At 41.2% G+C, this 72,089-nt stretch overlaps 1 protein-coding gene across 4 annotated transcripts; it reads right to left on the bottom strand.

The window, feature by feature from the left end:
- Positions 1-23,881: 23,881 nt before the first annotated feature.
- Positions 23,882-60,064, bottom strand: FZD6 (frizzled class receptor 6). 4 transcript variants are annotated; one of them, XM_025871500.2, is made up of 7 exons: positions 59,926-60,064; positions 58,616-58,948; positions 32,542-32,738; positions 28,439-29,456; positions 27,823-27,971; positions 26,126-26,554; positions 23,882-25,356 (listed from the first exon to the last, which is right to left on the bottom strand). In XM_025871500.2, exons 2-7 carry the CDS (start codon positions 58,790-58,792, stop codon positions 25,188-25,190), a joined length of 2,139 nt encoding a protein of 712 aa, XP_025727285.1. In that variant the 5' UTR covers positions 58,793-58,948; positions 59,926-60,064; the 3' UTR covers positions 23,882-25,187. The 4 variants fall into 4 exon arrangements, with proteins under 4 accessions (XP_025727285.1, XP_073749165.1, XP_073749167.1 ...); XM_073893064.1 differs by having other exon boundaries at positions 58,616-58,924; positions 59,926-60,063; XM_073893065.1 differs by lacking the exon at positions 23,882-25,356 and adding an exon at positions 25,371-25,512.
- Positions 60,065-72,089: the final 12,025 nt, after the last annotated feature.

The following is a 72,089-nucleotide window of genomic DNA, read 5'->3' as shown; positions in this document are numbered from 1 at the left end:
AATGCTCCCTCCTGGGCCACTGGCTAACTGCAAGTAAATTTCATTTCTGTTTGTCAGAAGAAGCAAAAATCCAATGAGTTCTAAAGCCAGGACTGGCTACATAATTTGCAGGGCTCAATGCAAAATGAAAATGCAGGGTCCTTCCTTTGTTTAAAAAAATTGTTAAGAATTTCAAGACAGTTTTAACAGGACTATACACCAAGCATAGGATTCTTTTAAGCATAGGTGCACAGGTCACTCACCCATGAGACAGCTCTGTGTAAAGCTGAACAAGGTACCCACTGGTGACTTTATGTGCCAAACCACTGCGGTGGCAGCAATCTACAGACTGGAGAGAGGGGAGGGTACCCCCAGGGGGTATCCAATCACAACTCCTGCTGCCGTTACCACCCAGGGAGTTCAAATGGTCCTTCTCTGTGTAAATTTGGGGGTCCAGATTGGATTTTCAGAAAACAGCTCATCTTGTATTAACATCCATGCACTTTTTTTTCTCATTTCTCTTGCTTTAAAAAAAACTTTTTTAGGGGTGCCTGGGTGGCTCAGTCGGTTAGGCATCTGCTTTTGGCTCAGGTCATGATCTCAAGGTCCTGGAATCGAGTCCCACATTGGGCTCCCTGCTCAGTGGGGGGGTCTGCTTCTCCCTCACCCTCTCCCCCAGCTTGTGCTCTCTCTCAAATAAATAAATAAAATCTTAAAAAAAAAACTTTTTTTCAGATTTTTAAAAATTTTTTTAAATTTTTATTTATTTGAAGAGACACAGCGAGAGAGGGAACACAAGCAGGGGGAGTGGGAGAGGGAGAAACAGGCTTCCCGCCGAGCAGGGAGCCCGATGCGGGGCTCGATCCCAGGACCATGGGACCACAACCTGAGCCAAAGGCAGATGCCTAATGACTGAGCCACCCAGGCTCCCCAAAAAACTTTTTTAATTGAAGTATAGTTGACACACAGTGTTACATTAATTTCAGTGTACAACATGATGATTCAACAACTCTACACATTACACTGTACTCGCCACAGGTGTAGCTACCATCTGACACCGTAATATCAATACGTTTTTAAAGTACACATTCACATAACTGATCAAACTATACTGTAAGATAAGTTAACCAGATATCATTATCTGTATTTCAAAGATAATCTGTAACAACGTATAAGTGCCTTACACATACCCTCTCAGGTCCTAAAGTTACAAATCTATTCCCACTATGGGTTTGATTAACTTCACTGTCTCTGAGCTTACTTCTATATACCTCTGTGTGTTTGCTAAGTAATTTTTCCTACCACCTCTAGAATTTACTATTTCAGTCCAGTTGAGATTTCTTGGTCTAAAACTTAGGTCCATTCTACCATTACAGATTTTGTTCCAGTTAGAGATTATGGACTAGTTTAGTGTCTCAGATGTTATTTCCAGAGTTACCTTTCCCAAAGATTTCCAAATGTTCTGCATATTTTCTGTTCAGATATTTTACTTCTTTTTCTATTGGACTATTCATGCACTTCTTATCTATCATAAAAACTACTTTAAGGTTGACATCTTTAAAACATTTGCTCTTCCCATTAGGGACATAATATATCTCCCCAGTTTTCCAAATCCTCTTTTATGCATCAGTAAAATTTTAGGATTTTCTTTATATATTTCTTATTGTTGCTATGATGTATTTTGCTGCTATGGCAAATGGAATCTGCACACACATCCCATAGACTATATTATTTTTCTATTACTGTGTAACAAATTACCACAAACTTAGTGACATAACACAACACAAATTTGTTACCTCCCAGTCTTGTGGGTCAGGAGTCCAGCTCAGATTAGTGTTACATGAAGCTGAAGTCAAGGAGTCAGCCAGGTGAGTCCTCATCAGGAAGCTTGACTAGGGAAAGATGCACTTCTAATCTTGGGTTCTTGGCAGAATTCATTTCCTTGTGGTTGTAAGACTAAGGTCCCTGCTTTTTTGGCTGTTTGTTGTCTGGGGACCGTTCTCAGCTACCAGGGGCCACTCTCATGTCTTTACCATGTGGCCCCTCCCTGTAAGCCTTTGAATCTATGGGGAAGAGTGTAGTACCTTTTAAGGTCTGATATGATTAAGTCAGGCCCATCCAGGATAAATCAAAGTCAACTGATTAGGGAACCTAATTACACCTTCAAAATTCCTTCTGCCATATAATATAACACAATCATGGAGGTGACAGCCATCACCTTCACAGTTTTGCTCATACTCAAGGGGAGGCAATTATTTACCACAGGGCAGAAATCTTAGGGTGCTGTCTTAGAAATCTGTCTACCCCATGTATCAATGGGCTATGGCTGAGAGCTTTTGATTGTCATCACTTGTTTCCTTATAGCATAAAAAGTGATGTTTTCTAACATAAAAAGTTCTGGAAGGTGACAAGAAGATCAAGGTAGTCAATAAAAATATTGTAATCACACTAGTGGTAGGAGTCAGCCCACAGAATTCTGCATTTCCCTTGCAGGAAAGCAAGCACAGGGAGTCCTCAACTTTTACACTGTTAGGCATTCACTTGTCTCTCAGTCACCCTTTGTTTGCCAAGTGCATCTTCCATGCATCACTTGATAATGAACATTTCTAAGTATCATGTAATCATAGCCTGCCAGTCAAAATTCCAGCAGCGTCTCTATCTCCGTAAACAGTATTTGTGCAATTATTTGACAGCTTGTATTTGTTAGACCCCGCACCCAGCGTGGAGCCCAACACGGGGCTTGAACTCACAAACTTGAGATCAAGACCTGAGCTGAGATCATGAGTCAGACACTTAACCAACTGAGCCACTCAGGTGTCCCTGTTCTTATTATTTTCAAAAAAAAGAGCAAAAGGGAAAAGAAAGGTAGCAATGTAAATAAGAACTCATAAAGTTAGTATAGTTGAAATAAAATAGAAATGAATGGGCTGAAAGTACCATTTTTTAAAGACTTGAGGGGATACTTACTGGAATTAAGGTAGAAGAGCCTATAGTATCAGTCAAGATCTAGTCAGAGTAACATAAACCATGCAGGCGAGTTCAAACAGAGATTTATCAGCTGCTACCAGGAGAAACTAGAGGCTAAAGTTGTAGCTATCCTCTGTGTAGGGACTTCTAAGTGCTTTTCCCTGGTACTCATGGAGAGCTCTCTCTATATTAGCTATTATTATTTTTATTATAAGAGTTGGGGATTCCATACAAAATTGAAGGAAGCCATGGTTCAGTAGAGGACACTTAACATATACATCAGTTGTATTATTCAGAACCCAGTGAGGACAAAGAAACCACTCTGAGTATGTAAAGAGAATTTACATGTAGGAATTAACGTAGGAAATTGACTACAAAGTCTAAAATGTCAACAGGGGACAGTAAAGCGACCCACAATTGGCCATGGCCATAAGCTGCTACCACTCTTAAGCTGGAGAGACCTAAGTTGACCAGTCAAAGCTGGAATCATGGTGGGTTTATCCACTGGAAACTGGAACCGTGAAAGAGATGGAGCCACTGCCGGAGAAGGAAGATGAGTAATACTGGGGCTATTCCCTTCTTCCCCCCTCCAATCTCTGATTGGTCAAGCGCAGCTAGCGGCCCCCAGAAACAGGAGGCTGGGAAACAGCCTGCAGCACTCGGTCTCCTGAGATACAAAGAGGAGCTGGGGAAGCTTGAAGAATGATCTGAGGGCAAAGAGCACTAATCAGTGTGAAGGGGGTCCTGAAGTCCTCCCTCCACTGGCTCATGCTTACATGTGTACACACAGGGAGCTCTCAAATCCAACATTGTGGTGGCTTCATCTGCAATCCGAAATATGTAAAGTACAGACTGTTTGGACTGGTATTAAACCGTTAATCTATCCACATCCGGCACTGATAAACAGTAAGTATCTAGCACCCTTCCCAGCACATGAGTGATTGGGATTTTTATAGTTCTACAAGAAGAAAAGGTGATGGAAAATTATAGAACCCAAATCGTTGATAAAAGATAAGTGTAAGTCCCTTGTCTGTGATTATGGCGAGGACATTCTTCACGTACCCTTTTTGATTTGTGCACATGCCTGAGGGCAAGCCCTGGTGGTCTGTGTTAGACCTGCAAGAGTTACATTTCATTTATTCTGAATCATAGCATGCGACATGCTTTCAACATGGGTAGTCTTTCATTTCCTGTCAAATTTTCTTCCCTTTCTTAAGTTACCCGAAGCTGTGCGCTTTCTGCCCCTTTTCATTATGCCCTGTGCACAGAGGTTTTGAAATCAGCATCCTCTGAACAGGCTCTGCCTTGTAAGAATTCCTTAGAAGATGGTTCACCATGGAGATCTGTGTTTCAGAATTAGTCAAGATTAAAGACATCTCTGGGCAGTTCAGATGACTCTGCAGCCTGTGTGTCTCTTTCAAGGCACAAAGAGTTGCCTGTTTTCTGCTAAAAGAAAGCCAAAGTAAGCAGGATACTTGGAATTACATCTTAAAACATTTAGGTTTACAAAATGCATCCAGGTCTCTCGTTTCCCTGCACACATCTCCAACCCCATCAGCTAGACCATGGTTTCTCGTTATTGCTTTGTTGATATAAAGTCAGGTCATTGGAGTGGAAATCAAAACAAGCCAAAATATCAATCCCCTCCCTCACCTATCAGAGTTTTTAGCAAATAACAAAGAAGCTGAATGCAGTTTCACTTCCTCCCAAACTGCCCAATAGAGAATGCTGGATAGTGACAACATGGGAATTGATTGGTGGCAGGAGGGAGAAAATCAAGAGGTTTGGATATGAAACAAGAAATGGCTAACTGTCCGAAGAAAAAACAAGAGTGAATGGAACAAATCACTATTTATTACGGCATGAAAGTTACCCGTTGTACCATTTGCTAACCACCACATGTAGAAAATTGAAACTAATTTTAATTAAGTTAAAATTGGTTTAGGCAAATTCTCTTCCTATGTTCTTTACCATGATTTGAAAATAACCCTTTGGCAATATTATCAGATACTTTGGCATTGTTATCAGAATCATCAGCCTTACAAAATTATCAGCATTATCAGAAACATCGTGTTGCCCCTTTTCCTTCTAACTCTTGGCTAAATGAATGATTCCTATTTTTATGGACTGTTGACCTCCTCATTTATTTATGGGTTTTATAGAAAGCATGCTTTGCTATTTATAGATGACCCAAAGCTGGGAGAGGTAGTCAAACTCCTTGCAGCAAAGCGTCTCAGGGGAAAACTGAATTAGCTACTTGTTAAAGGAAAACCAAAGAATTATTATACAGAAAAAAAGTCACCTGAAATTGAATGAGAGACCACAAAAATCCTCACTTATCCGTTAAACAGATATAAACATCCAATGACCCCAGCCATATGCAGATTTTCTTTCTGGCTCTTAAATTCACCAGATAAATGTGGCAGCAGGTAGTTGTATGTGATCCCCACACCAGGGATGAGAAGAGATACCCTACAGCTTGATCCCCTCATGGTTTTGTTGCGAAATCTCGTCAGCTAACTGGAGTCCTTGCCATGGGCCCTCATTTTTTTGTTATTGAGGTTATATTAACATATAACATTAAATCAGTGTGAGATATGATCCCATACTTGTATATATTGCAAAATCATCACAATAAATCTAGTTAACATCCATTGCCACATGTAGTTACAATTTTTTTCTTATGATCACAACTTTGAAGGTCCACTCTCTTAGAAGCTTTCAAATACACAATACGGTATTATTAACTATCTTATCATGCTGTACATTACATCTCCAGGACTCACTTATTTTATAACTGGAAGTTTGTACCTTTTGACCCCCGTTCCCCCAATTTTTAAGGTGATTGCTCCCTTGGGGTGCCTGGGTGGCTCAGTTGGTTAAGCGACTGACTTTGGCTCAGGTCATGATCCTGGAGTCCAGGGATCGAGTCCCGCATCAGGCTCCCTGCTCAGCAGGGAGTCTGCTTCTCCCTCTGACCCTCCCCCCTCTCATGCTCTCTCTATCTCATTCTCTCTCTCAAATAAATAAATAAAATCTTTAAAAAAAAAAAAAGGTGATTGCTCCCTTGGACATGAAAGGAAATTTGCACCCATACCCCCTTTCATTTAGGTAGAATTCTTCTAAGAGCCAGGTCACTTCCTCAGCATCTGCTTAATATGTCCCCAGGAACTTCTGCTTCTTGGTAATTCATTAATGTCTGATGACAAGTCAAGGTATGGTTGGAATATCACATTCTGGGGCTATCGCCCAGTCACCACGCCTTCCTGGCCCATATTCATGCACATAGACAAAGGTAAAGTCCTGCATTTCTGCTTTGACGATAATTATATTGCTCCATATTTCACTACTAAAAACCAAGGTAATCTTAGTGATCTCGTAACCACGATAAGAAATAAAAAGCATTGACAGACGTAAACTGTCCTGCATGGTTAAAAACCCTGCTGGAGTGTGGTGCTCAATGCCAGGCAACATGTTTGTTTTAAATATTTATTTATTTGGGAGAGAAAAAGAGAGAGCACCTGTGAGTGGGCGGAGGGGCAAATGGAGAGGGAGAGAGAGAGAATCTCAAGCAGAATCTGCTGAACGCAGAGCCCAACACGGCGGCTCAATCTCACGACCCTGAGGTCCTGACCTGAGCCAAAATCAAGAGTCAGATGCTTAACCGACTGAGCCACCCAGGCACCCCAGGGGACATGTTTTAAGAGGAACGAGGGCAAATACAGCACAGGGAGGTTTCTTGGCAGAGGGAGCATGCTTGGGAGGGAGCTCAGAAATCATGTCAGAGATGGAACAATTGGAAAATTGAAGCAGGGTGGTGAGGAGGAGACAAGGGCTGTCACGAAAAGGAGGGAGGAGCTTGGTCTACTGTGCTCTGTGCTCAGGCGCTCGGGATGAACTTGCCGGAGGCTATCTGCGGCATTCCAGCGCATGTCAGAGGGGAAGCGGTCGTTGAGGATGATGTTGGCTTCGTAATAACGGACCAGCTACCCCCGCAGCAAAGCGGGGGGAGCAGGGGTGCTGTCCGAATGGGCAGCGGCACCTCCACAAGGCATCTCCTTGAGGGGAGTTCGCATAGGCAGTGGGTTGATTCTAAGAGACAATGACTACTACGGTCCAGAAATAGGATATGAATTGACAGTGTCTAAATCCCCGAAACCGAGCTTAATAGGTAGTGAGTGTCTTGGGGACTGAAATCGGATACCTACTCTCCAAACAGCCTCAGGCAGAGCCAATTTAAGAGCGATGAGGCTGTGGGGGGCAGACCCCAAGCTTTATAAAGCAGGGCTCGGGCACATCATTTTCCTCTCAACGTTATCTCAGGACTTTTAATTTCGAAGGGACTCCACCCAGCCCTGCCTTGCCCGGCAACTGTGCCAACCCTCTCTTTCACTTTGGGTTGACTCTGCCACTTGAGTTAGCTCCATTATTCCTGGAAGTCATTCACTCACTTATTTAACATTTATGCAGCACCTACTATGAATTAGGATCCGGTGCTAGACACTGGGAATAAAAATAAGAGAAAGGCACAGTTTCTGTCTTCAGAGAGCTCTGAGTCTGATGAGAAAGGCAGATTTCTAAAAACAAATTTCTAAACATATGAATGCAGAACAGGATGGTGAATGCCATGGTAGGGGTGAGTACAGGTTGCCTGAGATGGGGAGAGGGAAGAGGAAGAGGCGCTGCCATGGAAGGCTTCCTGGAGCAGGTGATGTCTGGCTATTTGCAAGAGTATGGCATGGAGGGTAATGAGAGGAAGAGCATTTGGTCAGCGTGGCAGCACAGGGACTGGCACAGAGGTAAGGAATAGCCCCCAGTTCAGGGAACTACAGCCTGGGGGTTGCCAGAGCTTATGGTGCAAGGCAGGGGTGTCCAGCAATGAGCTGCAGAGACCAGCAGGGGTAGAGCATGGTGAGCTCTGTATTCATTGCAGAGGTGACTGGGTTTCATTCTGGAGCTGGTGAGAAGCTTTAGATGATTTGTAACCAGGACTGGCCCGGTCAGGTTGTTTAGGCAGACCCTCCTGGCTGCAAGCAGGGGCTGGACTTGAGGGAGCCAGGTGGTATCTGGAAGATCGTTCAGGCCAGCAGCTGTCCGCAACGCGACTGTGTCCTGATCGATCTGAGAACTATCTCTGCGAGGGTCCACGGAACTACCCAGGATCTGAAGCCTATTTTGTCTGGACCGCCTGCCCTAGGAGCAGCCTGAGCATACCTGTTGTGATTATGCATGAATATATTTTTCTCAGAAGAGAAAAGATGATGCCCACTGGGTGTGGGTGAGAGATAACAGGGATCGAAACTTGCATACTGATAGCTGGGTTGATGAGGAGGGAAGGGTGACAGAGAAAAATCTAGAAGATGCAATCAGAGGATTGTGATTGATCAGTCCAAGGTGGTGGTGTGAGAGAGTGAGAGGACCACCGCGATCCCTCCCTTGCCAGGATTTCTAGCTTGGGTGGCAATTCACAGACTGGGATGCCGCCGAGTGGAATGTAAGTGCAGCCAAAGAAACAGTGTTCAGAACGCACAGAAGGAAGACCATGTGAGGACACAGCCAGAAGGAGGCCACATGCAAGCCAAGGACAGAAGCCTCAGGAGAAACCAAACCTGCTGACACCTCGATCTCAGACTTCTATCCTTCAGGACTGTGGGAAACCAAATGTCTGTTGTTTAAGCCCCCCGACCTCTGGTATCTTGTTATGGTAGCCCGAGCTGACCAAGATAGGTCCATAACCCAGAACCGGAGCCACTACCTCTCAACACTTGCATTCAGAAGACTCAGGCATGTGCTTCTACTCACTTTGGGGAAACGGTTCCGGGGGCTGATGTATTAGTGCAGCGGCTGTCAAGCTTCAATGATCATGAGCATCTCCTGGAGCTTGTCAAACCCCAGTTGGCGACCCCACCTCCAAACCTTCAGAGTCCATAAGGTCTGGGGAGGGGCCCGAGAATCTGCATTTCTACCAAGCTCGGCGGGGGCTGCTGGGCCAGGCGGCATGCATTAAAAATTGAAATAGAAAGCTAAAAGATATTTTTACAAATTCATTTTTAAATAGCAATTATTAGCTCCATTATATGTTAGAATAAATAGTATTTTAATGAAAAAATAGCTATATTTTCTATAACAAAAAGTTAACAAAGAGAATGGCATTATTTTGCATCTTTTGCAAATCTTTTTTGCAGCCAGATTCTCCTATTTACTTCTGTATTCAATCTGTGGCCATATCACACATCACGTGGCCTCTGGAAAACTCCGCTGTGCACACGTGACAGAATGAGAGTAGAAAAGATAAACAACATCTTATTATTATGAACATAGTTTCGATGTCATATTTTCCCTGAGACTGTCTCAAGCACCCCCAGGGGTCTCTGGACCCCATTATGAGAAGAGATGATTTGTGGGATGGGCAGAAGAAGAGAGCCCCAAAGAAGGGACCGGAGAAACAGGAGGAAATCCAAGAGAAGCTCAGCAGCGGGAGCAGAACCGCGGTCTGCACTGTGATCACAGCCCAGCCAGCTGGGACGGAGTCAGTCCTCCTCTGGCCACATGCACATGGCTGAGCACACATGTGCCTGTGCACTGGGGAAATTAAAATCACAGCACAGAGCAAACATCCTTGGTGTAGGATTAGCAGCTTCATCCCATTCAAGCACATGGTGGGCTTCCAGATTCTCGGACGGTAGGTTCTGCTCTTCAGCCCTGGACTTTGGCATTACATCCTCTTACAACTCTGCGGACCTCCTGGGCTTTGGAGTTTGTTGATTTTCTTGGAACCCTGGTGCTGTTCTTCCCCTTCCTATCTCCTCGCCTTTAGCCTTTGTCCACAGCGTGCATTTCCTTCTCCCCGACCTCTCCACCAAGCTGGGCCTTCAGAACTGCTCAGCCGGAAAACCAGCCCTTAGTTCTTCTGGGTTGCTAATTCCCTTACATTTACACTCTATTTTTAAAGTACAGGACTTTATTGGAATACGCCTTTGAAACTCACCTATAATCTTATTTATTTTTTTGAAACTCGCCTATAATCTTATTTAATTTAATTAATTAAATTTTTTTGAAACTCACCTATAATTTTAAAGCCACCCCTTTCCGGTTCAAGAACAGGTAGACTTTGGATTTCAGGACACAGGCTGGGCAATAAATATTTATTAAGTGAATAAAGAAATAAATATATATTAGCATTCTTCCAGAGGCAGAAACATGAAATGACCCTGTGATGTGTCCCTTTTCAAGAGTGAGAAAATTCTTTCCAGAGTCCTTCTGGCACATTTCCTTTCTGTCTCATTGGCCAAGATTGTTGCGCATGCCTGTTCCCTAAAACAAATCACTTGGCACGAGACATTCGCCTCCCGGGGCTAGAAAAAGACCATGCCTTCCCTGAAAGACGTGGCCGCTTGGAGGACAGTGAACAACATTTGGGTTATATTAGCGAGGAAGAAGGGCAAGTGGCAGGCATAGTGACTAACTATTGGGTAGACAACTGAAAGTATCTGCCAGAGTACAGTCTTCCTCAGAGTGATAATCTTACCATTTCCCCACTCCTGTCACCCACAGGCAAGCCCTTGGTTTGTTTTGCAACCTACTGTCAGCTCTGGGTACCTTCTGGAAATAGGAGATCTCCTGGGAACGGGTTTAGGATAAAGCATCAGGGAAAGTAAGCCTCTTAAGTCCAAAGGACGTGTCACAAAGTTCCATTTATGGATATTAACTGCTCTCTTCTTGCACCGGTAGTTTTTCTAGTACACAAAGGCCAATCAGAGAACCCAGGTCTGTTTTTTTAGGGAAGTAGCCCCATCTTTGTGTGGTTGCTGTGGAATGTTCCTGAGAGGATCCATTTTCATGAGTGTTTTATGCAAAGACTAAGGAGCTTACATAAATTTCTGGCTCACTCAGTATCTTGCCTGTAATGTTTGCTTCCTGCCTCCCCAGGGATCTAATCTCCATGGAATGTGCTCTTTTTTTCCCCCTCCTGGGGTGATCATTCCTGGGGCCCACTTACTGAGGAGCCTTGTGTAAGCCTGGGAGCGCTCACTTGAGAAGCCAGTTTTTCGGGTCTGTCATTTTGCCACAGGCCCTTTGTTATCTCTTGATAATTCTTCAGATGAAATTTAGGATCTCTCCTAATTCTCTCCTAGACTCAGAAACTGAATTATCAGGAATTTGTTTCCAAATTGCTACTACTGATTACCACCGTATCTCTGTTATGATGATTGTTACTACACTTTAGCTCACTGGCTGGTCGTTTCCACACTGGTTGTTATTTTCGCTGGTGTGGTCTTTATTTCTACACTAAAGAAAAAACTATGAATCCTTGTGATAAATTCCTTCATTTATAGAGTTCTCCACCAGTTTATTTATTTAAAAGAAGTGTAAGATGATTGTTCCATTCCCTCTTCTATTCTGCCTGCTGTACTTTAGTACGCCAGTAAAAAAAAAAAAAATGTATATACAGCTTATAAGTTTACAGATTAATGGTTCTCAGTAACACATCTGCCCAATTGATTATCACCTTTCATGAAATAACTTTTAAATATATGTATTTAGAAAATTTGCATTTTAATCAGATAAAAGAGTTTCATCGGAAGTCCCTAAAGGGGATACCACCCATTTAGCAATTAATTTGTTTTCGTTGCCACATTTTTGGTTCCCCCAAAGATTGGCAAGATGGTAGGGGCTATATTTGACAGTTCTTTGTATCTTCCACAATACTTAAAACAATATGTTGGGCACAGAACATAATGATGTTAAGTAATGCATATTGCATTGAACTGAAATTCTAGGCTTGCCTTCCTGTGAGTTTCAGAGAACAGATGGCTAGAATCTGGTTGGGAAAAGGATCAATCCCTTTTAAATCTGTCACCAAAATGAAGTTAAAAACTTGGCTCGGCGATTAGAAAACAAACAACCCGATTAAAAAATGGGCCAAAGACCTGAAGATACACAGATAGCAAATAAGCATATGGAAATTCTCTACATCATATGTCATTAGGGAATTACAAATTAAAACAACACTGAAATGCCAAGGCTTACCTATTAGAATGGCCAAAATCCAGAACACTGACAGCAACAAATGCTGATGAGGATGTGGAGCAACAGGAACTCTCATTCATTGCTGGTGGGAATGCCAATGGTATAGCCACTTTGGAAGATAGTTGGCCATTTCTTACAAAACTAAACATATTCTTACCATTTGACCCAGCTATTATACTCTTTAGTATTTGCATGAGTTGAAATGAGTTGAAAATTTATGTCCACACAAAAACCTGTTTATAGCAGCTTTATTTATAATTGACAAAACTTGGAAGTAACCAAGGTGTCCTTTAGTAGGTGGATGGATAAATAAACTGTACCACATCAAGACAATGGGATATTATTCATCGCTAAAAAGAAGTGAGCTATTAAGCCATGGAAAGATACAGATGAAAATTAAATGCATGTTACTAAGTGAAAGAAGCCAATCGAAAAGCCCGCATATTATAACATGATTCCAACTACATGACATTCTGGAAAAGGCAAAACTATGGAGACAGTAAAAAGATCACTGGTTGCCAGGGGTTGTGCAGGAGGGATAAATCAGCAAAAGAGAGTTTTCAGGGCAGTGAAACTATTCTGTATGAAACTATAATGGTGGATACATGTCATTACACATTTGTCAACCCACAGAATGTACAACACCAAGAACAAACTATAGTATAATGTATAGACTTTGGGTGATAATGATGTGTCAATGTAGTTCATCAAATGTAACAAATGTACCAGTCCAGTAGTGATGGTGATCATGGGGGAGGCTATGAATGTGTAGAATAGGAGGTATATGGAAAAGCTCTGTACCTTCCATTCAGTTTTGCTGTGAACTTAAAACTCCCAAAATAAGGTCTGTTTAAAAAGATGAGTATGATTGGGTGGAACAGTACAGTGTTGACAAAGGTCCCCATAAAGTCATGGCTCTGTGTCATTGTTTGAACAAAGTCTTCCTAGAATTGCCATTATCCCTATTGTAAAAATCACTTTGGCTGTGGCAATATGCAAAGCAGATCCACAGGTGACTTTTCTCTAAGTACAAAAGAGTACAGGAACTCAGGGCATAACCCAAAACTTTAAACCTTTTGTTCTAGAGGCTCAGTACCTATTTCATTTGTCTTTACCAGACCTCGGATGGGGAAAAGCTTTCAGCTTATCACTTATTACCCTGTGCTGCCATCATTCCCCTATGTTTATAGCAGAATTTTCAAGGATTTTGTACTGAAGGTTGAAGTCTCTGCAGGAATAAATCACCTTTTTCCAGCCAGATGGTTACTGCTGTGTTTCCTGCCTACTCTTGACCAATAGTGAGTCCCAGATGTACTCAGTCCACATGATCCTACAATGTCCTCTTACTTTGCTACTTGTTTTGCAGCCTAAAGAAGCTCAAATTTAAGCTTGTTTGGGTGGAATACTGCAACTCTAGTTGAGGTCATCGAAGGGTCTGAGATTCACATTCCTACAATTTTTCAACAACCATGTATTGAGTGTCTTTTATGTGACAGACACTCTATACTGGTGGCTATGTATCACCCCCAAGGAGTGGACTGTTGTATCAGTTAAGATGCTTTCAGCAGCAAATAACAGAAAATTCTACTTATTGTGGCTTAAATAAGGACATTTATTTAACATGAAGTTCAGAGGGAGGGCTCCTCCAGAGTTGGTTAATTCAGTGACTCAACCACATCATCAAGGATTCAGATGTTTTCAACTTTTATGTTCTGCCACCCTTAGGATTTAGGGTTTCTCCCCATGTCATCATTCCCCCCCTGGGGCAACAGTTGGTCCAGGTGTCCCTGCTGGATGAAGCAATGTCTAGAAGAGGCCCAGTTCTTGTGGTATCTCCTGGCTTAAGAGGAAGAGAATCTTTCCCAGTAGCCCCCTGCCCTTGCACATCCCATTGGCCAGAAGGGGGTCATCTACCCAACCCTCAAATACTTCTCAAACAGGAAAAGGAGGTAACCATAATAGAAATTAAGCAAAGGAAGAAGAAACTCCATGTAGAAAGAGGAGGCCCAGACTCTAGTAGGATTATCCTGGGGGCTCCTGGGGATTCCCTAAGAAGACAAGTACAGATTTCCCTCCACTTATAACTTGTCACCAGGACTCTTGTTGTTCTTGGGCTTTGCATCAGAAGCAAGAATTCAAGTTATACCATGGGCAACTGCGAAGATATTTTCCCCCTCCTGTCTGACAGAGCCTTGGAAAACTGAAGGCCGGGGGAGGCAGGGAGGTTCCCCTCCTGTCTGAGCCCAACAGGGTGCATTATTAGCAAACTCTTGGCTTTGAAGTTAGGAGTCAAGTCCAGTATATCTAATTCAATTCAAGTTTTCTGTTGGAGTTATGGTAATCCTAGACCTCAGCTCATCCAGAACTATGAGCTAAACATTTAATTCCTCAGTATATTTAACTCATGTGGTTATGAGTCATTGTTAATACGTTCAACAGATATGCTGGTTTCCAAGCTGCATATCCAAAGTCAGGGTTTTAATTGTTTTTCTTAGTGATTTGCTCATGTCTGCATACCAGCAGTCAGGCTTGGCTGACCAAAGGCATCTTGAAATATTTAACTTAGAATTGAGTATAGGACTAAACATGTTAAATATTTCCAAGATCTCTATCCAAAGACCTACAGATCCTACATCAAAGTTAAGGTCCAAACCAAGTTATAGTAGTAGGTAAAACCAACAATGTATTTTATACATTAATATCATCTATGCGATGAATGAAATTTTACATGCCATGTAGACATTTTTTTTCATGTAAGAACAAACCTATTGTGTCTTTTGCAAAATTGGGGGAAAAAAGGAAATATCTATCTGGTGAGTAATAATTTTGAATTCTAGAATAATATAGATAATAACAAAATTCATAAAGTTGCTTATCTTCATATTGATGTATATCTTGAACTGCAATATGCGTTCATTTAGCTGAAGTATGAAATAAAACAAGTAATAAAAGTTTGCAAAACAAGCTGTTTTTTCTTACCACTTTGAGCATGCCCCATGGCACCCAATTTTGGAGGCAGGTGGTAGTATATGCTCATTTTGAATTCAAACGATATAGAAGTGTATAAATCTGAAAGTGAAAGGTTTCCTTGTTATTAACTCTCACCATGATCTCACTCCTTGAAAAGAACTATTGTCCATAGCTTAGTATATAGCTAGATGTTTCTAGTCATCAAACATATACACAAGACAGTGTTTGAATATAAGTTAAATAGGATTATTGTATTCATATGTGATATTGTGACATAATAAGAAATATATATTTGATCTTTGTCCCCACTTCTGGCACAGAGCTTCTAAAACCCTTGGAATTTCTGAAGTGATAAGAGTGTTAAATGGGTCTTGATATTCATAACAAACCCTTTTCAACCACCTGGGTTTATGTGAATGAGATGACTTTTGGAAACTACCTAAGGATGGATACTGGTTGCTGGGGAACCAACCACATGATTAGAGGGTTGGCTCTTTCAGTCCTACACCATGACCTCCAAGGAGAGGAGAGGGGCTGGAGGTTGAATCAGCCACCAATGGCCAAAGATTTAATCAATACTTATAATGAAGCCTCCATAGAAAACCCAAAAAGGTGGGCTTTGGAGAGCTTCCAGGCTGGTGAGCTCGTGGAGGTGCTGAGTGGTTGCTCAGAGACCATGGAAGCTTTATGCCCATTTCCCCAAACCTTGCCCTATGGACCTCTTCACCTGGCTGTTCATCTGTGTCCTTTATACTATCCTTTATCAGAAACTAGTAAACGTAAAGAAATGTTTCTCTGACTTCTGTGAGCCGCTCTAGCAAATTAGTTGAACCTGTGGAGGTAGTTACAGGCCCCTCCAACTGTAGCAATGGGTCAGAAGGAATGGGGACAACCTGGTCTTGCAATTGGCATCTGAAGTCGGGGACAGTCTTCTAGGACTGAACCCTGACAGTGGGACCTCCAGGCAGACAGTGTCAGAACTGACTTAATTGCGGGGCACCTGGGTGGCTCAGATGGTTAAGCGTCTGCCTTCGGCTCAGGTCATGATCCCAGGGTACTGGGATCGAGTCCCGCATCAGGCTCCCTGCTCCTTGGGAGCCTGCTTCTCCCTCTGCCTCTCTCTCTCTCTCTCTCTCTCTCTCTCTCTCTCTGTCTCTCATGAATAAATAAATAAAATCTTTAAAAAAAAAAAGAACTGACTTAATTGCTGGATGGCGTTGAAAAAAACGCACACATTGGAACACATATTGTAACCTGCTTTTTTCACTAATGATACTTCCTGGACATCTCTCCCCGTGAACATTTATAGTTCCTCCTTTTCAACGTTTCCAGAGCATTCTAATGAATGGAATAAGTTATATAACCAGTTGCATATTTATAGATACTTAAGTTTCAGGGTTTTTAAAAAAGATTTATTCATTTCTTTGAGAGAGAGAGTGGGGGAAGGGCACAGGGAGAGGGAGAGAGAGAGAATCTCAAGCGGACTCCCCGCTGAGTGCGGAGCCAGACATGGGGCTCAATCGGACAACCCTGAGATCACGACCTGAGCTGAAACCAAGAATTGGACGCTTAACTGACTGAACCACCCAGGTACCCACTTAAGTTTCAGTTTTAAATGATGCTTCAATTAATATCATTGAATAATATTCTACTATAATGCTAATCTCTATCAGAACTTATTGTCTATTTAGTTACTTGCTCATTGTCTGACACCCCCTGGAATATAAGCTCTGTGAATGCAGGGGCTCGTCCCTTGTTCCCGATTAAAGATTTTTATTTATTTATTTGACAGAGAGAGACACGGCGAGAGAGGGAACACAAGCAGAGGGAGAGGGAGAAGCAGGCTTCCCGCTGATGCAGGGAGCCTGATGCGGGACCTGGAGATCATAACCTGAGCTGAAGGCAGAGGCTTAACAACTGAGTCACCCAGGCACCCCCTCCTTGTTCCTGATTCTATCCTTAGCAGCTGGGACAGTACCTGATAGATAATATCACTTGTTGTTACTGGGAGCACATAGATATTTCTAGGTCTTTTCAACGATCCAACCTGGGGTGAGGTGGCTACTTCTGGACCTCTCCCTACCTAGTCCTCTGGCTTAGCTAGTTACAACTCCTTCTTGCCTAAGCAGTGCCCTTGTGGGGATTCTGCTTCTCTAACATCTTGAAATATTCACAGTTTGAAAATTAGGAACCAGTTCAGAACTTAGGAATTCCACCCCCACCATGTGTCCTTTCCTCTTGGCGACTTACCTGACTGTATGAGGCAGGTGGGGAGCCAGGACACATTGGGTCACTCACATCCTTTGACACTTATGCTCTTGGTAAAATCCAATGGCTCGTTTACCATCCATCTGCATATCTTCTTTGGTATCTGTTCAAGTCTTATGCCCATTTTTTAGTTTGGGTTGTCTGTTTTCTTATTGTTGAATTTTAAGAGCTCTTTGTATATTTTGGATAACAATCCTTTATCAGATATATCTTTGCAAATATTTTCTCCCAGTCTGTGGCTTGTTTTCTAATACCCTTGACATTGTCTTTCACAGAACAGAAGTTTGTAATTTTATTTATTTTTTTTTAGATTTTATTTGAGAGAGAGAGAGTGAAAAAGAGAGAGATCACGAGCAAGGGGGAGGGGTAGAGGGAGAAGCAGGCTCCCTGCTGATCAAGGAGCCCAGTGTGGGACTTGATCCCAGGACCCTGGGATCATGACCTGAGCCGAAGGCAGACATGTAAACAACGGAACCACTCAGGTACCCTAGAAGTTTGTAATTTTAATGAAGTCCAGCTTATCAATAATTTCTTTCACGGATCATGTCTTTGGTGTTGTATCTAAAAAGTCTTCACCAAACCCAAGGTCATCTAGGTTTTGTGTTTTACAGTTAAGTGTATGATCCATTTTGACTTAATTTTTGTGAAGGATGTAAAGTCTTGTGTAGACTCATTTTTTTTTTTTGCATGTAAATGTCCAGTTGTTCCAGCATCATTTGTTGAAGTATGGGAGTTTTTCCAAACTTTATTTTTACCCAGCTAACTGTGATTAGCAACAGAGCATTGAGAAGAAAGAACAACCTGCCTTTTTCCACTTGATTTATTAATAGATTTACCAAAAATCTCTATGGTTTGTCTGAGTGGTTCCTCGTTTAGTTTTACCTCCCCTGATTTTTGAGACTGTATGCTAATTTTTGTGTTTGAGGGTCCTGAAGAAATGGTACCGACATCTTAAAGCCCTCGAGAAGTGACAAGAGTCGGGCAGGTGAAGATAACAATCCCACTGTTGTTAATGTTAAGCCTGCTGCTGCAGAGCATGGCTTGCTGTGAGCCAAGTGGGCTTGCTTCTGCTCCTTGCCTCCTAACCCTCCTGACTTTAGACCTTCGAACAGGCCACCTAAGGGAAAACAGCTTACACCCACTACACTCCCAAACACACATGTTGGATATTTATTGATTTTAAAACCTAGAAGGCTAAACACACACTTTAGTAAAAGGCCTTTATAACCAGGAAATGGCCGTTTCCAAATCCAGAGCAATTTGCAATTTGGAATAAGCATCTCAGTAAAATATAAAAATAAATTTAAGGTTGTATTGTTGTCGTGGGCCTTGTTTTTTTTTAAGATTTTACTTTAGTTATTTGCCAGAGAGAGAGAGAAAGAGGGCACACAAGCGGCGGCGGGGGGGGGGGGGGAGCAGGGGGAGCGGCAGGCAGAGGGAGAAGCAGACTCCCTGCTAGGCAGGGATCCATCCCAGGACTCTGGGATCATGACCTGAGCTGAAGGCAGATGCTTAACCAACTGAGCCACCCAGGCCGCCCGTGCGCCTGTGTTGTTTATATGAGACACATGATTTTAACTCTTTGGTATATCTCGAGTTCTATCCTATGAGGACCTTGCCTGCCGCTGGCAGTACAAACAGTTGACTTTAACACCCCCAGCCCATGGAAATGACACCAAGGGACTGAGCTCACAGGAGGAACACAATCCAGTATGGACACCAGCCTCTCATTCTGCAGAAACCGTAAAACCAAAACATACGAACAAAATAGCTATCGGGAGTCACTGAGTTCAGGATCTATAGTGTGTATATAATCTTGCCAAAATATAACTTACGTGTTCTTCTTGGCTGTGTTCCAGAGGTGAGCCGTACATCCAGTAGGGAAAGAGGGATCACTCGGAAAGCTCCAGTAATCTCCCAGGACACAGCTGGGCCTTATCTTTGGCTAATGTATGCAGTATTTTATCCCCCCGATTAAAAATAACGAATCTCCAGCTTAGGTGTCAGGTGGGTAGGAATGTTATTTTTGCTCTTGGCGGACACGTTAAGAGGAAAAGTTGACTCACCTGCTCTGGAAGGAAAGGACTAAGGCATTTTCTAAAAGCAAGAGCTAATCTCTCAGCTGTTCTGGCAGTAGGCAGGGACAGACAAGAAACGTCTGGACTTCACAGTTCTGCCCAAGTTTGGAACTACCCAGCCAGTTGGGAGCTGCTGATCAAAACAGGGTGGTCCCTGAGAATACCTCGCTGTAGCTACTAGAACAGAGCCAGTTATAAATGGCCAACATCCCTCTCACATGCCCCGTCTGAACTCAGCAGCCTGGGCCAACTGCATTTCTCTCAGGGGTGCGTGAACGCACTGGGGGTGTCTCTGGAGAAGGACAGGGGTTTGCCTTCTGCCTAAAGGCGCCAACACCTTAGCCTTAGACTCTCCCTGACCTTCAGCCCTCAGACTTCTGCATTCACTTCTGAAGTTGGTGAGTATGAATTATCCACGGCCCGGGGCACTTAAGACGTTGGTGGTCTGTTTGTGTTGGGTGGGGCGGGGGGCGTGGCGGATGGAAAGAATTTGCCTTCGTGGGTTTTCTGAGGACTTCAGTCTTCCCTTGTGCCCCCCCATATCACATCCTGGGGGGTTGGTCGTCTGGCCTCCTGTGTCTCCCAGTGCTGGGATTAAGCAGGTCTAAGCTTTACTCATGGGCGTAGGAGTAGAGTCTCGGGAAGGGTCTCAAGAGAAAGAAGTAGGCACAGAGGTTCTCAAAACACCTGTGGGACTGGTAACAAAAGAGAAAATGGCTTCGGGGACTGAGAAACAAAGCAGGGAAGTTGGAACTAGATGAACTGAGGACCTTCTGGGGTCTCAGTGGGGTCTGCTGCCCCCCCCACCCCCACCCTGCAGGGCATGCGGCTCACAGTGGGAGGCCTTGACTGCCCTCAGGCTCCGTTCCCCTCAGGCAGCTGGGCTGGACCCGCTGCAGCAGCATCAGCTAGATCTGGGCTCAGTAAATTTTCTTAAAAAGAATTAATTTGTAATTACACCACATGATATATTAACAGATTCTCTATAAAAATTTGAACATTACACACTGGGTTCAAGTCTGTTTTGATTATCACCTACAAAGCTGATCTCCTCCCCAGAGATCACACATGTTATCACATTTTCTGGAGTCTTCTCGTGCATTTACATTTATGTATCTATATAACATATACAGGGTTATTCTGTGTGATGAGGAATTGCTTACATGCATGGTATCATTATGCATTTAGATACATGTATATGTAACAAGAGAAAACAGTACTGTTCTATGGGGTAGGGTTTACATACACGGTATTATTCTGTAAATATAGTTTTGCGACTTGCTTTTTGGTGCATTGCAATGCCTTGGAACTCTTCATCCGTGGCTTTAGATTTCACTCCCCTTAACTGCTAATTCTTTAGGTGTTCTCTCCTCTTTCACACGTGGATCCATTCTCCATCGCTCTGGACACTTGGTGAGTAGAGACGACAGGATTTTATATTGTTTAGATCTCTCCCGAGTGTCCAGGGTGGCCAGACCCTGCCCTGCCTTTCAGGTCCCTGAGGCTCCCTCCCCCCCGTTTCGGATGTGTTTGACCCTTTCCTGGTCTTTGCTTCATCAAGAAAGCGGTGGAGCCTCTCTGTGTCTGCAGGACAGGCCTGGAAAGCCCTGGCCAGAGTCTGAGCACCAGGGACAAAGAGGCAGTGATGACTGTCAGTCGACGAAACACAGTCCTCCTGTTTTGTTCTACTGTACTTTTTCTTTGCCCACCGCCTGCCAACCAGGTCAGCTCTAGAAACACAGCGTGCCATTCTCCTTCCCTTGGAGCCTGCCCGGAGAGAGGTGGCGGCAAGTGCCAGCAAAGATTTTTGCCGGTGGTCAACTTTGTTTACCGGCTCTGGAGGTTTCGGTTTCATGAAAGTTTACATGGGGGCCACTGGATGGGCCATTTGAAAGGATGAAAACCGCTACAGGAGCTTATTTATACTTTACTGGTGAATTTCTCCAGATAAAGTCTAAAATCTATGTATTCAGCCTTATATACTTTCTGACAGTGAAACTAATTAGATCCTAGAATAGGCCCCCAAGAAAATAAACCCACGAACTTGCCAGTTTTACTTTAGTTAGCACCTTGGGAAATAAGGTGGAGAAAATGCGAAGGTATTTTATTTTCTTCCGCGGTTAGGAAAAACTTAAATCTTTCTTGATTTTTGTGCTTCTCTCACCATTTTCTGAAATATACATAATAATATGTAGACTATTAAACATCGAGTTTAACAGACTCTTTGCACTTATGTCAAAACTCCGTATACAAGCCAAGTAGGAAATATTTGTAATAATAATAATGTAAATAAATGGCATGAGTTTGGAGAAAATGGTTTATTTGAAAAACTTTAAGATGTTTCTGTTGAAACTTAATAGATTCTCTCTCTCTCTCTCTCTCTCTCTCCCTCCCTCTCTCTCACCCACCCCTCCTTTTGTGGTGGATATCCTTAGAAGTTTTTTCTGGTTTTCTCCTTTTTCCTTCTAGGGATGGAAAATAAAAGCCTTGGATTTGGCTGGTGAAATTCATTTTAGCGTCATTTCTTTCATTTATTTTCATTTCTAACTAGTGTTTACCACTTCTAGTCCTTCCTTTTGCTTCCCCTCCCCCAGCAGTGTCCACCACAGACTTTCCTACGCTGTTTGCTCCTACCGTTCAGCTCTGGGTGCCAATGCATTTGGAGAAGTTTGGATTAGGCTTTTAATCTTTTCTTGTCTGCTCTGTTGGTGCAAAGGAGTTAATGAAAGTTTGATTCTTCTGCACGTACAGATCACAGTGGCCACTGTTAAAAACCTTCAGCGTCTGGAACTTTCAGTCTTGGACTTGCGCTGTGGGCAGTGAGGTATTAAAGATTACACTTTCCATGCAGAAGAGTTATAGCAAGGCTTCTTGTTGATTATTAAAAAATATATCTTTCTTGAGAGTACCGGGGCTTGCCTTGGCAACGTTAAAACTTTGCAGCAGTAGTAACTGGAAAAGCCCACTAGTGGCGTATTTCTGAGAAGTAAGGAAGCACTAAAGCGGTGATTTTGATGATCGGTGGTAATTACAAGCTGTTTTTGGTCTAGTTCTTCGATGTAAGTCTAGGAAAGATTCCTTCACTACCATAAATAGCCTAGCAGATGGATCCTAATGGATGTACTTTTTGAAAGATGGCATTCCATAAAATTCGGTTGAGGATTTGTGGCTGATTTTCAAGGTGAAATGCTGCTTTATCATATTTTTTCTGCTATGGAGTTGAGCTGCACAATGCTCATGCCAATATTGTTATTGTAAATGTAAGTCTGTAATTTAGGTCCACTTTCTTGGTCAAAAAATGCTCTGTAATTCTTATAAAAATTAAAGTCACCACTTCTGAAACAGTTGGCTCTTGCATCACAGACTCTGGTCTCATGAAAAAGAGAAACTGCTGTTTTCTTTTGAATTAGTTGATAGTCTTGACGTCTGCTATTAGAAATAGAATATTTTTAAAAATTTAAGCTTACTGATTACAAATGCTATGTTCCTGGTTGAGGAATCACTTAGAATACAGGTAGGTATGGATGTACATTTTTATCTTAAATAAACTGCTAACAAATCAAATCCAGCAGGATATTAAATGATACACCATGACTTTGAATTATTCAAAGAAGGAAAGAATGGCATTATACTGGGAAATTTATTTTACAACATGAGATTTGTAGATTGCAACACTGCTGGCCAATGACTGAGTAAGGTGGTTCCTCCCACCCCGGGCACACACCTAGACTATATTTCCCAGCCTGCCTTGCAGTTAGGTGTGATTCTGTGCCTGGGTTCTGGCAAGTGGAATGTAGCTGGAAATAATGTGTGCCACTTCCCCCTCGGACCCATAACAATCTTCCTGTGCAATCGGTTACTCTCTCTTCCTCCACCTACTGGCTGGGTGCAGAGAATCCCGCAAAGAATCTGCAGCTCTAAGGGATGGCTGTGGATGGCTGCATCAGAAGCTCGAAGTGGTGGGTCCTTGAAGAATCAGTTGGAAGGCTACCTCAAGAATATTTGCACCTGTTCCTTCAGCTGCTAACATCTTGAGGATTGTTACAGCAGTTAGCCTACCTTGATTAATACAGCAACAAGGCATTCAATAAAATTCGGCACCTACTGCTAATTTGAAAAAAATTGTCAGAATAGGATTCGTGATTAACTAGTGAAAAAAGATCTATCAAATGCCAATGTTGTTTTTAATGATGAAATACTAGAGACATTCTCATTCAAATAAACGAGACCAGGACGCCCGCTGACACCGCTATTTATTAACAGTGATAGGTTCCCAGTTCAGGCTAATAGCTGAGAAATAAAATTACCATTATTTGACATGAAAAGATCATCTACATTGAAAATCCAGGAAAAACCAACTATAAAATTATTAGAGTGACTAGGAGACGTTAATAAAGTCACTGCTTCCCCCTCTCCCACTCCCCCTGCTTGTGTTCCCTCTCGTTGTCTCTCTGTCAGATAAATAAAATCTTTAAAACAAACAAACTTCTGGCTTATTAGTCATGGAGCCACTGATCTGAAAAATTCTACCACTTCCTGGGTTAGGACCACTAAGAATAAGCATAGAATACTCCACAATCTCTTACACAGAGAAAATTTTATTACTGGAGAGATCACACAATGTTTTGGTATACAAAGTTCAAAAATGTGGAAAAGTTAATATTTACATTTTCCATACAGTACATGATAATCTTTTTTTATGCCTAATAGAATGCTAAATAGAGGAAAAAACCAAAAGCATCAGAAGACATTGTTCAAGGTATAACGCTTAGTTGGAAATAAAATTAAGAAAATTCTTTAATATTTTAAAGTACGTTATATAAAATACATTTTATCAAGACAAATTTTTTCCCATTTGATTGGCACTAATGCTAACACATTTTTTAACACACTTTTAAATGTTCAGCAAAATCCTATTTAAGTACAGAAATGAATTCTACATAATGTCTGACAAAGATACTGTACAAACTTTAGAACTCTAAATGTTAAAAAACAAAAGTTAAAAATATAAGCAACTATAAATGGTCATAAAAATACAATCTTGAGTGGTCATATTTTTTTAAAAAAGGAAATCAATTGCCCTTGGCTTAATTTCTAAAAGAGTAGATTTCATCTAATCCTTCAGGACATATTATTTAAAAGTGTAGAAGGATCAGTGAGCAGCATAATACAATCAACATTAGACATCAAGCACCTTATTTTAGTGGCATAACAGATGTATGAAATTCCTAAAACAATAAGACTTTATAAAATTCACACAGGGAAGATGATAAAGTGGAATAAGTGGATTTTTAAAGCTGAATTCCCATTACAACACCTTCTGGTGTGTCAAATATTTTTTATACTATAAAAGAATACTATTTTTCAATTTTCTTAGAAACTCAGTGTCAAAGCTACCAAAGTAGTGCTAAAATCTCAGAATAACATAACAAAAATAGTTGGGATAGCTTTTCCAGGATTCCTAAAAAAGTTCAAATACATATAAACTTATTTTCAAATATATAAAAAAGATACAAAGATAAGTTTTAAATACTTAAGCAAAGAAATATCTTGATTTTATACCATAAAAGTGAAATAGCATATAGTACATCTTAAAATACTTTTAACAAGAGTAGAATCTTCATAAATAGAAAAGGAAGATTCCTCTCACTCCCTCCTCCCGCACAACTTAAAAAAATATTATTAACCTGAACATTTCTGCTTTCTGGGTATACGGTCATCGTTAACCTCTGTGCGAAATGAATCCTTTTATTCTTGGAATCTACTGTTTCCAGTGTAACAGCCCGCAATGTAGCTGTCGGTGCAAAAGAACAGAACAGTGATGCTGACGAGACAGCGCGCTGTCCGCTCCAGTGTAGCACGAATCCACTTCTCAGCAGGGGGCGAACCCGTCCCTCACGTATCGGAGTGACTGCCGGGGCCCTGCTCTTTTCTACCCCCGGAAGCCGAGTGAACGAGCAGTGACGTGGAGCCTCTCAGGCTGCCCGGCTCTGAGGAACCTGGGGCCTGCAAGCTGTAGCTCTGCCCTGGGCCGGCTTCAGTGACATCACTTTTTGGAGTTACCCTAGGTAAAAAGACGAAAGGTGACATACTACAGACCAAAGCACACATGTGAGGCCAAATGTCCTTACAACTGCCATCCACTTCTCATGAGTTTTACTCCCAACCAGCATCCACCTTTATCAGAGCACGTATCTACTTAGAATCCAGTCTGCAAAAGCTGTTATGGGAACACAAAGAAGGTGCATGTGGTTTAGTCTGGGAGGAGGGAAGTGAGACAACCTTGAGACCTAAAAGTACTTAGCTGTTGGCATTCTGGCTAATTGGATGTTTACCTGTGTTTGGATCACCTATGACCATTTGGGAAAATTCCCTTAAAGATAATGTCAATATCCTTTCATGTTCAGAAAATAAATAATGAATAAAATATAAATAAATAAATAATAATTTTATAATCATCTTCATATGAAATACAACTGCCTTTTAGTACTATGATACAGTGCTACTTACAACTTAATAGCCTGTATTTCAGAAGGATCTTAAACATTTACCCAAATATACATGCAACACTTAACAACTGCCATAAAAATGAACATCACTTTCCTACTTGAACAACATTCACGAAGGCTCTTTTCCAAGCTAAGAATCAAACTACCGAATAGCACACTTATAGGCTGAACTCAAACTTCTTAAAGCCAAACTTCCTTGGATGAAGTGTATGGACATGTCCTCTCCTAGAACATTTTCTTTCCCGATGTGCTATGCTTTAATAAAAAATGGATAATGCAGTATTCAAAGTAGTCCCGATTGAAGATAACAAAATCCAAGCTCACCTTCCCTCACTCCGCAGACTTTCAGACACGCTGATCTTATCGTTCCCATTGCCTGCCCGGCCTTTCCTGTCGGCCTGTTCCCCACAGAGTTTGGAGCCGGATGCTGCTGGGGAGGCCGGCTCCCCACAGCCCTCTTCTCTGGATCTGGGGGTGCTCGCTCCATCCGCTCTCACCTCTCTCACGGACGTCTCTGGGGAGGTCGGTATTTCTGTCGAAGCTTCTTGTCCTAAGTAATCGTGGTTAGTGATTGCCACCGAGGAGGTGCCGTGATTGCCTGTAGCGCCTGTGCTGGTTCCCATGGATTTGGAAATGACCTTCAGCTTGTGCGAACTGGGTTTGCAGTGCTTCTTTTTGTGTTTAACTTTAGAGTTGTGCTTTAAGAAGAACTCACATGACTCCTGTAGAACTCTGCGGCTTTCACTGATTGGACTGCAAGAGAAACCAAGCACAGGGCTTACTTGGTAAATGTTAAGTGCTATCGAGAAGCCAAAAAGGATACATCTCTTATGCCAAAAATCCTGAGTCAAACAAGTCAAAAATTCTAAATGACTTATGGTTATGAAATCTGGGATTCTAAGTATTACGAGCTATAAGTAGATTGTCATGAAGTGAAGTCTTTTTTGCATACACTGTTAGTTGCCTTTAACAGCATAAGTAGATTGGTAAGAAATTAAAGAAGCTAAACCAAGGATGAGGGCAAGGAAACGCAAAGCAGCATAAAGTAGGGGACGATCTGTGTATCACACGTAAATACATCAAGTATAAAAGTAAACCAGAAGAGAAAGGACGTAGAATGGTTGTTGTTAAGTTTGTTTGCTTTCTAACATTAAAGTTTGCAAGTTATACTGAAGTGTGAGTATACAAACACGGGACAGATATGTAATAATAGTGCAAAAAAATTAAAGTCCAGTTAAATGCAATTCTTCAATCAGGCTCCCTGCTCAGCGGGGAGACTGCTTCTCCCTCCACCTCTCCCCCTGCTTGTGTGCTGTCAAATAAATAAATCTTAAAAAAAAAATGTAATTCTTCAGACTTCAAAAACTTAGAAAAGATCTATAGTTCTGGAATTTTTACCACAAGAAAGTTTATTAATCAAACCAATGGGAAACAGTTTAAAAACCTATACTACACTGTTGATTGTATAGAGCGTACAATGTACATAAATAACCAAAATGAACTATTTACTTCTAAATCTACTATATTGTTATAAAATACTACATAAGTTTAAAATTTTACCATCTTAAGCAAGGCAAATAAGTGACATTTTAAGCCAGCACTATGTGTAATAAAATTTAAAGGTAGGAAACAATGATCATACAGTATCTGTGAATCATACTCTATAGATTTCCTTATATATATTTGATCTCATTTAATCTTTTATCACTGATAAAATAATTAAAATTTAAAATGCTGCACCCAAAATAATGAATCCAGCGATAGCAGTGATAATATTAAATATAAGCTGTGTCAAGAAAATAAATACTTTATAAAACTTTCATTCATATTTCAATAGAATAGTATAGGTTGAAGACTATTTTAATGAATGCCAAACAAAATAAAGTATATTTCTCCAGGAAAAAGATTTCCAAATTTGACATAACAGTTGACATACGAAAGTACAATAATGACTTGAACGGTTCCTTGGTATTTGTTCTATTTAATTTAAAACAACATCAGATAATTCAATAGCTGCTTACTCTCTCTTACGATTTCGTTTAAAAAACCCAGCCCATTCCGTGCATGTCTTTTTGCTTCCAACCCAGAAGACGGCAGAGATGCCAACAATTAATGTCATCAGATATTTTATCATAAATAAAGCCAGTTCTGGTCGGGTTTCTGTTTTTGCCTACAAAGAAAAGTGAGTAATAAAAATTTCAGTGATACATTTTCAGTGGAAAGAAGTCTATATAGTCTGAGCCACCCAGGCGCCCTGACCCCAGTTTCTTCTGATGCCCAGGGAATCCTTCCCTCTGTCTACTGGATTTTCTTATGGGAAATCTAATGTCATGTTCATGACTAGTTCAAGTGTGCTTCCAGGGAACATCCTCTATGTTAAACAGTGAACTAATACAGGGGTCCCTGGGTGGCTCAGTTGGTTAAGCGTCTGCCTTCGGCTCAGGTGGTGATCTCAGGGCTTTGGGATCGAGCCCCATGTTGGGCTCTCGGCTCAGCAGGGAGTCTGCTTCTCCCTCTCCCTCTGCCCATCCCCACTGGCTTGTGCACTCTCTCTCTCTCTCTCTCTCTCAAATAAATAAATAAGTAAATAAATAAAATCTTTAAAAAAGATAGCAAACTAATACAAATGCTCTTTACCTGATAAGGACATGGGATGTGGTACTGACGACAGTGGTCAGAGACCCAAGTTATCTCCCAGGTGATCCTGTTCACTTGCTCATAGACGTAACATCCTAGAAGGGTCACCAGTGGCACAAGATACAGGCCACTAAAGACCCCAATTCGAATCATAAATTTCTTTAGTTTCTCTTGGTTCCGGCCATCATGCTGGATAACTTGCCGAACGTGATTTAAGGAAATAATGCCAGCTAAAAGAAGAGACAGTCCGACAAACACACAAAGGCATAGTGGCAGGAGCACAAAGTAGCGGGAAGCATCCAGGTCATAAAGGCCGACGAAGCAAACGCCACTAATGTTGTCTCCTTCAACTTTGTTCATAGCAAGAAGCATAATGGTCAGAAAACCCGGTATTCCCCACGCAACGGCATGAAACCATACCGCTTTTTGTTCAATGGCTTCACAACTCCATTTTCTTCCTGCCGCTAGGAACCACGTAATGGTAAGAATCACCCACCACACCGTGCCAGCCATTGTGAAAAAATACAAAAACATAAACAGAACAGTGCAAGCCTTATTCTGAGAGCCCAGAACTACTGTGTCCCCGAGTTCTAGCTTCTCATCTGCCTTGTTGCAGGCTGTGCGGTCGCCTAACAAGAATCCGATAAAGTACATCAGGGACACGATGCTGTAGCAGACAGAGTAATATATAATTGGTCTCTCTGGGTATCTGAATCTTTTAACATCAATTAAGAAAGTAAGGAATGTGAACAGAGTTGCACAGAGACAAAATATTGAAACTATCCCAATAAAACTTTTTGCAAACTCTAGCTCATCACTTTTAAAATACATGTTAGGGCATGGAGGTGCGCACTGGTCAATTCCCAGAAACTTATAGCCTTGTCCCCCAGAAGTCTTAAGATGCCTTGGACACCAAAATCCAATGTCTCTTTGAACTTCCTCTGTTTTCTTCTGAGGACCAAGAAACTGTGTGTGTGGATCAAAAGTTACAGGAACGGTCTCATCACAGTATTGCAATCTGTAGAGATTATAAAAATTGAAGGCAACATTTTTACTGATTCACTATTTTAATGCTATGCTTTCCAACTATAAAGTATTACCTTATGCATTCATAGTTGATGGGAAGACACACAACCTGGATAGATTATAGGTTAGAGCTTTGAAGTTAACCAAAAACTTGTAGTTGTTAGTGAGGCCCCAACACGCTAACATATATTTAATACGAGGCAAGTGAATATGAAAATTCCCTTACTCAGAAAATGATCAATTAATAATTTTTATTTTGTAAACTTTTTTTTTAAAGATTTATTTATTTATTTGAGAGAGCGAGAATGAGAGAGAGAGTACATGAGAGGGGGGAGGGTTAGAGGGAGAAGCAGGCTCCTTGCCGAGCAGGGAGCCCGATGCGGGACTCGATCCCGGGACTCCAGGATCATGACCTGAGCCGAAGGCAGTCGCTTAACCAACTGAGCCACCCAGGCACCCTGTAAACTTTTTTTTTAAGTAAGCTCTACACCCTAGGTGGGGCTTGAACTCACAACCCTGAGATCAAGAGTTGCATGCTCCACTGACTGAGCCAGCCAGGTGCCCCAATTAATAATTTTTAAATAATTTCTGCTTCCCAGACTAAATAAGAAAGAATTTATCCTAAAAAAAAAGAAAGAAAGAATGTATCTTAATTAGTAGTCTCCAGACAAAAAAGTGTTGGCTTGTCTGTTTACAGCATTTGAAATATAAGTCTTGGGGAAGTTCACTTGTTTTTTAATGCCCACAAGCAAAGTAGCTCAACCATATGACTAAGGTTTTGACAGTTAAAATTGACTGAAATGAGACCCTTCCCCTTGTTGGATTGAGTTTACGTGATCTCTACATTCTTAAAGGCAAGATCACCAAGAGGTAGACTGGGGACCAGCTTAATTCACATCACTATTCTGTTTCAGTTTGGCTGGGTTTTTTTAATTGAGGTATAACTGACATACAATATTATATGAGTTTTAGGTGTACAACATAGTGATTCGACATTTATATACATTGAGAAATGGTCACCATAGTAAACCTAATCACCATCTGTCACAAAATTAATACAATGTTATTGGCTATATTCCCCATGCTGTACATTATGTCCCCATGACATATTTATTTTATAACTGGAAGTCTGTACTCCTTGCCTCCCTTGTTTATGGGAGACCAGAATGATATACACAGGTGTATTTCTGTTTTGTGAAACACTTCATTACTCAGTTGAGTTCTACACACCCGTATTCATTTGGAGGATCTATATAGTTTAAAAATTAGTGCGAGTTTTGGGGCACCTGGGTGGCTCAGTCAGTTAAGCGTCTGATTTTGGCTCAGGTCATGATCTTCGGGTCCTGGGATTGAGCCCCACATTGGGCTCTCTCCTCATGTGTGTCTGCTTGTCCCTCTCCCTCTTTCTCTGTCCCTCCCCCCACTTGTGCTCTCTCTCTCAAATAAATAAATAAAATCTTTAAAAAAAATAAAAATTAGTGGGAGTTTCTAACAAGAAAACATTTTATTTATTTTTGTGTTTTTTTAAGATTTTATTTTTAAGTAATCTCTACACACCCAAAGTGGGACTCAAACTCATAACCCCAAGGTCAAGAGTCTCATGCTCTGGGGCGCCTGGGTGGCTCAGTCGTTAAGCATCTGCCTTCGGCTCAGGGCGTGATCCCAGGGTCCTGGCATCGAGCCCCGCATCGGGCTCCCTGCTCAGCGGGAAGCCTGCTTCTCCCTCTCCCACTCCCCCCTGCTTGTGTTCCCTCTCTCGCTGTCTCTCTCTGTCAAATAAATAAATAAAATCTTAAAAAAAAAAAAAGAGTCTCACGCTCCACTAGCTGAGCCAGCCAGGCACCCCAAGAAGAAAACGTTTAAAATATGCTTTGGATATAGATAAGAGTAGCAAATGTTAAAATGTATGCCCATAAAAAGAACACTATGTATCTACCAGCATTTTTAAAATTTAATATTATGTCAGTTTTGCTTTATATCTTTTAAAATAAAACAATATAACAGTAGAGATCAGTTGGGACCCCTTTCTGGTCCTATTCTCTTTCCTCTCACCCCAGAAATACTCATTAGTACAAGTTCAGTTTTTATTCTCCTTATGCATTTAAAAAAAATTTTACTATGTGACTTTCTAACCATAATGTTATATATAATACTGTTTTACGAAGGTTTTAAATTTTATATAAATGACATCATACTATATATATTATCCTGTAGCATCCTCTTTTAACTTAACACTATAATTTTTAGATTTATCCATGTTTACAGAGGTGGATCAACTACATTAATTTTATCAACTGTATCATGGTATTCTTGTGTATAAGTACATCACAGTTTACTAGTCATTCTTCTACAGTGGAGTTTCACTTTTTCCCTTTTTTAAATAATTAGGAATAATGTGGCAATCATTATTCTTAGCATGATTCCTTATTTGTGTAAAAGCTTCTATAGAAGGGGATTGTCTAGAAGGTAAGGTACGAGCATCCTCATCTTTACCATATATTATCAACTGTTCCTGAAAACAATTATCCACCAGAGGTATATGACTTCTACAAAGCTTCTACACTTCAGACTATAGATAAAGACACAAAAACGTAGACACAGCTTCCTTCCCAGCTTTATCATGTGAAGTCTCATTACATCAGCAGAATATTTCAAATTACAATCCCCCAGTGTCTAGAGAATAGGAGACAAAAGTAATGAGTCAAGGTCAATGTGCAAAAAGGTCAGTGAATTGATAATAAGTTCATTTCCCCCCAGTGTGGGTCAAAGGCACCCTTACATCTTCTCAGAGAACTGTGTACTTCTCCCTGTTGTATCTAGCATGGTTATAATTTTACATTTATTATTATAATCATTTGATTACTATCTGTTCCTCCCACCCCACTGTAAGTTCCCACTGTAAATCTGTTTTTGCTCACCATTGTGTCCAAAACACTCTCACCACAGTGGTTGGCATATGTTAAGTGTGCAATAAACATGTGTTAAATTAAATAATGAAAGCCTGTCACAAACATTCTGGAAAACTAATATCAACATTAAAAGATCACTGGTAGCTTTCAGTTGAAAACTTAACTTACCTGTCACATTCAAGTTCCTCAGGCCATCGCATACCGAAAGTGTCGATTAATTTTTTGCAATCAGAATATACTTTCTCACAAAAGTTACGACAAGGTGGAACCACATTAATTTGTTCTGTGCAGGCTGGTACAAAAGCTTTGCAAAGGAAAGTTTCGATGTTTGGTGAACACTCCAAATTTGCAAGAGGAAGAAAAGGCTATTAAGAAAAAGAGCAAGATAAGGTTAGAAAACATTTTAATAACAAATGAATGGAACTTATTTACTACTTAAAGTATATACCTTTTCACTTACACTCCAAAAGAATATTTCACTCTCAATAGTCAATTTTTTTCACTTTTATTAATTTCTTTATTTTTAAACTAATCTCTATGCCCAACATGCTGTCTGAACTCATGACCCTGAGATCAAGAGTCATATGTTCTATTGACTGAGCCAGCCAGGTGTCCCTCAATACAATCAAATTTAAAGGAGATAATTTCAGTTAGTCTGTTAGACTTATGAACCCATCACAAGTAATGGAATATTATTATTTTATTCAATTATACATTTTCAAGAAGACATGCTAAATCAAATCAAAAGCATGAGTTGAGGGGCACCTGTGTGGCTCAGTCGTTAAGCGTCTACCTTCAGCTCAGGTCATGATCCCAGGGTCCTGGGATCGAGCCCCACATCCGGCTCCCTGCTCAGCGGGAAGCCTGCTTCTCCCTCTCCTACTCCCCCTGCTTGTGTTCCCTCTTTCTCTGTGTCTTTCTCTGTCAAATAAATAAATAAAATCTTAAAAAAACAAAAGCATGAGTTGATTGCTAGATAAAAGAAATTATGCAAATATTCAATTTAATAAAATGGAATACCCTAACATTGTACTGATCATTCTAGAGAATGAAGGAATGTTTGGGGCAGAGGAACAGCATGAAAAAGGCATGAGGATCACTAGAACCTTCTCCATGCAGAGCAAGCTTAGTGTGGCTAGAATATAAGGTCAAAGAGGTGGTGTTAAGGGCAGAGTTGAGAGAGGTGAGGTTGGAGAGGTACGCTGGGCCTGATCGTGAAGAACGGGAATGGCATGCTAAGTTGTCTGGAATCTGAAATCAAGGAATGAAATACTATTGGAGAGTTTTAAAAGCAGGAAGTATCTCTAGAGTCTGACAGCTGAGTTGGAATGCTAGTCCCCCACTTACTGGCTGTGTAACTTTGTCAAGTTAACTTTTCTGTGCCTTAGTTTCTTCATCTGTAAAATGGCAATAATAATAGTACCTATTGCATAAGATTGTTATGAGTATGGAATTAATAAATGTAAAGCACTTCAACAGTGTCTGGCATGCAGTAAGCACTCAGTAAACATTATTGCGATGATTACACTTCAGAGAGGCAGATGGGTTCTGGATAAACCTGGCACATTAACCACATATGTTTACCCCCTTTCCCTCCTCATGCTTCCCCACTAAAATTATAATAAAGGGAAAAAAAGGCACTAACCCATTAGTAAGTGAACAGAAGAGACTACATTAGCATACATGACTTTTCCGATGACCAAAAAAAAAAAAAGCCCCAGCCTTTCTGTGATGGAAAGCTATTAGAGGAATGGAAAGTGACTTAATGGGACATGGGGTGGACTATGAAGTAGGAGTGGAGGGATTCAGATGACAATGAGCTGATGTGCTCTAAATAATCTAAGAGTCTCAGTTCTTTGAGGTACCAAGTAGCACAAAAAGCTACCCTCACCCCTACCCCAGCCCAGATGACTACTGCATTCTACCAGGGTTGTCTCCGGGAGAAACGGAGATGGAGATGTTCTGCACTTGGGGCATCAAGCACAGGGCAGGGATAATGCACAAAATGAAAAGAGGGGGACTGAATAACAGTCCACCTATAGGAACATGAAGCCCTCATCTTTCTGTTCCTGTTCTGTTCAGGCATATACCTTACCATCCCCATTCTTTGAAAAAACTCAACAGTCTTGAAGAGCTCTACACACTGACAATGAAAAAGCCAGTTGACCTTGAGCTCACCCTACTATGAAGCCCACCAGTAACAAGCCCCATTCTTGCACATGGAGCTTTTTAGTGCCCCACACAAATAAAAATGGGCAGCCAAGGATCATCAGACATTTGAAGAAAGCCTCCCACGTCAAAGAGAGACCAAAACAAGCAAGCAGATAACTGAATATTTGGAGGAAACAGAGACTATGCAGGGAACAGAAGAAAACAAATCACAGAACAAATAAAAACCTTGAGATCTTAAGTGAGAAGTTACTGCACTCACTTAAAAGGGATAGGATGCTATGGAAAATTAAAATAGTAAGATAGTTCAAATTAAAAAAAAAAAAAACTCTACAGAAGGATTAGAAGACAAGGCTGAGGGAAGAGATGGACAATCAGAGAGAAAATTCTCCCAATCAGAGGATCAGTCCAAGTGTCCAACACATGACTAAAGGAATTCCAGAAAGAACAGGGAGACTGGGAATGGATGATAATCAAATATAGAATATAAGAACATTTTTCAGAACAGAAGGGTACTAGTTTACAAACTGAAAAGGCTGGCGTCACACTGAAGTCTTATTACTAAAACATTTCTGGGCTAAAACGTCAGTCAATTTTCTTTTCTTTTCTTTTTTAAGATTTATTTATTTGAAAGAGAGAACTGAGCAGGGGGAGAGGCAGAGGGAGAGAGAGAGTCTTAAGCAGAATCCATGCTGAGCACGGAGCCCGATGTGAGGCTCAATCTCATGACTCTGAGATCATGAGCTGAGCTGAAATCAAAAGCTGGATGCTTAACCAACTGTGCCACCCAGGTGCCCCCAATTTTATTTTACAGAGATCTCTCTCATATTCTCCTCTCTTCCAACCCCCTAATTCCAAACCCTATGCTACAGTGATTATCCCATCAGACAAACTTGTTCTATTATCTCCCACCACAAACAAAACAAAACAATAATATCTTTCCTTGACTCCACATCCCAATCCCCATTCAGCCATTATCCCATTTTTCTGTTCCCCTTTATAGAAAAACTCCTCAAAATAGTTGTCTTTACTTTCTTTCTCTAATTCTGCTCTCCCCATTCCCTCTTGAGCCTCTGTCCAATCATCCTCATACTTCAGTGAAACTGCTTGTCAGAGCCACCAATAAACTCCACATGGTCAAATCCGATAGTCAATTCTAGGTCCTTACCCTACTAAACTCTTAACAACATTTTACACAGTGGATCCCGCCCTCCTCATGAAATATTTTTTTCAACTGGCTTCTAGAATATGAATTCTCCTGGATTTCCACCTATCTCACTGCTGTTCTTTTTTTGATTCTCTTCCATTTCCCAATTCTAAATATTGGAGTGCTCGAGAGTTCCATCCTCAGATCGCACTCTTATCCATACTCACCCCCCAGGGAACTCATCCAGAACCATGGTATTAAATACCAACTGTACATGAAGGATTCCCAAAGTTATCTCTGGCCCCATCTCTCCTGTGAACCCTCTAGTTGATGACCACCTGCCACCAAGGAGAATTCCAATAAGCTGTCAACATGCATCTCAAACCCAGTATGTCCAAAACACAACTCAATCCCCTGCACCCTATCTCCCAAACAATCCCTCAGTCTTCCCTCATCTCAGTTAGGTGGTGCCACCATTCACCAAGTTGCTCTGGCCAAAAATCCAAACATTCATCTTTTACTCCTCTCTTTCTCTCACCCCATATCCAACCCAGCAGCAAATCCTGTTGGTTCTCCCTGTAGGATATATTTCAAATCTGACCATTTCTCACTATTGCTAAGTTACTACGTCTAAGCCACTAAATCTTTCACCTAGACTACTGAAATAGCTTCCTAATGGTCTCACCACTTAACATTCTTGCAAATTTGACAGTCCATTTCCATTCAGATCCACCCTCCAACCAATGTGATTCTTTTAAAATGTACGTTTGTCCTTGTTCAAAAGACTCCATTAGAATAAATTCCAGAGTCCTCATCAAGTCCTATGAGGCCTTAAATTTCCTGGCCCCTGGCTACAAATGCACTTTCCTACCACCCTTTTCCTCATTTCCTACCATGCTTTCTTATTCACTCCAATGCCACCCAACTGGCCTTTTGCTTCTCCATCATTCCATGTGTATTTCTGCTTCAGAATCTTTGTATTTGCTGTTCCCTTTACCTAGAACACTCTTCCTCCACATAGTCACAAGGCTTGTGTCCTCCTTCATTTGGATCTCTGCATAACTGTCACTTCAGAGAAGCATTCCCTGCCCACCCTATGTAAAAAATTGTCCTTCCATTCTCTGTTCCATTATTCTGCTTTGTATTTCTTTATAGTCCTTACCACTATCTGACATTTCATTATATACTAGTTTATTTCTTAATTTCTGCCTTTACCACTAGAATGTAAATTCCATGAGGGAAAGGGATTTTGTCTATTTTTTTCACTGCTATATCCCTACTGCCTAGAACAATGTGTGTGTGTGTGTGTGTGTGTGTGTGTGTGTGTATAGAATGATTTTTTCTATAAATATTTGTCAAATAAATGAAGAATCCAGAGCAATGAATGAACTAGGCACATCAATAAAAAATTTCAGAGCATCAAGATAAAAATATCATAAATGCTTCCAAATAGAAAAAAACAGGTCACACACAAAAGAATTAAATTCTGAATATCAGATACTAGAAGACAGTGCAAAAATAACTCTAATATTCTAAAGGAATATTACTCTTAACCTAGAATTCTATACCTAACCAAACATTTAGGTGACAGTAAAATAATGACATTTTGAGCCCTGTAAGGAATAAAAAATATTAACTTTCAAGTATCCCTTTTTAGGAAGCAACTAGAGGATGTAGTATTCCTAAAACCAACTGAAGGAATATAGGAATAAACCATGAAGGAAAATGACGTGGGACTCAGGAATTAGTTGCCAACACTGAAGAATGGCGAGAAGAAGCCGTAGCATGACGGCTATGTATCTAGTCCAGAAAGCAATCAGGGCATATATAGGAGGACAGACAGCTGCAGGAGGACTGTCTCAAGGGAATGGGAATGGGGGACTGGAATTGACAGATTATATATTTTGAGCATCTGAAAAAATTGCTGTTAGATGTCTAAAAGTCTGTTGGGACATCAGGAAAAAAAATTAGCTATAAGTACGTAAAAAACAAAGCAAATAAGGGAAAATGCAGTTAACCAAGAGGGAAGGTATTAAAGAAATACATGCAATCAAAGCATACTACTTGACTCAATAATGTACAATATTTAATGTTCCTAGTAATGCTAGCACTGATGATTGATTTAACCAAGAACTGTATCAGAACACAGGGAAGAGAAGTAAAAATAGTAGAGTGAGACAAATAAATTATCAACTACTGTAATAGGAAAGAATAAACAGAGACTGCCTGAAGTTCTAAATGGAAGAATCAATAAGTAACAGACTAAGCATATTAGAACATGGCCTGTGTGTCAGAAGAGCCCTGGAAGAGTTCCAGGTGTCTGCCTTTGGGGAGGAGGACTGGGAGGGGGATAGAAAAGAGTGGGCAGGAACTGCCATTTTTCTGTTAAAAGCCTTTAATACTGAGGGTTTTCTTCCAGCTTTATTTAGGTGTAACTGGCATACGATAAACTGAACATGTATAAAGGATGGGTTTTGAAACCACTACCACAACCAAGGAAATAAACAGATCCATCACCATGAAAAGTTCCCTCTTGCCTCTTTGTAATCCCTCCCTCCTATCTCCCCTCTCCCCTCCCACCCCCACCCCAAGCCTGTCACCTCCCCTGGCAACCACTGATATGCTTTCTGTCATTACAGAGTGGTGTTTTCTAGAGTTTTACAGAAATGGAATCATACGGCATATATTCTTTTTTTGCCTGGCTTCTTTCACTTGGCATCATTATTTTGAGACTCATCCATATTGTTCCGTACATCAACAGTTCATTTTTTTAATTGCTAAGTACTATTCCATTATGTGGCTACACCATAATTTGTTTATCCATTCACCTGTTGATGGACAGTTTGAAGTACCCATGGGACATGCGAATGCGGATATCTACTAGCAGACGGTTAAATAAATAGAGCTCTGCAAGTGAGAGACTTTAGGTAAAGGATGTAGATTTGGAAGCCATCATTATAAAAATGGTGACTGAATTATGTGAATGAAATTGCCCAAAGAGTCCATATAGAGTAAGAGATGAAAATTCTGATTCAAGAGGAATGCACTGAACTTACATATTAACATCCTCTTCCCTCTCCAAATGCCACTGAAATGGGAAAAAAGGTCTAAGGATAAAAAAAAAGAAAATCTATAGCTCTACAAAAAACTAGGAAAAGATCTTATCAATGAACTATAAACACTGAGACATTTCTGAAAGATAAAAAGGAAGTGGACCATCTGGTAAGCTGGAGGAATGGGAGGACCCTGAGCTCACCTTGGCCCACAGATACAACTAGGTAATGCTCACATCAGTGTAAAAAACCCAGAAAACAACCCAAAGACTGGTGGAACCAACTCCACAACTAAAGGTAGAGAAGAGGCCACACTGAAGAGGGTAGGAAGGGTGGAGATGTGGTCAGAGCTAAATGAACCCTGGCAGTCCTTGGAAAGGAGGGAACCATGGACATGAAGAGGGGAGAGCAAGACTATCACACAGGGGAGCCTGCATGGGGAAGATGAAGTGCCACAACATTTGGCTTTCAAAACTAGAGGGGCTGGATTTTGTGAGTTCTCACAATCAGTGGAACTTAAAGCCTCAGATTTTAAAAATCAGCAGGACGGTTTCTGGGAGAGCCAGCTGAGTTCCCAACCTTAAAGAGACAGCACTACAAACAACCCGTGGGGATACAGCCTAGACACAACAGTCTGGGGCATACAGGAGGGTTATTTACTAATTTCAGAGTGTGTCCCCAGGGGTTAGAGATCCCTGGGAGACTCCCCCAGGAACAGAGGAGCTGGCAGGAACCATTTCCCTTCCGCACCCCCAGCACAAACACATGGCCACCTTTGGGAACTAGCCCAGAGCTGACACTCATTACCTAACTTGCTTATACCACCACCTGCCCTGTTAGGGGATCTGTCCCCTCCAGCCAAGCTTGCCTCAGTCCCAGCACTGAAGGTCTCCTCCCTAGTATACTGGCGCACCTTGCCAACACCTTGTCTCCCAACCCCTGTGCTTTGTGAAGCCTCAATCCTCCAGTGGTGGTGGGTCCCACTACAGACCAGCATGCCTTGTTAAAACTGCAGGCTCCATACCAGTGGCTGCACTGGCCACACCCTGCACTGGCAGTCCCCTCTGCCAGCACAAACCTTGTGGACACTGTGGGCCCTGCCTCCTCCAACAGCTCTTGGTTGGAGCCTATTCCAACTGGAGCCACAAGCCGGGCAGTGTGCAAGGAGCTGTGACGGGGCCACAGCACCACTGCAAAGTGACTCCTGCCCTTGGGTGAGGGGAAGATAACCACACACCCCAGTCGGACAGTCCCAGCAGTGGGCTGGGGGCAGACAGGTGGTCTGATTGCAGGCCCACCAACCAATAAAAGCTTCTCAAGGGACAACACAGGGAAAGCACCCTTCAGTTTGGTGCTGTAAAATCTCAGGCAAATGCCTGGTCTGACTAAACTCAAGCCCAAGGTGGCCCCACACTGGCCCACTAACAACACAGGGACGAAACACTGCCCACAACAGGCAAAGAGAGCCATTGCAGAAGACTGGACTAAAGGCAAAAGTGGCCAACACACAGCAGCAGGGTGCATGCAATACACATAGGACATACCCTTAAAGCACCAGATTCTGGGGAACAGGGGACACTGCACCGCAGGGTTCTACAGGATCTCTTATTCATAAGGCCATTACTTTCAAGAACAGGAGATGTAGCTGACTTTCCTAACACACAGAAACAGACACAGAGAGTTAGACAAAATGAGGAGACAGAGAATATGTACCAAATAAAAGAACAGGACAAAACCATAACAAGAGACCGCAGGAAAACAGAGATAAGTAATGCCTCTGATAGAGAAGTTAAAGTAATGATCATAAAGATACTCACTGGACTTGAGTAAAGAGTGGAGGATATTAGTGAGACTCTTAAAAAAAAAAGATAAAAAGAGCTAATTAAAGATGAAGAACACAATAAATGAAATTAAAAATACACTAGAGGGAGGGGTGCCTGAGTGGCTCAGTTGGTTAAGTGTCCAACTTGACTTCAGCTCAGGTCTCCATCTTGGGGTTGTGAGTTCAAGTCACACACCGGGCTTCTGGCTGGGCATGGAGCCTGCTTAAAAAAATACACTAGACAGAATAGATAGCTAGCCGGAGGAAGCAAAAAAATAAGTTAGTGACCTGGAGGACAGAGTAATGGAAAATAATCAAGTTGGCCAGCTAAGAGAAAAAAAATTATGCAAAATGAGAACAGACTTAGGAAGCTCAGCAACTTTATCAAGCATAACATTCTCATTACAGGAATCCTAGAAGAAGAGAGGGGAAAGGGGGCAGAAAATTTATTTTAATAAGTAACAGCTGAAAACTTCCCTAATCTGCAGAAGGAAATAGATAACCAGATCCAGGAGGCACAGAAACCCTCCAACAAGATCAACCCTATGAAACCAAACCAACACACATAGTAATTAAAATGGCAAAAAGTAGTAATAGAGAGAAAATTTTAAAAGCATCAAGAGAAAAGAAGACAGTTACATACAAGGGGAAGCCCCATAAGGCTATCAGCAGACTTTTCAGCAGAAACTTTGCAGGCAGAAGAAAGTGGCATAATATATTCAAAGTGCTGAAAGGAAAAAAAATCTGCAGCCAAGAATAATCTATCCAGCAAGGTTATCATTCAGAATAGAAGGAGAGATAAAGAGTTTCCCAGACAACAAAGATTAAGGGAGTTCATGACTACTATAGCAACCCAGCAAGAAATGGTAAAGGGGACTCTTCTGAGTGGAAAGGAAAGACCATAAGTAAGAGTAAGAAAAGTAGGAAGCACAAAAGCAGTAAAATTTAAGTATATCTGTAAAAATCAAATATATAAAGTATGACTATATATAAATTAAAAGAATATAAAGTATGACTCAATATATGTAAAACACAGCAGGGGAAAGAGTAAAGAAGGTTCAAACTTGGGCAACCATCAACTTAATATAAACTGATATATACAGAAGATGTTATATACAAACCTGATGGTAACCGCAATCAGAAAACAGTAATAGATATACAAAAAATAAAGAAAAGGAATCCAAGTATATCACTAAAGCAAGCCAGCAAACCATGAGAGAAGAGAGCAAGAGAAACAAGGAACAGAGAAGAACTATAAAAATAACCACACAACAAGTAACAAAATAGCAATGCATACATATCTATCATTAATTACTTTGAATGTAAATGGACTAAACACTCCAGTCAAAAGACACAGGGTGATGGAATGGATAAAAAAAACAAGACCCGTCTATATGCTACCTACCTACCTACAAGAGACTCATTTCTGACCTAAAGACACAGGCAGATTGAAAGTGAAGGGATGGAAAAGCATTTATCACGCAAACAGATGTGAAAAGAAAGCTGTGGCATAACATACTTATATTGGACAAAATAGACTTTAAAACAAAGACTGTAACAAGAGACAAAGAAGGACACTATATTATCATAAAGGGGACAATCCAACAAGAAAATATAACAATTGTAAATATTTATGTACCCAACATGGGAGCACTCAGATACATAAAACAGTTAATAACAAACATAAAGGAACTACTGATAGTAATACAATAACAGTAGGAGACTTTAACACCCACTTGCATCAATGGACAGATCACCCAAACAGAAAATCAACAAGGAAACCGTGACTTTGAATGACACAGATATATTCAGAACATTCCTTCCTAAGACAGCAGAATATATATTCTTTTCAAGTGCATGTGAAACATTCTCCAGAACAGATCACGTATTAGGCCACAAAACAAGTCTCAACCAATTCAAAAAGATCAAAGTCATACAAAGCATCTTTTCTGACCACAATGCTATGAAACTAGAAATCAACCACAAGAAAAAATCTGGAAAGAACACATATACATTGAGGTTAAATAACATGTTACTAAACAATAAATGGGTCAACCAAGAAATCAAAGAAATAAAAAATTACATGGACAGAAATGAAAATGAAAACACAATGGTCTAAAATCTTTGAGATGCAGCAAAATTGGTTCTAAGAGGGAAGTTTATAGCAATACAGGTCTACCTGAAGAAGAGAAATCTCAAATAAACAACCTAACCTTACACCTAAAAGAACTAGAAAAAGAACAACAAACAAAACCCAAAGCCAACAGAAGAAAGAAAATAATAAAAATTAGAGCAGAAATAGATGACATAGAAACTAAAAAAAACAAAACAAAACAATAGAACAGATCAATGAAACCAGGAGCTGGTTCTTTGAAAAGATCAACAACAAACAAACAAGAAGAGAGAGAGAGAGAAGACTCAAATAATCAAATCAGAAATGAAAGAGAAGAAATAACAACCAACACCACAGAAATACAAAGGATTGTAAGAGAATATGAAAAATTATATGTCAACAAATTGGACAACCTAGAAGAAATGGATAAATTCCTAGAAACATATAACCTCCCAATATTGAATCAGGAAAAAATAGAAAATTTGAACAGACCAATCACCAGCAATGAAATTGAATGGGTAATTTAATTAACTCCCAACAAACAAAAGTCCAGGAACAGACAGCTTCACAGGTGAATTCTAACAACATTTAAAGAAGAGTTGATACCTATTCTCAAACTTTTCTAAAAAAATAGAAGAGGCAGGAAAACTTCCATATTCATTCTATGAGGCCAGCATCCCTGATACCAAAACCAGATGAAGACAGCACACAAAAAAGAGAACTACAGGCCAATATTTTTGATGAACATAAATACAAAAATCCTCAACAAAATATTAGTGAATCAAATCCAACAATACATTAAAAAGATCATTCACCACAATCAAGTGGGATTTATTCCTGGATGCAAGGGCAGTTCAATATTCACAAATGAATCAACAAGATGCATCACATCAATAAGAGAAATGATAAAAACCATACGATCATTTCAATAGATGCAGAAAAAAGCATTTGACAAAATAAAATACAACATCCATTCATGATAAAAATCTTCAACAAAGTAGGTTTAGAGGGAACATACAACAATATAATAAAGGTCTTATATCAAAAACTCACAGCTAACATCATACTCAATGGGGAAAAACTGAGAACTTTTCCCCTAAGGTCAGGAACAAGACAAGGATGTCCACTCTCTGCACTTTTATTCAACATAGTACTGGAAATCCTAGCCATGGCACTCAGACAACAAAAAGAAATGAAAGGCATTCAAACTGGTGAGGAAGAAGTAAAATTTTCACTATTGGCAGATGACATGACATTATATATAGGATAGGAAACCCTGAACACTCCACCAAAAAACTACTAGAACTGATAAATGAATTCAGCAAGGTCGCAGGACACAAAATCAGTGTAGGGAAATTCATTGTGTTTCTATACAATAATAATGAAGCAGTAGAAAGAGAAATTAAGAAAATAATCCCATTTACAATTTCACCAAAAATAATAAAATACCTTGGAATAAACTTAACCAAAGAGATGAAAGACCTGTACTCTGAAACCTGTAAAACACTGATGAAAGAAATTGAAGATGACACAAATGGAAAGATATTCCATGTTTGTGGATTGGAAGAACAAATATTGTTAAAATGTCTATGCTACCCAAAGCAATCTACACATTTAATGCAATCCCTATGAAACAGCATTCTTCACATTCCTAAAACAATTCTAAAATTTGTATGGAACCACAGAAGACCCTGAATAGCCAAAGCAATCTTGAAAAAGAAAAACAAAACTGGAGGTATCATAATTCCAGACTTCAAGCTATATTACAAAGCTGTAGTAATCAAAACAGTATGGTACTGGCAGAAAAATAGACACAAAGATCAATGGAACAGAAAAGTTCAGAAATAAACCCATAATTATATGGTCAATTAATCTTTAACAAAGGAGGCAAGAATACACAATGGGGAAAAGACAGTCTCTTTAACATATGGTGTTAGCAAAACTGGACAGCTACATGCAAAAGAATGAAATTGAACCACTTTTTTACACCAAACACAAAAATAAAGTCAAAATGGATGAAAGAACTAAATGTGAGACCTGAAACCATGAAAATCCTAGAAGGGAGCACAGGCAGTAATTTCTCTGACATCTGCCATAACAACATCTTTCTAGATATGTCTCTTGAGGCAAAAGAAATAAAGGCAAAGATAAACTCTTGGGACTACATCAAAATAAAAAGCTTCTACACAGCAAAGGAAATAATCAACAAAACTAAGATAACCTACTGAGTGGGAGAATATGTTTACAAACGATGTATCCAATAAAGGGTTAGTATCGATCAAAATATATAAAAGAACTGATATAACTCAACACCAGAAAACCAAATAATCCAAGTAAGAAATGGGCAGAAGACATGAACAGACATTTCTCCAAAGAAGACATACAGATGGCCAACAGACACATGAAAAGATGCTCAACATCACTCATCATCAGGGAAACACACATCAAAACCACAATGAGATATCAACTCACACCTGTCAGAATGGCTAAAATCAAAAACTCAAGAAAGAACAAGTGTTGGCGAAGATGTGGAGAAAATGGAACCTTCTTGCACCATTGATGGGAATGCAAACTGGTGCAGTCACGGTGGAAGACAGTATGGAGGTTCCTCAAAAAAATAAAAAACGGAACTACACTATGATCCAGTAATTGCACTACTGGGTATTTACCCACAGAATACAAAAACACTAATTTGAAGGGATGTATGCACACCTTTGTTTACTGCAGCATTATTTACAATAGCCAAATTATGGAAACAGCCTAAGTGTCCCTTGATAGATGAATGGATAAAGAAGATGTGGTAGATATATAATGCAATATTATTCAGCCATAAAAATAAATGAAATCTTGCCATTTCCAACAACATGGATGGCGCTAGAGAGTATAATGCTAAAGGAAATAAGCCAGTCAGTGAAAGACAAATACCATATGATTTTACTCATAAATGGAACTTAAGAAACAAAACAAAGGAACAACAAAAAAAGACAATCCCTCCCCCCTAAAAACAGACTCTTAACTACAGAGAACAAACATGTTTACTAGAAGGGAGGTGGGTTGGGGGATGGGTGAAACAGGTGATAAGGATTAAAGAGTGCACTTATCTTGACGAGCGCTGAGTAATATACTGAATTGCTGAATCACTACATTGTACCCCTGAAACCAATCTAACACTATAGGGTAACTACACTGGAATTAAAATTTAAAAAATAAAATAAAAATGTGACATGGTGCTGAGCAACTGAAGGAATGTAAGAAATGAAAGAAAAAAGCATGAGGACTTCTACTTTCTAGGAGTGTGACCAACTAAATACCTCCTACAAAAAACATTTAGATTCTGGATAAATTGCAACAGATATACTTTAAAACGCATTGCTGAGCACTGTATACACCTAATAAAATAGCATAAAATGTATAAAGTAAAAAGCAACGAAACTGCAAGGAGAAATGGAGAATTCCATGATCTTAATGAGAAATTTCAATGCATATTTCCCAGTAAATGAAAGGATAAACATAGAAAAATTAATAAGTAAATATGAGATGTGATTACAACACTACAATTAACAAGTGTGATTTAAAGGGCACATACAGAACCCACACCCAACAATTAGAGAACAAGAGCTTTAAAGGACGTTGGACCAGTGGAGAGTTCACCCTGTGCTGATGGGGCAAGGTGACTAGGCAAAGACAGGCCCTCCACAGGTGGTGTACCATATCGCCCTTATACGAATGATCTAAGTCCGACCCTTTGCTGCCTAACAGGAGCTTGTTAGAGAACAAACAGCAGAGTACTTCTCTGTTTTCTCTACCGCAAGGCGGAGAATGCCCAGATTGTGCAAGTACCCATTCTGGAGCTGAGGTGCAAGAAGAAGCATGGGCAACTTGTAGCATTTATTTCCTTATTCCCAAATAAGCCTCGTTCCTAAAATCTTTGAGTGTCTGTTAATCACACCTATAGTGGAAAGAATGAAAATACACTGTGTTTAATTCTAACTCAGGAGTCATTCCGTAATAGCTAGTCAGCATTTAAGAACTCTTTACTGTCCAGTTTAAGGGCAGGTGGAATGAAAGTGACACATGTCCTTTTGCTATGTTAAAATCATTTCCTTACAGGGCAAATATAGCAAGTCCCATCCTTTGCTTAATTCTTCTAGAATGCCAGCACGGGTTAATCCAACAATGTTGGGGTTCATGCAATGAGCAGACAATAAATCAGATGTTGAACCCTCAAATACCTTCAGAGGCCAGGCAGGTGAATTCAGAGGGTAGAAGAGAGCAGGAGCAGCTGGGGGCGGCTGCCATGGGGGCACAGACTTGTCAGAGATATCAATCTTTCAGAAGGAAACAGAATCTAGATTTTTATGTAAAATCTCCAAATTTTAAATTTTGGCACTTTAATATAAACATTTAAAATACCGTACAGGACAAATAAAACATGTCTTCAGGTCACCTCCAGCGTGGACCACTTTCAAGTTCTGCTGCAAACTAACAGACACGAAGAATTTTAGATTTGGAAGGGACTTGAGTGGACTTTTAATCTATTATTTTCTAAATGTGTGTGTGTGTGTGCATTTTGCCAAAGAAGATTTTCTTTAAATAAGAGATTACAAAGAAGCCCGATATATTAAATAAATAAAAGCACAGCTGTTCCGGCTGAAAAGGAAGCCCTCCCCCCGAGAGACCTCTCACTGCTTCCCTCCCCTGCCAGGGACCTCAAAGCGTTTCCAAAGATCACAGTCTGAAAACCACTGACCTAATCCAGACCTTCAGGTTAAAAGTGAGAAAACAGAATCCAACTGCTTCTTGAAGTTGTTACTGAAGTCCCCAAATCTAACCTGAATTAGAATTTCAGTGCCCTTACTCCTGCTTAATGCTCCTTTTACCAACACTAGAGGTACTGATAATAAATCAGAGTTGCACTTGCCATTAACTAGGCACTGTGGTTTTTCATGTGCCAATTCTTTTACAGCAATCCTCTGTGAGGGATGTTCTTACCTTCACCCTGCAGATGAGGACACCGAGCCTCCACGAGCAACTTTCATTGAGTGTCCTAAGTAGTAAGTGGCAACCAGGATGTGAACGTGTGTCCACACGACTCCAGAGTATGTCCTCTTTAACTGTGACACTACACTACCACCCAACTCTCCCTGAAAACTACCCGTCCCCAAACCACAAGATGGGCAAGAAGGCCAATAAGGATGAAGGGGAAAACAGATATCCAAAGGGGGCTGGTAAACTTCTACATGAAACAAAAGTCTTCAGTTTGAAAAATAAATGTTCAGAGTACACATAATCAAAGAGTATAACACCTCAAACTCTGTTTATTACATTTCAGATGACACATGTACCTCCTGATGCAGGTGGTTTTTTAAAAGAAATAATTATAGAACAAGAGCACTTCAAATAATGGGTAGTCAGCCTGTTATTGAACTCATCCCAATTGGGTGAAAACAGAACAAATAGAACGAGCATATTTTCCCAATCATTTGAACTAAAAAACTTGATAGGAATCACTTATGGTTTTCCACCAAATGTACTCAAGCCCTGAGATGGAAAAACTACTAACTTGGCTCATTGTGACATTTCTTATGTCCATAATCTTATACTCCGAATTCCATCATATTATTAAACTAGTATTTCTATTTAGCAGGACAAGTGCTATGTAAATATGTGAATTTAGCAAAGATTCAAAGTTCCTAGTCTGATCAGTCGGCTCCCTTTCTTCCCCGCCCCTGGTAACATACTTCCTTCAAGTCTCTCAGTAAGTAACCTTCATGGTGTCACTTGTGAATTTCTCCTTTTCAAATTACATTCTCAAAGGCAGCTCAGAAACTCGTCCAGTAACCCACCACAACATAAAGTATCAATGCTTTTGAGATTCTACTATTCAATAGTAACTAAAATAGTCCAGCTGGGACGCCTGGGTGGCTCAGTTGGTTAGGCGTCTGCCTTCGGCTCCGGCCATGATCCCACAGTCTTGGGATGGAGTCCACATTGGGCTCCTTGATTGGCAGGGAGCCTGCTTCTCCCTCTGCTGGCAGCTCCCCTGGCTTGAGCTCGCACTCTCTCTCTCTGACAAATAAATAAAATCTTTAAAAAATAAAATAGTCTAGTTGATTATAGTTTTAACATTCAGAGAAATTAAACATAGCCTCCTTTAAGGAAATGGTTAGTTAGCCCCTGGCAGAAATCCTGTGGTAGTTACTACTAGCACTAGCAGGGATGAGGAAGAAGTGGGCAATTAAGAAGGCAACTGATGCCTCCATTCTCAAATATAACCAGAGTCAAACTATGATAAATAGACAATAAGGACCAAAATATGCAAAGTATTTTATATAATCCTTTGTCGGAAAAAATGCCAGCATTCTAATTCCGGCTCTAGCCGTGCCATTAACTAACTACTCGTGCCACCTTTGGCAGATCATTTTCTGTGTTGGAGTCTCAGACCATCCGTCAGTAAAATGAGAGTGATGAATTGCCAGATAATCTCTAAGGACATTTTATGACTCAAAGTTTACAAGGAAGGTAACAAAGACTTGAGTAGCAGAGCTGGACATAAATTTCAAAACAACTACAGGAACTACAATGAAATTTCCTCCTTGATAGGTAATCCTGTCTTGCGCTGAGCTCTGGAGTGAACGCTTATCATTTCCATCTGCCCAGCAACCCTATTTTGGGAATCCCAAAGTAGGTGAGATGCTACGGAAGCTTAAGGACAGGTGCAGGGGTGCAACCTGACAATAAACACATAGGCACGTAATCTAAGCGTGGCCATTTGGGTGCTCCAAGGATTGTGATTCTTGGGGAAAAGGCTGTGCAAAAGAACAGATCCACTCAGATTATTTAAGGCATTGATAAGGCCCGCAGTGTCAAAATAAGTATCCAGGGACAATGGTCTAATTAAAGTGTCCCATGGCCTTGGCACTGGCAACAGACTGATCCTATGGCATGATCTTAGGTGTCCTGGTTCCCTTTGCTCCCCTCTCTATTCTGAACCTGGTTCTCCAGTCTCCCCAGCGATTCAAGAAGCTATCCAATATCCGTCCATTTTCTGCTTAATTTAGTCAAAGTTGGTTTCTATCGTTTGCAGCCAAGAAGACTGACTGGTACAGCAATTATATAAAGAATGGGTTGGAGGTGACCTCGGTGAGACAGGAGGAATCCTAGAACTGGTGTTCTGGCCTAACTGGGGCCAAGAGCAGTGAACACTCTGCCAGCACTCGGAGATGCAAATCTGGCAGCCCATGGTATATAGTAGAAAACCAGCTAATTGCATTTTCCTTGTAATCACTTAAATTCCCCGAATATCTTAGGATGATGTGCCCAGTAAAGGTAAGGCTGAGTGGCTACTGCCAGAGAAGCCAAAGATCGTATGGAAAGCATGAGGTGTTCAAGCACTGTGGGCTGAGGTGTGAGCTTCTAGGGGCACTGTTTAGCTTAGGAAAAGAGTGACAAACTGGCATCCCTCAATTCTTGGTTCAAGGAGTGGAATAAAATACAAAGATTAAAAGGATGCAAGGTTTAAGAAGTTGAAAACCAAATGCACAGTCTGATCCCGCAGGTTGCCAAATTATATTTTGGTAAATCTTCTTCTCTTTCACCTAAGAATGGAGAGATATTGTGATCTGGAAGCAGTGGGACCCCCAGATCTGAAGTGGGGGTACAAGACAAGGTTTAGAGTACTCACACACAGCTCTCTGAACCTGAAGACCTCGGAGCAGACTCTCATCCCTTGTCTGTTGGGGCAGGTGCTCCTCATCTGAAAGATGTGCTTTGTCAGAAGAAAAGAAATAGCCTCATACCACATCCGAACCACTCTTCAACGTCTCAACCTATAAGCAGAGTTTCTACCGCAGCATGCCCTAGGAGGGTCAAGTCAAAATCAAATCTGGAAAAGAGGACTATACATTACTTGTAAGACAATGTTCACTATATTGGTTTCTGAGTGTGCTGGATTAAGGAGGAAAGAACAGAATTTTAGACAGGGCTAAAATACACTGATACGGGTGTATTCATTCTCGATTCAATGTGCTAGTTTCAGAAACTGGACTTCTGGAGGTCAGATGATAAATGGGCTCATGACAGGGGCTTGGTGGGACCCCAAACACAACCCATTGTAATTTCCCAAGTCCATGCATACATACTTCAAATAGCTGTATTTAGCAACAGCAAAATCACCATACAGCTTCCTGGATAAACATTATTATGGTAGAAGAAGCCAAATGAAAACCACTAGAAATCTCCCTCTACCATGGTAGAAAATCAAAAGCAATACTACAAGCCGGGGTGGGGGGCACTTTCAGAGACTAGTAACACCACTGAAAACATATTTAGGGGTGTAATTCTTAGCACCTGTCCACTTTAACTCTCCAGCACAACCAAATATGTTATTAATAGTTTGTCTCAAGCAACCTTAATCTAATGGCTCAGATGCTTTTCCAGATGTGCTCTCTATTGGAGCAAATCAGTACCGCCTTAGCACCTCATATGCAGGCCCGTGCTAATCTGGCCAATGCTTTTTGCTTCCAAAAGCCATTTACTTTCATCTAGAAGGACAACAACACATCTTTCCCCACTTGCCTTAGCGCAGTGGTTCTCAGAGCAGTCCCTGAGTAAGCAGCATCGCAAGGGAACTTGTTAGCAGTGCAAACTCCCCATCCCACCGCAGCCTACAGATTCAGGAACTCTCCAGGTAAGGGCAGTGATCTGTGTTTTAACAGGCCCTCCAGAGGGTTCTCACGCACGCCAAAGTTTGAGAAGCACCACCTTAGAGTAACATCAGCTCTTCATCTCTGTGCCTCAATTTCATCGTCAGAGACTCTAACCATGTTGTTGCTTCACAGGACATCGCAATGGCCCACCATATTTAGGACATAAAGCTGCCATAGATACATTCCGATGAGGAGATTAACCTTAAATAAACAAAAGGACCTTCCACCTTGGTTTTGCTAATAGTTCCTGGTAGAGACTAGATACAATCATGGGACATCTACACATAACCACCGGAAGCTACCTCTCATGAACTGAGTACTATCTCAGTTAACTCACCAACTCATGACATCAGGTATACCCAACAGCATTCCATCTGCAAGTGCCCTAGCAGATATTAAAGACATGGGAAAGCAGCACGAGCGAACTGTGTACCCTCTCAGAGTGCCTGCTTCTGCCATATTACCATCTTTTTCCTTAAAACACACCAGCGAGCTTCCCATGCCATGACTTGACAACGGAAGGAATCATAATGTAAGCCTGGAGTTAGTGACCCTGTAAGAGCCTCAAGAGAAAGTCTGGGTTAGAATTTTCTAGAGAGCGATCAAAAGAAGAAAGATATTTTGATTTTTTAAAAAATATATAAAGCTACCCCTGAGCAGAGTGGTCCTGTGCCAGTACCCTAGCTATGCCCTGACTCCCTCACTACTAAACTAAAAGAGCATGTATAAGCATTTGTCACTTTGCTGAAGCAAGGAAGCAAGCACTTTACTACTGACCGAGACCGAGTGCCACAAAATATCTGATTCTCAGCTTGGGATCTGTGCTTTCTACTTATGGGGACATACACAGTAACTCTCAGAAAGTGCTAAAAGCTTTATTCCTTATTTTAAAAAAGCACCAAAACAGTCAACTTCTAGTGATGGTAATGAAAATTGGGAGGAAGTGAAGAAGTCTAAAAAATAATTGAGGAAAAAAAAGTGATAGGCCTTAGCTAGACAACAGAGTCACTTAAGATCTAAAGGGGTCTTTATTTATTTTTTAAAAAGATTTTATTTATTTGAGAGAGAGAGCGCGTATGCACGAGAGAGCACAAGCGGTGGAGAGGGAGAAGCAGGCTCACCACTGAGCAGGGAGCCCGACGTGGGGCTCAATCCCAGGACCCCGGGATCATGATCTGAGCTGAAGGCAGACGTTTCACCGACTGAGCCACCCAGGCACACCTAAAGGGGTCCTTATATGTTTACACCTCAGATAGTAAATACCGTTAAAGTGGCTACAGAGATCTCAAGTAAATTCTATAAGATTATTAACAACAACGATACAAGAAAGTGATGCAAACTTTGTCACTTATTTTCATGAATGTGACCAATATCAGGCAAGTGAGCTTCTTTAAATAATACAGACCAGAGCCTGGAATACAAGAGAAGAAAAAGCAGGAATCTGCATTATTTCCACAATGGAATACTTGTTATTTTTAAACTAGTTCTTAGCAGGCAGCATTATAAATCTTAAATTATTTCTCCAAAAGACTGTTTATTTTGGAAATTAGACAAATATACACAATAACTGGTTGATACTACAAAAGAATCTGTCTAGTAAAGAGTCAACTTTTTAAATTAAAACTTGTAACTTGGAAAAACTCTAATTCCAGGGAAACTACACTTTCAGGTACACATTCAACAAATATTAATGAATGAATACATGACAAATATACAAACCAGAGTCATAAGGCTTCATTATCTACATGTCACATTCTCAAGGAAAGGAAATAACCACAACACAACAGTCTTCTCACGGTCTGAGAGAACCACGTCTCTTTGTGGACAGGCTTTCCTGAAGGCATAACTAGTAATGTCCTAGACTGTGGAATATCAAGGAATGGTCCTGTAGGGACCTTGTGCCTATCAGCTCAGTCTCCCAGGAGAAGTACTGGTCTTTGTTCACATACACGTCTAATCCTGATTCTGCAGATGCAGAAATAGTCATGGTACTTTCTTACTACTGATGTGGGAAACAAAGGTAAAAGAAAAATTAAATTTCCTTACTACTTACAGCCCACTGACAAGTCCTTGAAACAGGCAGAGTGACATTCCTCTAGGAACTCCTGCCTTGATGTTAATACTTTGCTAAGTGCAAAAGGCTAAATCTTAGCCCGACCCCCAGGATCCTGTAAGTCTACTTTAACATAAAAATTTCTTTGGAAATTTCCTTTTCTCCACCCGCCCCCCCCCGCCACATACATGTTGGCAATCATCCTCCAAGCATATGACCTGCTGAAATATATCTGAAGAGTCTCATGACTGAGTTTTTACCAAACAGTAATAAATGACCTTTTCCTAACAATAGCTAGCCCCCCTCAGGATCCTTGTTTCCAAAATACCTGGGAGGCTTAGGTATCTCTAACCCCCTCCCAACCTGAAAGTGTAAAATGGGCCATTCCTCAGGACCCCAGTGCAGCTCTTTCTACACTCCTGCCCCCATGCTTTAACAAAACAACCTTTTACCATCCAAGACGGCTCAAGAATTCTTTCTTGGCTCTGAACCCTAACAACTTTCCTACATCACTACTATAACACAGTATCACAAAGGAAGTTAAGTTTGTGAGTTCTACATTTAAAAATACAAAGGCAGCCACTATACACACACTGACTTGGAACACATTTCAGTATCTGTTTCATTTTGAAAGACTCAACAACTTACTTTCAGAATAGTTACAGCTATATTCAGAAAGTCTTTCCTGAAAAACAAAAGTTAGTCACACTAAATATTTTCTTTCCTTCTATATGGAGATATAAGAGTAGAGAATAAAGAGGAAATGAAGGGGTCCACTAGACTCTTCTAAAAGCAGGAAAGTGAAAATATTTAAAAATCACTGCCTAGCAGAAATAGGTTTTTTTCCTCAGAAGTTTGTATATACAGTTTTTCTCCATTCCTGTTTTTAATTGGATAGAGACACATTTTAGTGGTGCATATTAACAGGTAGAAAGGAAAGGGTTTTTTTTGTCTTACTTCCCTTTAGACTGTTCAAAAGTGGAAGGACCACATGCTGTTCCAAACACAATACATGACTTTGCTTTTGCCTAGACCTCCACGAAGGCAATTCAAAAAGAAAAATACAATATTCCTGTTTCCATTTTCCCTAGATCAGTCTCAGCTCTTTCTGGATGAAATCAGTCTCTCAAGGGACATCAACCTCACAATTTGGGAAACAATGCTCTAGATACGAAACAAAAAGGAACACAATGGAAAACCAGCAGCCATTTGTTTTTCTACTTGGGAGAGTTAGGCTGTACAACATCCTTTTCATTCCCAAGCCAAGTTGTTATTCAGAATTGTAAATTAACTCTTTGAAATACAAATTACTTCAGCTTCAAATAAATAAAAAACTAAAGTCCCTCATTTCAAGCAATCTCTGAAACAAAACCGAAGAGCCAGAATATCCCAGTCAGTGGTCTGTGATAAATTTGGCCTTAGAAAAATTTATGTGGAAAGTAAATAACACATAGCTCAGGTAACATATTAACAAGAATGAACAATAATGTTTACTTATTACATACTCTGTGTGTATAATCCTTAAGAACACATTCAAATACCTTAAACCACGTCCAGCAAACTACAGCCCGTGGGCCAAAAAATGACCCACCGCCTGTTTTTGTAAATAAACTTTTACTGAAAACACATCCACACTCATTTGTTTACATATTGTTTATGGTTGTTTTGCTACAATTGCAGAGTTGAATAGCTGTGACAGAACCTGTCTGGTTTGCAAAGCCAAAAATATTTATTATTTGGTCCTTTACACAAAATTTGCACTTAGCTTGTTAAAACACAGCCTCCTGGGCTCTAGCTTGACAGATGATTCATTAGGTTGGGATGGCGGGGCGGGGGGGTGGTCCATGAACGTGCATTTCTGACAAGCTCACAAGCTGCTGGTCTATGAACTGGACTTTGAGAACCACTGTTCTAAACCACCTCCTGTAATCACAGATGAGCAAGGAAAACAGATGCTATAAATTCTAGGACTATAAAACAGGATAGCCCTCATACAAAATGAAAACTAAGGTGTAGAAGAGGAGATAGATCTGTTGACATATGGAATTCTTGGTAGCCAAGAAAGCACAACTGATTGCTGTAATCAGCTGATAATTCTTCAGCCCCTCATCCTAATATTAATTCATAGTGAACACAACAGGGACCAGCAGGAGCGGAAGGCAGCGGGTTGGAAGTGTAAAATACAATCTGTTCTTTAGAGAAGTTATAAAGCACTTTTTTTTGTTGTTTTTGTAAAAGCCAGGCTATGTGCAGTTATGATTTAGTATTTGACTAGACTATAGTACAATGTTTGAAAAAAAACTGAGACATGTGGTTTATAATACAATGAGCCAATCAAAAGGTGAATTCTTTCACTCCATGTAAATATAAATGGTTAAAGAGAAAAATATATTTTTTAAAGATTTTATTTATTTATTTGACAGAAAGAGACACAGCGAGAGAGGGAACACAAGCAGGGGGAGTGGGAGAGGGAGAAGCAGACTCCCCGCTGAGCAGGGAGCCCAGTGCGGGTGCTCAATCCCAGGACGCTGGGATCACGACCTGAGCCAAAGGCAGATGCTTAACGACTGAGCCACCCAGGCGCCCCAAAAATCTTTTTTTTTAAAGATTTTTTTTTTTTTTGAGAAAGAGAGAGAGCACATGTGAGCAGGAGGAGGGTCAGAGAGAGAGAGGGACACAAGTAGACTCCCTGCTGAGCAGGGAGCCCTGCGTGGTGCTAGATTCTAGGACCCTGAGATCATGACCTGAGCTGAAACCAAGAGTTGGATGCTTAATAGAATGAGCCACCCAGGTGCCCCCAAAATAAGATTCTTTAAAAAAGTTCTAAGAAACATGTATCATGCAAATATGGGAAAGAATATAGAGGATGTCAACTAATACGCTTCATAAGAACTAGGCTCAGGTAGATCCAAAGTGGGTGATATGCAAACCACCTAAAAATATCAGAGTTTCTTCCACTTGAATACTGCAGACGATAGAGGGGGGAAAGTAAAGCTTTGGAGGTAAAATTCTCTTTGCTGATTTATTAGAACAGGAAACACCACCTTTTCTTTATTTAGCTTTTACTGTGCATCGACAGTGCTCTGAGGCATTGTACTAGGCATTGGGAAAAAAATGAATAAACACCATCCTTACTCTCAACACACTTGCAATCTAATGAGAACCACATAAATAACTGCAATACAGCATAATAAGTGTAAGAACCATTGTATATTTTTAGTACTATCAGAGTATAGAAAGTGAGATCACATATGCTTGGGGGAAAGGTGAAAGAAAGCCTCACTGAGCACAGTTACTGCTTTAACTGAGACCTGCAGAAACGGAGCAGGTGAATGGTAGGCAGAAAGCCTGGGAAGCAATGCATACAATGTGTACAAAGGTACAGAACTGAGAGTAATATGGGTGTGAGTTCTACAAAGAGGTCGGTTTGTCTGAAGCAGAGTGTGTAACGTCTAAAGGGACAAGTGGGGAAGCTGGACAGGAAGGCGAGATCCCCCATTTGAAGAGCCTGGGGTGCCACTCTAGAGTCAGGTCTATTCTTCTAGCTCTAGGGAAATGGTGAAGAATGTTACCCCCAAAGTGGACTGTGTGGATTTTTTTTTTAAGACTTTACTTATTTATTTGACAGAGAGAGCGAGAGAGAAAGCACAAGCAGGGGGAGCAGGAGAAGGAGAGGGAGAAGCAGGCTCCCCGCTGAGCAGGGAGCCCGATGCGGGGCTCGATCCCTGGACCCCAGGATCATGACCTGAGCCGAAGGCAGACCCTCAACCATGTGAGCTACCCAGGCGCCCCTGGGTTTTCGTTTTAAATAAAATCACTTTGACATCACCAGAGAGGAGCAACTGGTGAAAACTGTTGAGAGCCACGTAAAAACTGTTGAGAGGAGACTTGGTATTCATGGCACAGATGAGAAAGAGAAAGAGAGGTAAGTCTGAATAGAGATTAAAAAAAGAAAAGTACCAAAATTCCCAGTTTAATTTTTATAGAAATTTTTTGAAATGAAATTTGCATGGGGCGCCTGGGTGGCTCAGTTGGTTAAGCAACTGCCTTCGGCTCAGGTCATGATCCTGGGGTCCCTGGATCGAGTCCCGCAACAGGATCCCTGCTCAGCGGGGAGTCTGCTTCTCGCTCTGAGCCTCCCCCCTCTTGTGCTCTCTCTCTCTCTCAAATAAATAAAATCTTTAAAAAAAAAAAGTCCATCGCCCAGCCAACCCATCCCTCCCAAAGTTCTGCTATTTTAGACCCGAATCTACAAATGAGGTAGTCGAAAAACTACTCAACTAAACAACAGTGGAAGACTTTTGAATGCACAAAATCAAATCTAATCACTTTTTAAATTAGTGTCTACATTAAAATTGTAGGAGTTTCATCTCTTAGCAACATTCTGAGGGGGAAAAGCCTTTACCACCCCTGGACATTTCTTCTGGAGAAAAACTACAAAAATTTTTGTCTTCTTTCCTTCATGAGTCAGACTTATCAACCTAACAGATCTGTACAGGAGGGCAGGCTCCCGTCTCTACAGGTAACTCTTCCCACACATCCCTAGCAATCTGCATCTCTCTAAACCGGAGGCAGGTAACTGAGGTACCTAAGGCAATCTTTAGTGTCACTCTGCTCCTCCCCAGACATGTGGTTTCTTTTAACAGGTATCTTACAAACAGTACTTAAGTGCCACGCTTAAAAAAAAGTCACTTTTTAGCGAAACACTACAGCCCCCAAATCTTCCAGTAATGGATTTATTTCAGAAAACCTGTGCCAGGTGAACATTATAACTACTTATGAAAATATAGGGATATAGTTCAAGCACTTTTAGTCCAAGCAATGTAGGATATATGTTCAATGAATTAGGAAAAATTCAGAATTCACATTTCCAGAGGAACTACCATAATTGATTCAGGGAAGCAAAATATTTGCTAGCTGCAAGATATTTCAAAATCATCACTATGTCTCATATAAAATGAACCCTACCTTAAGCAAATCCACTAACAAGGGCCACAAAACCACACAAAACCTAATAGGGGAAATTAATTTTCAAAAGGATGTATTCAAAATATGAAGTTGTGCACAACTTAAAGGAATCCCTTACTGTGTTTAAAAAAAAAAAAAAGTCACATTTATAGTTTATTCCAGAGCAGAACATAAACTATTTCTCTATAAATGTGTGAAGAAATACTCACCTCCATTTTCACAGCAGCTGTACTCTGGTCATAATGCCTCATCAAATTAGGGAAAAATGTCATGTTGTAGGCCATTTTCATACATCTGGGAACAGTAATTGGTTCACAGGTGAAAAGACTGTGCCCTCTTATGAAGGGGAGAAAAACACATGTCCACAAAAATGTCAACATTTCCATTTTCTTCAAATTCCTGGTTCTACCACATGGCTGGGATTAATCGCTCGAATTTTCATCCTCAGATTTCCATCCAAAAATAAAATGTTCAAATTCCTCTTTCATTATTTTGCCATTTTGAAGGAAGCTCTTTTCCTGAAATGAGTTCTGGGTCAATTACTGTAAAAACAACCAAGAGAGGGCATCTGCAACATTTGTCATAAACTCAAACGCGGACATCAAAGTGCAGAGTTAAGATTTTCACCCTGGGTAACTAACACTGGAAAAAGGACGGAAAATTCCGTCCTTTCGAGATACTCTTCCACCTGCTTTGGCACAGAATACAGAATTTGCTGAGGAAGGCTCATCTCTAGGGAACTGATGATAGAACGTTTGTGCTGTCTGAAACAGATGGTAAAAGGGGGCAGAGGATGAGTGCTGTGGAGGGAAAAAAAAAAGTCATACTGGGTTTGGGAATAAGTTAAAAAGCATTAATAGAATTGTAAAATCTGAGGGCCCCTGTTGGATATCTGATTACGCACGAGAAAACTTGAGTCCCAGGGAAATTCCTTAAGACCTAATGAGTTCCTCAACTCTTTAAGGGCTCCAAAGAGCCAGTTTCTGTGGCAGTCTCTGGGAGAGAGACTTTCCTGCTTTTCAAAGGGCCAACTAGGGGGAGACGTCTAGGATTCCTCCCGGAGGAGCGAAATTAGCTCTCACGGGCTGGGGCGAGGAGTGACCCCACCGAAAGGGAAAAGGAACAAAGCGGGACCGGGAGGGTGACGGACGTCTGGGGGACGAAAGGCTGTGGGCCCTGAGTCGCGACGAACCGCACCCCGCACCCCAACACCCCCGCCCCCGCCCGGTGCCAGGCTTCCAGCACCTGGCACGGTAACTCGCCCCACACCCCCGCACCTGCCCCGGGGCCTACAGCCGGGCAGGAGCGTCCCGGCCCGGCTGGGCGGCGGGGGGCCCCGGCCTCGTCCTTCGGGAGCTGGCCCCAACTTCTGCGGAAACCCTGGCCTGCGCGGCCTGTGCCGCCGCCGCCGGGCGCACACCTGTGGCTCCCGGCCCGCCGCGCGCCCGCGAGGCCCGCCCGCTCGCCCCGGGACCCGCCGGGCCGCGGCCGCGCGCGCAGCCGGCCCGAGGAGCCTCACCTCCCTCCAGTCCTCGTCCAGTCGGCCGTCCGCCCACCGCGACCTGAGACGGCGGCTCCGGGAAGCGTCCGGCACTCCAGCTGCCTCCCGAGCGGCCCGGGGAGCGAGGGCCGAGCGATCCCGCGAGACTGCGCCGCCAGGTCGGGCGGGCAGGTCTGGGCTCGCGGCGGCGGCGACGGCGGCGGACCTGGCCCTCCGCCCGGCCCCGCCTGCGCTGCGGCCCGGGCGGCGCCCCAGTGACCGGGGTCGGGCTGCGGGTCCCGCTGTGCGGCCGGCAGGTCCCCTCCACCTTGCCGTCTGTTCTGGTACCCGCAGCACACGACTGGGCCGCGCGGCTCGCTATCCCGGTCCAGAGGGGTTCGGCCTAGAAGGGTTTTCTTGAAGCTCTTGGTCATCCCCTAAACAAAACTTCCTTTAAGAGAACCCACTGCGTTTCGTATCTCAGGACGCACAAGAGTTCTGAAAAGGGGGCAGACTTGCTCTGTAAAGTCAATCGTCCAAGTGTCCTTAGTTGGAAAGTGGGTAACTTCCTCGGTAACTATCCTAAAAAAAAAAAATCCCTTTTGTTAATTCCGGGAGTCCGGCCACCAACCTGAGGGCAGGTGGCAATGGGATTCCAGCCCTGGCAGGTCCCACAGTTTTATTGAGGCAAAAGCCTAATAGAAAGTTGAACTACTTTTTTTTTTTAAGATTTTTTATTTATGTATCTGTCAGAGAGAGCGAGAGTGCAAGCAGGGGGAGCGGCGCAGAGGGAGAAGCAGGCTCCCCACTGGGCAGGGAGCCCGTGGGGGACTTGGTCCCAGGACCCTGGGATCATGACCTGAGCGTGAGGCAGACGTTTAACCGACTGAGCCACCCAGGCCACCCAAAAGTTGGACTACTTTAGAAGTCAACCTGGTTTTTAGTACCAACCATGTCACACAATATCTCAGATGTTTCACCTATTATTCATCCCTCCTTTCTTCCTAAGACCCAACGACCAGGGATCTTTTTCCTCTCTCCATGGTTTTGTCTTTTCTAGAATGTCATATAGTTGGAATTGTATATGTAGCCTTTTCAGATTGGCCTCTTTTCACTTAGTAATATTCTTCAGCGTCTTCTCATGGCTGGACAGCTCATTTCTTATTAGTGCTGAATAAAATTCCATTGTCTGGATGTACCATCATTTATTTATCTATTCACCTCTGGAAGGAGGTCTTGGTTTTGGCAATTGTGACTAAAACTGCTATAAACATCCGTGTGCAGGTTTTGTATTGATGTTAGATTTTCAACTCTTTGGGGCAAATACTAAGGAGCCCAATTTCTGGATCATAAGGTAAGAGCATGTTTCGTTATATAAGAAACAGCCAAACTGTCTTCCAAATTGGCTGTACCATTTTGCCTTACCACTAGCAAAGTTTGAGAGTTCCTCTTGCTCCACATCCTCAACAGCATTTGGTGTTGTCAGTGTTCCAGATTTTGGCTATTCTAATAGGAGCAGAGTGGAATCCCATTGTTGTTTAAACTTGCACTTCTCTGATGACATATGATGTGAACATCTTTTCATGCACTATTTACAGTCTGTGTATCTTCTTCTTTTTGTTTTTTTAAAGATTTTATTTATTTATTCGACAGAGAGAGACACAGCAAGAGAGAGGACAAGCAGGGGCAGAACCGGACTCCCTGCTGAGCAGGGAGCCCGATGCAGGACTCGATCCCAGGACCCTGGGATCATGACCTGAGCCGAAGGCAGACGCTTAAGAGACTGAGCCACCCACTGTGTATCTTCTTTGATGAGGTTTCTGTTAAGGTCTTTGGCCTGTTTTTTAATGGGTTGTTTGCTTTCTTCTGGTTGGGTTTTAAGAGTCCTTTGTATATTTTGGAGAACAATCCTTTATCAGATATATCTTTTGCAAATATTTTCTCCCAGTCTGTGGCTTATCTTCTAATTCTCTTGACACTGTCTTTCGCAGAGCAGAAGTGTTTAATTTTAATGAAGTCCAGCTCACCAATTATTTCTTTCATGGATCATGCCTTTGGTGTTGTACAGAAAAAGTCATCAACAAACCTAACGAATTCCAGACTTTCTCCTATGTTATCTTCTAGGAGTTTTATAGTTCTGTGTTTTATATTTAGGTCTATGATCCGTTTTGAGTTAATTTTTGTGAAGATTTTGTGTAAGATTTGTGACCAGATTCATTGTTTCTCATGTGAATGTCCAGTTGTTCCAGCACTATTGGTTGAAAAGATTCTCTTTGCTCCGTGTATTGTCTTCACTCCTTTGTCAAGTCTATATGGGTGTATTTCTGGACTCTCTATCCTGTTCCTAATGAACAAAGCTGGACCAGGAGGGTGACAGAATGTCTGGGGGAGGAAGACTGTGGGCCCTGAATCACAAGTAACTGCACCCTCCAACACACACGCCCCGCCCAGGCTTCCAGCACTGGGCAGGGTGACTCGCCCCACACCCCAGCACCTGTCCCTGTGTTGAACATGTCTACTGGTACCATTTTTGTGACAGCATTTGCTCACTTCATGTCTCTGTGCCAGATTTTGGTAATTCTCAAATTATGTCAAACTTTTTCACTACTATTATATCTGTTATGGTGATCTGTGATCAGTGATTATGACTCAAAGTTCAGACCATGGTCAGCATTTTTTAATTAAGGTACATACATTGTTTCTTTAGACATAATGCTATTGCACACTTACTAGACTACAGCATAGTGTAAACATAACTGTTATATGCACCAGGAAACCAAAACATTCATTTGACTTGCTTTATTGCAATATTTGCTTTATTGCAGTGGTCTGGAACCAAACCATAGTACCTCTGAGGTATGCATGTATCTGCTTATATTACCCATCTGTTTTTACATGCTGTCTACTTTTTCCTTTAGATCCCTTAGCATATTAATCATAGTTATTTTAAATGCCTGGTCTGATAATTCCAACATTTCTGTATATCTGAGTCTAGTTCTGGGGCGTGCTCTATTTCTTCAGATTGAGTCTTTTTGCATTGTAAGTATGCCCTGTAACTTTTTGTTGAAAGCCAGACATGATGTAGTAGGAAAAAGAACTGCAGTAAATGAGGCTTTAGTGATGTGGTATTAACATAGGGCTGGGGGGTGGTGCCTGGGTGGCTCAGTCAGTTAAGCATCTGCCTTCGGCTCAGGTCATGATCCCAGGGTCCTGGGATCGAGTCCTGCGTTGGGCTCCCTGCTCAGTGGGGAGTCTGTTTCTCCTCTCCCTCTGCTGCTCCCCCTGCTTGTGTTCCCTCTCTAGCTCTCTCTCCTGCTCTGTCAAATAAATAAATAAAATCTTAAAAAAAAATAAAGTGGGGGGGGTAGGGGGGGTAGGGGGGGAATGGGGGGGTGGGGGAGCATTCTATAGACCTATGATCAGGTCTGTCTTTTAGGAAGCTTGTGAACTTTACAAGTGTTTATCAGTTTATACTCTTCTCAGATGGGACAATATCGCCGGAGTGGGCTGAGAGGGGTCCGGTATTTTTCTTCCCCCAACTCAGGCTCTGATAAAATCCCAATAGGTTAGGCTTTGACAAAATAATTTCCCTGGAAGTCAGCCCTTATTAAGAAGAACAGAATGCTCAGGCATATTTTAATATGGTTTCTTTGCTCCTTCCCCTGCCAGAAACATGAGGGGACTTTTCTCCACTAGTCACTGTCAGAACCTGGTAGAGCTTCGGGGGTTGCAGATGCACAAACCCACAAGTTTGGGGGTTCCCTGAAGACTGGGTCCCCGTGGGGTTTTTAACGCTCAGACATGTCTACACTGAGTCTCCAGCAAATCATCAATTAGAATTCAAGTTTTCCTATCCCCTACTCGTTCCCCTGGAAGGTTTCTGCTCTGATAGGTTGTGATTCTCTGTGTCTGTCTCTCCAATTTGAGGAACAGCAGTGGCCTTATGATCTCAATTCTCTGAGAGATCTAAGAAAAGTTATTGATCTTCAGTTTATTCAGCTTTTCACTTGTTCAGATGGAGTGATAGCTTCTCAGTTATTTACATGCCAGACCAGAAACTCCAATCCTTCATTTTCTAAAATAAGTATTGCTTTAAAAAATGGCTCAACATTTCAGTTGCTACTGCCTTAGGAGAACAGAGTTTCTCTGAATTAAAATTAAGTTCAAACATTCCAAGAGCTATAACAATTCAGGAAAGTTATGTAATTTAACGTTGTTGTTAATAGAACACTGATTATATGAAAATCATGATTATAATAACAAAATTAAGTGATTTTGCTAAAATGAAGAGAAGAAAATAAAGTTTATGGAGTAAACATATCACTTGTAAATTGTGCCAAGTTTTTATTTTATTACTTATCCAAACATCTCCAGCCTGTCACCAGGCTAAGCAGATGCACACAATAATAATTACATTTCTTGAACTTGGTAATTTGCCTATGCTCATTAAAATATACCTTTATACATTAAATTTTTTTAAATTTTATGATAAAGGTAGGGAGGCAGAACATATTTTATTTAACAGTCTGTTAGCTTGATTTATGGCTTTTAAGTATATAGACATATGGTAGGGTGTCCTCCTTTGTACTCTTGCCTGGAGCCCGCACAGGTCATGTGGGTAGACCTGCTTGTAATCGCTGACCTGATGCCCAGGCCTAAGGAGTGGAGGGAGCAAACAGCAGTAGGGGGACCCCAGCTGGAGGAAGCTGAGTGAGCGGGAGCAAAGAAGGTGACAGAGGAAGAAAGGAGCTTGGGCTCCAGGGGCTCCTTCCCTCTTGAAGTTCCCTCCCAAACTCTTGTTTGCCTTACCCTTGAAAGCTCTGCTCAAGGCTGCAGTCCCTCCAAGTGACACGTACGAATGTGATGGCTTATTGACTTAATTTGGGGGAGTGTATGAACACAAGTAGAGGATAGCCTTTATTGAAAACTTTCACTTGAAGTGCATGGCCTGTTGCTCCCTGCTCTAAAAGCTAATTGCTATAGCGTCTCTAGCCTAGCCATTAACCTTTTTGCTGTAGTTGTATCCACTATGGTTGGCCAGAAATAATACACCTTCTAATTACTACCTCCAGTATTACTGGGAAATAAAAATTTCAGTAGTAACATGACACTGCAGGAAAGAGGTGGAGGTAACTGAGTTTTGATGACGTATGAGGATAGAGTCCCCATAATGGGATTAGTATGCTTGTAAGAGGAAGAGACACCAAAGCTTTCTTTTTCCATCATGTGAGGACATAGCCAGAAGGTGGGCATCTACAAGCCAGGAGGCAAGCCCTCATAAAGCACAAAGAACCAGATCTGCTGACACCTTGATTTTAGACTTCTCAGCCTCCAGAGCTGTGAGGGATAAATGTTTGTTGCTTAAGTCACCCTAATCTATGGTATTTTGTTGTAGCACCATAAGCTGACTGAGACAGTAGGTGAATGAATAAATAAACTATGGTACATCCAGACAATGGAATATTTATTATTCAGCACTTAAAAAGAAATGAGCTATCAAGCCATAAAAAGACATGAAGAAAACTTGAAAACATATTACTAACTAAAGGAGCCAATTTGAAAAAAGTGAAGAATTATAGGATGAGTCCAACTATATGATACTTAGGAAAAGGCAAAACTATGGAGACAGTAAAAAAGATCAGTGGTTGCCAGGGATTGAAGGGAAAGTGGGATGAATAGGCAGAGCATAGAGGATTTTTAGAGCAGTGAAACCATTCTGTATGATACTATAACTGTGGACACAAGCCATTTTACATCCGTCAAAACCCATGGAATATACAATACCAAGAGTGAACCCTAACATAAAGTATGGACTCTGGGTGGGGCGCCTGGGTAGCTCAGTCAGTAAAGCATACCTGCCTTTGGCTCAGGTCATGATCTCAGAGTCTTGGGATTGAATCCTGTAGGGCTCCCTGCTCGGCGGGGAGTCTGCTTCTCCCATGCCCTCTGCCCCTCCCCCCTGCTCATGCCGGCTCTCTCTTTCTCTCTCTCAAATAAAGAAATAAAATCTTTTTTTAAAAAAGTTAGACTCTGATTGATAATGGTGTGTCAATGTAGGTTCAACAGTTGTAACAAATGCACCACTCTGGTATGGGTTGCTGATAGTGGGGGAGACTGTGTGCTTGTGAGGACCAGGGGTATACCAGGGGTATGTGAGAGCTCTCTGTACTTCCCACTCAATTTTGCTGTGAACCTAAAACTGTTCTGAAATATAAAGTTCATTAAAAAAGAAAAAGGAAGCATTCCATGAAAACTTCCCTGAACAAGACTGGCATCTTGGGTTTGAGAGCCCGATGGTTAATTTCAAGAGGTGGGAGAAATGAGGGGTTCCTATCAGGGTCTTAAAAAACTACAGGCAAGAAGGAGATGAGATTATAGGAATGCTCTAAAATAATTAGTTAGACAAATGGGTGAAATAAAAAGAAGGTCTATAAGCAGATAGACAAGCATTTATACTACTCTGCCTGGAGGCAGCAGTCAAGTCCCTAGCAGTGGGTTGGAGGTGAGGGGTAGTAGAGGATTTCCACTGTCCCACATCAAGTCAAGAATGACAAAGTCCTACTGTGTGTATCTGTGGAATGCGGGGGGAGGGGTGTTGTACCAGGGCCCCAAGAGGTGTCAGAAAAAAAAATACTAGTAGGGAAATGAGTAATACTGCCTGCTCTGAGGGAGAAATTAAATAAGGTAGAGGAAACTTCTAGAAAAGTGTATATGTCTTGGTCATGTTTCATCCAGTCTGGCGACTGGAATTCTCATTTCAGAAATCTTATAGCAGAGAGCTATACACTACCACACTGCAGAAAACGTTGGAAAGGAGACATTCCTTGGCTTTTTTCCTGCTGGACTAGTTTAACTATGATTGAAGTGTTGGCAGTCCATTGTACTCAGCAACAACAACAAAAATAGTCATTTGAGACATTTTGTAACTATCATGAGCTGCAGAGAAACTATTATCAGGGAAGAAAAAAACTGGACACGTCTTGGACATTAGGCATGACTATTAGATCTGCTTTTATCATTTTATTTAGCATTTGATTCCCTGCTGAAGCCTTTTGCATAAGCCCATCTCATACATTTTTCTAAACCTAATTTATGCACACTTCTATTTCTGGGTAGGATGGAAACTCTCACAATGGAAAATTGATTCTCTTTTGAGAAAGGAGTGTTTTTTTCTAATTGTTCCCATACTTTTGGTAATGAGCCTTTTTAAACATTTCTCCTGATCACGGTTCTAAGCTTCAAATGTAACAGTGAAATTCCTTAGAAACAGGAAGGAAGAAAAACGACTTTGAGGTGGGAGAAGCCTGGACAATGAATGAGGTATTTGGTGACATCTGGTGCTCTGGAGAGAGCCTGGTGAAAGGTGTTGGGGGGCTACTTACAACCACCAGGTTTTGTGAAGGTTAAGTATAGTCCCTGCTGACAATCTTCCCCTTTACACTGGATAGCAAGAGGCAGTGTAGGATGGTTAGTCGAAAGGGCTGTAACTTTAGACTTCTTGGGTTAGATACCTGTGCTAGACATTTACTAACTCCGTACCCTGGGTAAGTGTCTTCAGTTCTCTCTCATGGCTTCTATACCTGTTAAATCAGTTCAAATATATTATTATAAATAATAATATATTTCTCATTGGTTGTTGTGAGACTTAAGAATTAATTTTCATAAAGCATTACAACTATTATCTGGCAAATAGTAAGATGTCCAATTAATGTTGGCTATTAAGTCCACTGAAGAAAGTTCTTGCACTTGATGGTGACAGGACCTATTCTGATCAGGACATCAGGCATTCCCCATCTCTTTCCATCTCAGGAGGTGTTTCTGAGAATCACACAGCAACCATTTATTATTGCCCATGAATTTACAGGTTAACTGGGTGGGTCTTCTGGTCTCAGCTAAGCTTCTTCATGCATCTGTGGTCCACTACAGGTCAGCAAGGTGGTTATGCTTCCAGAGATTGCCTGGCTATTGGCTGTGCCACTTCTCTCCCCCATATCTCCTTGTGTTTTCCGGCAGGCTTGTCTAGCTAGCATTTGTTCATAGGGTTCTCAGAGTTTCTAGAAGGAGGGCAAAACTCTGCAAGGTTTTTCGAGACCTAGACTCAGAACTGGCAGAATATTGCCTCTGATGCATTATCTTAGGTAAAGTAAGCCACAAGGGGTGGGGGAATGCCATCACTCAATGGGAGGAGCTTCAACATCACCTTGCAAAGGGGAATGTGTAAAGGGAAGAAAATGTAGCCACATTTGTAAACAGTCTTCTATGCTACCCAACTTAATAATTTCTTCTACAGCATTTCCAGCAGGTGGTCACATGGGACCCCTTGAAAGATGGACAGATCACTGTTTTACAGGGCAGCTCTATGTTGGAAGGTTCTTCATTATTAGGCCTCTATAAAGACACTGATTCTCATAGAATCTTTGAATCATAGGATTGAAGGTCATCCAGGCAATGAACGTGTTGAAGCCAGATTCCTGTGCAGGAAGCCACAGGAAGTCTGCAATTTCCACGGATTTGTCCCAGTTCTACCTTTCGGAGCAAAACAAAGCATTATATATTTGTTACTCATTTGTTTTTAAGAGATTCTTACCAAGGCCTACTTGGGCATTACATAACAGGTACATATTCCATTAGAGTCCCGATTCATTCATTTTTTTTCCATTCATCTATTCATGTATTCGGCAGCTATTAAATAGATTCTGTCGCCAGGCACTCACCTTAAAATGAGTAAGAGCAGGACATTTCAAATTACTTAGATTTACCTATCAGTCTCATTTTACCACTTTCCAACTCTGTGACTTGGGAAGTTATTTAATTTCTTCAATTCTCAGTTTCCTCATCTGAAAAATGGGTATGTAATTATCCCTACCTCACAGAGTGGTTGTAATAATTCAATTAAATAACGAAAACAAAGGGCCTGGCCTTTAGCAGGAACTCGGTTACTGGTAGCTATCACCATTATTATTACTCTTAAGGGATGATTCCCGCACTGGATGTTTCCTGGGATCTCACTGTCTCCTGGGGTCTCTAATTACTCCCCATGTCTTGGCAATAAGTTATATTTTACATAGACAACATAGTGTAGCATAGCAGTTTGAATAAATGGCCTTTGCATATTTGGGTTTGAATCCTGGCTCAGCCATTCACTATTCTGTGACTTAAACTCTCCAACCTTTAGTTTATGAATCTGAAAAATTAGAATAATAATAATTCATAGACTTGATATGAGGATTATGTGAGAGAATGTACATAAAACCCTTGGCATGGTGCCTGACATTTAATAAGTCCCTCTACTACCCGCTCTCCACCTAATGGAAGCTAGGAATTTAATTCAATGCATTTTCATGATGTGTATACAGCATGGTGTCCTGGAAAGAATCAAAAGAAAACCTGAATCAAGTTACTCCAGGTCTCAGAGTCTTCACCTCAATGTGTAAGGAAGGGGATGGATCCTGAGGTCCCCAGGACAGCTTATAGCTCATGATTCACTTCTTCCAGGTTCTCTTATTCTTTTATCAGAAATAGAATTATGGAGGAGTGTCGGGGTTACGGTAGAGAGCACAAGAAAGTGGAAATTCAACCCTTCCAAGATTAAGTAATCCCTCACTGTAAGAGTCTCTTCTCTGCTTCCCAAGAATATGCCAGGCCACCCTCTCATTGGCAATCAAGTACCATGGTCTAGAAGGCCAAAGTTAGGGAGAAATTGCCCTCTTCTGTCCAGGCTTTTCGCCAGGAGTTTAATAAAGTGCTAGATAGGGGCGCCTGGGTGGCTCAGTGGGTTAAGCAACTGCCTTTGGCTCAGGTCATGATCCTGGAGTCTCGGGATCGAGTCCCACATCGGGCTTCCTGCTCGGTGGGGAGTCTGCTTCTCCCTCTGACCCTCTTCCCTCTCGTGCTCTCTATCTCTCATTCTCTCTCTCTCTCAAATAAATAAATAAAATCTTTAAAAAAAAAGTGCTAGATAGAATACAAGGTGTCACAGCAGCTGAAACTGAGGGGACAGACCACCGGACAAAGGCTGTTCTGGGAAGCAGAAATACCACTGTCAAATGTCACAGGTAAATGCTTAGTAAGCTTTACTGTTTTTCTTACATTTCCCTTTCCGTGTCCTCGAAAGTGTAGGAAAACAATTGTTTGCTCCTTCTGCATCTTCTCATGTGCTTTTTGTGTGTGATTTTCTTCGAGTGACAGTCTCATATACATAACAGGTGTGGAAATAACCTAAAATTGAAAGACAGCAGTAACAAAGGACCCAGGACTAACTTCCTGGCACTGGCTTAGCTCTTGTTCAGAGGTTAGAAAGGAAGACTGTAGCAAATTATTTACTTCCATGTTCTAGTGACTTATGCTAAGGCTAAGCATGCACTTAAAAAAAAATTGATCTAAGTTTTGGCAGATGATGTCCTTAAGGTTAAAGTCTCTTAGACATGAGGACTGGATCTAACATGAGAGGGAGAAGTTTGCAGAACAACGGTGGGTCTTGTGATTTTTTTTCCCCTAACGTCAAGAGCTCCCACTAGCGTTAAAAGCATATCCACAGGAAATATTCAGAGCAATCCACGACTCTGGCTGGCTTAAGTGAAAGGTCTGATGTGCCTGTGCTCAGGTCATCACATTATACTGAGAGCAACTTATCCAGGCTCATAGCTGCATGCAGGCTAATCTTGTTATTGTTGGCTTAGGTTCCATTTAGGGCTCAACATTCCTTTTATGTTTACCCTTTCCTCAAAAACGCTCCCTTGTAAGTTATCTAAGAAATGTACCATGTTTAACAATGTAGTTGAGCAATAAAAAATAATATATATATATATATATATTTTTTTTTTTACCTCATGATAGAATGTTCCACTCCCAGGGTACCTCATTAGCGCTGTTTCTGACTTGAACCAAGATGCTCCTTCAACACCATTGCAAAGGGCAGTCATGTCTTGTGAAATTCCTGTCAATTTCAACCGGAATATTGTTCTCCAGGCTGCTGACAATATATAGGCATATCTATGTTATTTGTGTAAAAAATAAGTATCCAGGGCGCCTGGGTGGCTCAGTTGGTTAAGCGACTGCCTTCGGCTTGGGTCATGATCCCAGAGTCCTGGGATCGAGTCCTACATCGGGCTCCCTGCTCGGCAGGGAGTCTGCTTCTCCCTCTGACCCTCTTCCCTCTCATGCTCTTTATCTCTCATTCTCTCTCTCTCAAATAAATAAATAAAATCTTTAAAAAAAAAATAAGCATCCAGATGCTAGTCTGCTCTCTTAAACCATGGAAAGAGAAGAGATTGTGGGAGACGGTGCTAGTTTTGGCAAAAATAATAGATTTTGTAATAAATCAAGCCCCACAATGTAGCAGAGCTATTATAAAACATTTGCAAACATTTATAAATCTCATCTTTAAGAACAGAATAAGGAGGGGCACCTGGGTGGCTCACTGGATTAAGTGTCCAACTCTTGATTTCAGCTCAGTCATGGTTTCAGGGTTGTGGGATCAAGCCCTGTGTCTGGCTCCACGCTCAGCTCACTCTGCCTGTCCTCACCACCCCTTTGTCCCCGTGCACTCTCTCTCTCTCTCTCTCTTTCTCTCAAATAAATAAATAAAATCTTTTTTTAAAAAAAGAATATAATAAGGAAAAGTCAGTCAGACATAAACTTACCATGCAGTGTATTATGGGTAAAGCCCCATGACATGTCATAGTGGTATCAGAAAAATCACCCCTGGGAACAAAACAATAATTAGCAAGAAAACTTACATCACTGTGGCAGGTCCATCAAACATTATTTTGACATAATTGCAGACTTCTATAGCGTGTAATCATTAGTCAGTTTTCCATATTAGTATGGCTTTAACAGTATGATAATTAAGTCAGTCAAGTAAAAAAACAGAATAAAACAAACAGTCCATACTATAAGAAGAATAGAAAGACTGAAATCTCCAGACAGACAAAGAATAACACAGAGGAGAAAGAAACTGTTTAGCAAATACACCCACGGAATTACAGCTCTAAGAAGTGTTGGGAGCCAAATCGGCCTACCATCGCTCCGTTAGACGCCCTGCATCTTGCCCTGCCTCCCCACGATCAAGTTTTGGAAATAATTTAGATGATAATTATAATGAACATTTATTGGGTACCTACCATGAGTCAGACATTTGCTGAATGGTTGCATCATCTTGCTTGGTTCTGCCAATAACTGTCCTCCTAGGAAGTAGGTACTAT

The sequence above is a fragment of the Callorhinus ursinus genome, unplaced genomic scaffold (assembly GCF_003265705.2).
Source record: "Callorhinus ursinus isolate GAN/ISIS: 27379988/994484 unplaced genomic scaffold, GSC_fseal_2.0 scaffold5, whole genome shotgun sequence".
In the NCBI taxonomy this organism is placed as follows: domain Eukaryota; kingdom Metazoa; phylum Chordata; class Mammalia; order Carnivora; family Otariidae; genus Callorhinus; species Callorhinus ursinus.
This window is presented reverse-complemented; position numbering and strand designations above follow the sequence as displayed.

Excerpts from the sequence above, each read along its gene's own strand:
- FZD6 (XM_025871500.2), bottom strand. The coding sequence starts at position 58,792 with ATGGAAATGTTGACATTTTTGTGGACATGTGTTTTTCTCCCCTTCATA. Across the intron at positions 32,739-58,615 it reads CAGCTGCTGTGAAAATGGAG|CCTTTTCTTCCTCTTGCAAA; the intron begins GTGAGTATTTCT and ends TTTTCTTAATAG. Across the intron at positions 25,357-26,125 it reads AGTCTGCGGAGTGAGGGAAG|GGTAACTCCAAAAAGTGATG; the intron begins GTGAGCTTGGAT and ends CTTTTTACCTAG.